This window comes from Sorex fumeus, unplaced genomic scaffold (genome assembly GCF_029834395.1).
Source record: "Sorex fumeus unplaced genomic scaffold, SorFum_2.1 ptg000014l, whole genome shotgun sequence".
NCBI lineage: Eukaryota > Metazoa > Chordata > Mammalia > Eulipotyphla > Soricidae > Sorex > Sorex fumeus.
Genome location: NW_026606071.1, coordinates 42,854,398 through 42,926,486, shown reverse-complemented (window position 1 = coordinate 42,926,486; position 72,089 = coordinate 42,854,398). Strand labels below are relative to the sequence as shown.

The 72,089-nt window shown below is 41.4% G+C and overlaps 1 protein-coding gene across 1 annotated transcript; it reads left to right on the top strand.

Moving 5' to 3' along the window:
• Positions 1-40,947: 40,947 nt before the first annotated feature.
• SCG2 (secretogranin II) lies at positions 40,948-46,352 on the top strand. Its single transcript, XM_056111601.1, has 2 exons — positions 40,948-41,103; positions 44,012-46,352. Exon 2 carries the CDS (start codon positions 44,026-44,028, stop codon positions 45,874-45,876), a length of 1,851 nt encoding a protein of 616 aa, XP_055967576.1. The 5' UTR covers positions 40,948-41,103; positions 44,012-44,025; the 3' UTR covers positions 45,877-46,352.
• Positions 46,353-72,089: the final 25,737 nt, after the last annotated feature.

The window sequence follows — 72,089 nt, the reverse complement described above, 5'->3', positions numbered from 1 at the left end:
GCACTCAGGAATTATCCATGGCGGTGCTCAGGGGACCATATGGGATGCTGGGAATCGAACCCTGGGTCGGCCGCGTTCAAGGCAGACGCCCTACCCGCTCTGCTATTGCTCCATCCCCGTAATGTCTCTTTTGTGAGACTTGTTGTTACTGTGTTTGGCATATCAAATACAAGCCCGGCTAGGCCAGGATGGCTGTGTGCGAGGCAAATGCCCTACCATTGTGCTATCGCCCCGGTCCAGGTATTGAGCATGAGGAATTAAAAATTAAAAAGTCAGCAGGGAAGTGATATGAATTTGTTCGCTTATTTTTAAACATTTTGGACTGGTTCTAAAATTTACAGCCGATAGGGTGTTTGCCTTGCACGCAGCCGACCCGGGTGCGATTCCTTCGTCCCTTTCGGAGAGCCCGCTAAACTACAGAGTATCCCACCTGCAAGGCAGAGCCTGGCAAGCTCCCTGTGGCGTATTCATATGTCAAAAACAGTAACAAATCTCACAATGGAGACGTTACTGGTGCCCGCTAGAGCAAATCGATGAACAACAGGAGGACAGAGCTATAGTGCATATAATTAGTTAGAAAGGGTCTTCAGACATAAGGCTGCAATGTGGCATCTTATATAAACGGAACCTAATCTGTTAGGGACTAAAGATCTCCTGGAAATTTGTTTTTTCATAGTCACCAACCATAAATTGCTGGCTCAGATTACACTTTGGAACTCACCAAGAATTCTCAACTTAGTAGTGAGAGACAAGACGAAGTCTGTTTTATACAAAGTAAACACTACTACGCATGCTATAAAAAGGACCTAGTAGTTAAACCAATAATTAAAATAACAAGAAATAATATGGACTAGGAGTCCAAAGAGCTTACAAATATGGTATTCTTTTCAGGCTCAGTGTTTCTGATGTTTTCCTATTATTATATTTTATTTCTCTTTTCTTTCATTAATTTCTCCAAACCAAATAAGCATGGTATGTCCAATGATTTCTATGTGCTTTGTAATAAACTGGTTGGGAATTACAAACACTCTGGGATATGATTGAATAGCACAGTGGGTAGGGCGTTTGCCTTACAAGCGGCCAACTTGGCCGACCCGAGTTCGATTCCTCCGCCCCTCTTGGAGAGCCTGGCAAGCTACCGAGAGTATTCAATATGCTAGACACAGTAACAACAAAGTCTCCAACGGAGACGTTACTGGGCCCGCTCGAGCAAATCGACGATCAACGGGAGGGCCTTTACCTTACCTTTACCTGGGATATGATGAATAGAGTAACTGCACCAATTAGAGAATAGAACTTTATTGGTCTCCAGTGGAATTGACAGCTAAGAAAGGGAGCAATAATGATGATCAACTGTGATAAAAGATTATCAGAGGTAGGAAATAAGACGGAAAAACAGATGGAGAGAAGATAATTACTAGGGCCATCTAGGAGAAGTGAGATATAATTTTGTTTTATAAACATTTAAAAAAAATATATTTTAACCCCACGATTTTCAAAGTTGTTCATACAATTTCACATTGAGTGTTTCTGATACTCAATATTCCAACATCAATCCCACCACCAGTGTGCCCTTCCCTCCATCAATGTCCCCAATTTCCCATCCACCACCAGGCACAAAAATTTACTTCATATTGTTTGTTATAACACAAAGTCAAATGGAATTATCAAAAATTAAACCAATAAGTGTCCATTTGTGATCATTGTTGTATTTCACAATGATGTTACTGAAATCATCGTCTGAGAATTTTCTGGGATGGTCGGTGCTAGTTGAGCCTTTTGGTTATTGTGTTCACTCATTAAACTGGTGGGGCTCTACACAACTTTTCTCTCAGATTTGCTGTGATCCTACTAGGCTCACAGTACATGAAATTTTGAGGTACGGCCTCATGTATGGTGCAGGAACTATGAAGATGGAAGGATTTGGTGAAGTGGTAGCTTGATGAAGTTCATTCAGTTGAGGACCCGGGTTGTTTCATTGTTGGAGAGTGTCAGGTGTGGTTGCAGGCTGTTGTGTCTTCAGGCAGAAAGAGGAATGTGTTTCACCAAATTACTCAGGGATTACTCCTGGTGGTACTCGGGGGACCATATAGGATGGCGGGGATCAAACTCTGGTTGGCGGTACCTTCCCTGCTGTATTATCTGTCTGGCTCCCAAAACTTTTATTTTGGATATTTCTTGTTTGGAATTGAGAGCAGAGTCTCAAATTATTTAAGGAAAATTGTCTCAGGGCCTTTTCCAAAACTTACTTCAAGTCAGACTGGTGAAGAGTGTTGAACTGTTACTCTCGTTATTCTGATTAACAATTCAAAACCTGATTTTGAATTATTCATGGTGTTTAAATAACTTATCAACATGAACAAAAGTGATGTGAAACTGTTGCAATTAGAAAAGCTTACTTAAAGCTTGTAGACAAATATCTGTAATTAAGTAAAATTGCCTGCTGGAGATGGAGTTTCTGGGAACCTAAGAGGAATTGAGGAAATACAAGTCCAAGAGGGTCCCAGAAGGAGAGAGAACAGCCTCCTGATTTTAGAATGGTTGGGCAGCGTAATAAGCTGAAGTCTTAGATTACCTTCTGATTTAGGAGGATCTGATTGGTTAATACAAAAAATAAAAACAGTTTAGAGCATGGTGCATCCAATCTTCTATGTCTTTTTGGAGATGTTTATATAGCACTGTATAAATAAATAAAAATACTCATGTAGAGGCAGGAAAACTAGGATGAGGAAGGATAGGATTGAAGATTTAGACTAGCTGAATTAACATCTGAGAACTTGCAAGGATGTTTATGCTCTCTGGTTTCACTTAATGGGCCATCATTCCTACATTTCCACTGGGAATCATATTATTCTTAAATTCGCTGAAGTAAGGAATAGGTTGAAGGTGGATGGGAAATCATGCCATTACAAAGAATATTCCAAATAGCTTTTTTTTTTTTTAAGTGCCGCTGTGAATTTCAGCCTCCAAAGCTAAAATACTGCCTATTACTCGTCTCTTATAAAATGGGAGCCTAGTGAATGTTCGATGGCAGGAGAGTCTGCCTTGCAAGTACAAATCTGAGTTCAGTCCCTGCCTGGTACCTTCCTCATGTTCTGAGTGTTGTTCTGGCAATTTTGCTGTCTGGGATCCTGATGCCTCAGCAGAGGTTCCTATTCCTGGTCCACGGCAGCCAGGCATGTGCGAGCACCATAGTCAAAGATGTGTGAGCATTGTGCTCTGGGGTGTTATAAACAATACACTTGAGAACCACAATGAAAGTGCTCAATTTCTGGAGAGCCATAGGTGTGAGCACCACAAATATGTATACGTCTAACCATCAGTCATTGCGAAGACATTAGCAGAGAAAAAAGGGGAAAACAGATCTAAATACCTCTTGGGGGATTTTAGTCTGTGTTCTAACAGCACTCAGCAACGTACCTTCTATGCCATGAGCCTCGTTTTATTACTGCCTGTTAAGTGGATCCACACCATAAAGAGTGCATATGCATATTTCTCACTGTATTAGAAAGGTATCATTGAAACAATTTTATTATGTTATTCTCCTGTTCAAACACCACCAATGATCCTCTAGTGTTTGCTCACTCAGAACTAATATTCTCTGAAGATTTTCAAGGCCCATAATTTTCTGATACCATCAAGCCTACACAAACTTATTTTGATCCCTTCAACTTTTTTTCTGCTCTGTTTGCACGTCTTCCTTGTATCAAATACTTATTGCTGGAGTTCTTCAGCTTCGGTTGCTTTCTTTTGTAGGCACATGCCTCACTTTTAAACTTCCATGAAACAGTTCTCCTTTTTCTTACATTATCTTTCGGTCGACTTTTCCTTGAAAATTTAAATGCGTCCTAAACCTCTGAAATATCCCATTTGTATCAACGGGTAACCTTTGTCACTTTTTCAAGAGCTCCCTGGTCATGATATTGCATACATTTGATAAGTCCTTTGATTGAAAATCCAAGGTGTAGAATGTGCTTTGCATGTGTGAGACCTTAAGTCTAATCCCTAGTGGAAAGAAAGAGAGGAAGAAAGATAGAAAGAAAAAAAGCCAGAAAGATATAAAAAAGAAACACAGAGAGAAAAAAATTTAAAAAGAAAGGAAGGAAGGAAAGGTTGGAAGAAAAAGAGAAAAGATGAAAGAAAAAGAAAGGAAGAAAGAAAGGCAGGCAGGCAATAACTCTTTAGGATTTCTTTCCAACCCTTGAATTATCCACAATTTTTGTTCAATATTGACAGGATCGGTACTCCATGGAACCTTGGTTGAAAGTTTCTTTTTCTTAATTCAATGATTTTATTCATCTCTTAGATATTATATCTGGGGAAGGATGACTCCACTAGCTATTAATGGCATTTTTGATAAAAGATATTGTCCAATAACAATACAATAAAATGAGAAATTAGTAGGGAATTCTGGATAGCTAAAAAGAAGTATCACAAGCAAGGAAATAGAACATCTTAGTCCTAAATAAGACCATGGAGTCAAAGAAAGTCCTAAAGGAAATGAAGAAATAAGTAGGCAAATTATAATGAAAGCCTTAATGTCAAGCTGTCAAGTACATCTACTGGGTTACTTAGAAGGAAATGTATAGCTTTAAATACATTTATTATGAAACATGAGAACTTTAAAAACAAGCTAAGCATTAAGACTTTGAAAAAGTGCAATAGAATAAAAAACTGGAAGCAAGGAGAGCAAGTTATATATCAATCAATAGTTACTTAAATAAAAAAATTTTTTAATTATGTAGAGAACAGAGAAGTTTAACAAATTTAAATCTGGTTCCTTATAAATGTCAGTTCAAAAAAGACCTTTATTAAGAAAAAAGTAAAAACATAAAAGTTGTAATGCTAAACCTAAGAGAACTATAGATACCACAGACATTTTAAAATATCTAGGCATTACTGGGTTACTTAGAAGAAAATGTATAGCTTTAAATCTCCATGGTATCTCTACCAACCCTATAGGGAGAACTATATCTGTAGCTTCTAAAAGTTACTTTAAAAAATACTAAGACAAAAGCCTATTTTATGAGCCTATTTGTTTTTTTTTAATAATCCAGCCTATGCTATGAAACTACCGTAATCTTGATTCAAAAAGAGAAAATTTATAAAATATACTTATTTCTGAATGAAATATGACCTAGGAAAATCTAAAATTATTTATTAAGACATCACAATCAAGTAGATATTTTTCCAAGAAAGAAAGGATGATTCAGTATAAAAGAAAACTGAACATTTAAATTGCCTACATTAAGAGAAAAACTCATAACTATTTCAACTCATTCACTGAACGCATTTTAGGGCATATTAAATTTGTGATTAAAGAAAAAAGTATTTCATAACTGGAATTGTGGAAAATTATGGAATTCCCATAACTAGTAAAATTATATCCTCCCAAACTGTACCAAATATCATACCTAATAAACTTATGTTTATATCATGTTTAAGACCAGAAAAAAAGACTAGTGAATTTCTGTTGGCATACTACTAGATCCCATGGGCCATGTAAGAGTGTTGTGAGGCTTAGATTAAGATAATTGTTATTCATAGACAGGGATGCAGCAGGAATGAAAGGGAGAGAACCAGGTGAATATAGTCTGTCACATTATGTCTTGCCCATTGAACAGGTAGTCAATTAAAATTTAGATAATGGTATGACTGGGAGTGGGAGATAGCAGCAAATGAAAAAGGAGTTCACCGCCCTTTTTGCTCTCTGCATATTCCATAGACTGCAGCATCAGATGGCATATTCTGGGAGGGACAGATCTTGAACACAGAAGTCTTACCCACGTGCCCCGGGACATTGGACAGAGCTTAGAAAAACTAGGACAGGACAACAGCAATTGCTAAGGTACAGTTTGAGAGAGGGACAGTGACGGGTACACAGCACAGGGATCTTGCTCACAGGCAATCCATGTGCATGGAATACTTTTCCATTTCCTATGTAAGGTCTTCTATCTATCTCTTAAGTGATTGAAGGTATTTATGATATAGACCTCCTATGTCTTTTGTTGATTTCTAAATATTTGATGTTTCAGAAAACTATTTTAAATGAGATTTCTTTTTTTATTTGCTTTTTTTTTTTTTTTTGGTGGGGAGGTAGTCATTCCCAGCAATGCTCAGGGGTTACTCCTGGCTCTGCACTCAGGAATTACTCCTGGTGGTGCTTGGGGGACCATATGGGATGCTGGAGATTGAATCCAGGTCGGCTGTGTGCAAGGCAAATGTCCTACCCGTTGTACTGTCTCTCCAGCTCCATAAATGAGATTTCTTGATTCCCTTTTCACACCAGTGAGAATGACAAAAATAGCAGTAACAATCCATGTTGGCAGTGATGTAGTGAAAAAAAAAAAAACCACAAAAACAAAAAGCGAACCTCTCTACTCTCTACTTCACTACTGGTGGGAATGCTGTCTAGTTCAATTCCTCCAGAAAACGGTATGGAGAGTTCTCAGTAAACTTAGAATTGAGTTGCCATATGATTTAACAATTCTACTTTTGGGTATCTACCCTCAAGATAAAATAACTTTTATGCAATATGCACCCCATTATTCACTGCAGCACTTAGTGTAATAGCTAAGATATGGAATCAACCTAGGTGTCCAATGATAGATGAATAGATTGTGAAGATGTGGTATGCACACAATGGAATACTATGCAACTGCAAGGAATGATAAAATCATGCACTTTTATGTGGATGCAAATGTGGATGTAACTGGAAGGCATCGTGTTGAATGAGGTAAGCCAAAAAATCAACACACGCAGGATGGCCTTACTTTTTTTGTGGTATATAGAATAACTATATAAGTAAATGTAATGTACTGATGGTGGGATGCCTACATCACCCTTGATGCAGAATATAGGGTAGGAGAAGGGCAGAGGAAAAAAGAAAGGGGAAGGAAGGCGATGAAAAGGGGAAGTAATGGGGGAATGGGTATAACTATGACGTAGGAGAGTGGTATCGTTTTATATCCATAACACAGACTTAAGAACACTGTAGACAAGAGATCTGGACTACAAACACTGAACTTTGAAATGTGTCTGTCAAGGTGGCAGGACGGGTGGAAAAGGAAGGGCAGGAGGGATCCTGGAAACTTGGTGGAGGGAAGTTGACATTGATGGTGGGATTGGTGTTCGAGTATTGTATGTCCAAGACTCATCTACCAATAACTTTGTAAATCACGCTCCTTAATTAAATTTAAAAAATGTAAAAAAAGGGGGCTGGAGAGATAGTATACTGAGTAGGATTTTGTCTTGCATACTTGAGTATGACCAACCTATGATTGATCCCTGGCATTCCATATGGTCCTCTGAGTGCAGAGTCAGGAGTTATCCCCCAGCATCTCAATGAATGAATGAATGAATGAATGAATAAAATAAGCTCAGTAAAAATAAAGCAAAACAAAACAAAACAAAACCCCCCAAATTTGATCTTTATATTCGACTTTCTTACATAGGCACCATCTGCCCTTCTGTCAGCATAAAGAAGTTACAGGAGACACAGAAAGCAAGCAAGATACATGTACAAGGGGGAACAGGGAGCCCTGAGCCCTGAATGACTTTTGGAAGGAACTTTTATACAGTGTTTCCAGATGTACTTTCCTGTAGTTTTGCACATATAAAAGTTAATTGTCTGCCATAGAGGCAGGGGAGGGGTGAGGTAGGGGGGTGGATACTGGGGTTGTTGGTGGTGGAAGATGTGCATTGGTGGAGGGTTCGGTAAATCAGTGTATGACTGAAACTCAAACAAGAAAGCATTGTAACTGTATCTTACGGTGATTAGAAAATAATAATAATTAATAATAATAAAATACAATTAACATTCTGACAGACTGGAGCAATAGCACAGCAGGTAGGGCAACAGCACAACCGACTCGGCCAACCCGAGTTCAATTCCTCCGCTCCTCTTGGAGATCCTGGCAAGCTACCGAGAGTATCTCGCCCGCACAGCACGGCAGAGCCTGGCAAGCTCCCCGTGACGTATTCGATATGCCAAACACAGTAACAACAAGTCTCACAATGGAGATGTTACTGGGCCCGCTTGAGCAAATCAATGAACAACAGAGGACGGTGCTACAGTGATCACATTCTGAATAAAAAAAGTAATGTGGAGTTCATACCCAATTCAATCAGCTTAATCAATGGCTAAATAAATAGCAGTAGTCCTACTTATTTAAAAAAAATTAATCTGAGCATTGTGATAGGAAAGCCCTGCACTGTTGATAATGTCATAATGTCTTCCCATAATGTCATAGATTTTTCTGCAGCTTCCTCTTTTCTGTGGGTGGCCACTCTTCTCTGCAAGGGTCCTTGAATTTTTGAATTTGAGGGGTGCCTCAGTTTCTCCTCTCTAAAGAGCTCAGGATTTCATGTCAAAGGGATGTGTCTTCACGCCTTTGAGCAACATCAGCGCTAGGAAACCTCTTCTTCAGTTTTATTATTTTCCAAAGACACATTACCAGGGTCCCCTCACCTATATGACTGTAGCAGTACCTTAGATCATGGGAATGACAGATGGTTTAATAGGTAAGATTGATAAAAATGGCTGATATGGAGAAAAATAAAACTATTTTTTCTTCTTTTTTTCTTTTGCTTTTTGGGTCATACCTGGCAATGCACAGGAGTTACTTCTGGCTCTGCACTCAGGAATTACTCCTGGAGGTGCTTGGGGGACCATATGGGATGCTGGGAATCGAACCTGGGTCAGCCTCGTGCAAGGCAAAAGCCCTACCCTGTGTGCTGTCGCTCCAGCCCTCAACTGAGTGTCTATTAAGAACATAACTGGAGGTGGACCTTAAAGAGATAAAATGCATATGTAAATTATGTATGCATATTATATACATATGGATATACACACATAGTAAAAGTATAAGGTCATTAGTTTTAAAATGTAGAATATCTTTGGAACACAAAGGCAATGGAAAATCTTTATAAACAAAATCTTAGCAAAATGTAGGATTGAATATTGATCAGTTTAATGACTTCCAATTTAAAGACATGTGTTCAGTAAAAGATTATAGACAAATTTAGCCACAAAATGGTAAAAGGATTGTGATGTTTAAACTGACAAGTTATTTCTATTCAGACCCTACAAGATAGCAACCACAAAAGAAAATTAGCTAAAGAGTATTGACAGTTTAACCAGAAGGAAAATCTAAAGAGACATTAAACATATGGAGGGTTGTTGAAACTCATTAATAATGAGATAAATGTAAGTTAAATTAATGAAATGTAATTTTACAGATTTTTGGTCAAAAAGTGGGAGACTGGAAAGTACTAATAATTACCCAAGATAGGAAGGAATGAGATTAGGGAAGTTCAAAGCTATGGCCAGTGATCTATTCCATAGACAAATGAGAATATTATTACTGATTGAGGGACACATACAGGGATAGATTTTTGCAACATTGTGTGCAAGAATGAAGAGGTTGGGAGCAGTGTCAAGTATAAAATTGCACAGGACATGCTCCTAGCAACTAAGTCCAGGAGGAACAGTGATCAGGGATGCAGGGAGGCCAACAAGAACCATAGGGAGATGGTCAAAAAAGAAAATTTACTTGGATTAAAAAACATAAAGAACAACAAAATCCAGATTTTTCTTCAAGAATACCAATAAATACCCAAACCCAAACCAAACCATATACTTCAAACACATTGGTATGCTTGCTTATGGTGCTGTGTTTAGCAACTGGAAACAGGAAGAACGGGGATAAAAGGGAATTTTTAAAAACTCGCCTTCCAGGAGAGGCCAGCGACTTAATTGGGTTTGGAGGGAGGATGATTTGACAAGATGCTCTCAGGCTGTCAATTAGGAAACAACAGGCGAGGTATCTGAATGCGTCACCTCCCCAGGCTCATCATCTCCGAGGCTGGAAATAGAATTCAGAGCTGGGGTGCCTGCCTCCCACAGATGGGGTCAAGGGGGGCTCAACGCTGGACTTTTAATTGGACACGCAGAGCTGGGAGCTTCCAGCACAATGCAGAGGATGTATGCTTAGCCTCTCTGACGCAGGTTAGTGAGAAAGGGAGAATGAGCTGCAGCATCCTATGATTAAGCCCTGCGAGCTGGCTTGCAGTGTTGTTATTTAAACAAGGAGATAGCTCATTCAGATGGTGTCATTCAGATTGTGTCTTTGGGTGACAATGGACTTATTTCCAGAAACACTCTGCCACGTCCTAAGGGCGTGCTCAGGAAGCAGATGCCTTCCCTCAGACAAATATTAAAATTAAGCCTCCCATTAGGGGCAAGCGGGCTGTATTATATACTTCAAAGTTGCTAAGAAACCAGGTCTTTAGGGTTCTCACCAGAAAAAGAAAAGTGCTCCAAAATGAGATAGAGGTGTGAGTTCACATCAAGGTGGGAAGGATATTCCATCAATCAGCTTATTCATCTTGATCCTGAATACAACGAGATGGGTCGATTATACCTCCAAGAAAACAAATGAAGTGAATGAAAAAAGAAGTGATTAGTTAGCACTTTGCTTGGCAATTTTGGAGTCTTGTTTATTGCCTTCCTTATTCATAAAAAATTTTACCACTTTCATGCAGCTGGGAGGTAGAGGACCTTAGGCCTTATGTCAGTAGCTAGTCAAGAATTACTCAGAAAGCAAGTTACTGAAATACAGATTCTCTCATTTGAGTTCCTCCCAGCCCCCAGATCTTAACAATTGAGCAATGCCTTTAATATGCACACCAGTGGGCCAGATTGTGGGAACTGGGCTGATCTTCCCGGCTCATGGGTTCTAAAGATGCCCCTATTGTCGCTTTCCTGGCAGCCCTCTTTTTTAGGGGAGCTCTGGGTATCTTGCCTCCCTGGGTATTAGGTCTGTCTTCCTCCCTGCTGTGTTTTCCTGACCATCAGAGCAGGCTTCTGCGTCTCTCTTTTTGTCACTCCTCCAGTCTTTTCCTGTGACGGTGAAATATTATATTTGTGATTCTAGGGATAGAACCCAGGAACTCAAATCATTGAGACCTGTACCTACCATTGAGTCACATTCTAAGCTCACATTCCACATTATTTTTTATTCTTAGAGTATCTTTCAAGCGTTAGGTACTGGAATAAGAAGGCAAGAATAAACAGAATGGAACCTTCTCTAATCAATCAGGGATGATATAAAGCACCCATGTGAATGAGCATGGAAAGACTGTTGAAGGTGTGTTCACGGCAGTCTGGATTTGTTTGAACCAGGAAGCGTAGCAAGAGAGAAGGTGCAGAAATGGAGGCCCTGAGGAAAGAAGTTAGAATCAGATCCCAGGGGATGGGGTATACAGTGCAGGCTTATGGACCACACGAGAAAGGGCCAGGATAGGTCAGGAGCTAGACAGGGGAAAAGAGCTTTGCCTGACACAGAGCCTTTATCTGGTTCTGGGTGAGAGGAAGTGGTGGCTAGGGCAGGGTGGGTCTGTTGGTAAGTTTGGGATTTGATAGCTTGAATGATTTTTTCTGACTTTAGATTGTAGAGCTGTTCCTATATTGTTCAGACCTGATACTGGAGTCATAAATGTGGTTCAGGGATATTATTGAGTTGACAGGTAAGAATTTGAGAAAGACAAAAATTAGGCTGTCAGCTATAGACTCGTTCTATATAGTTGTCTAACTCTCAGTATTAGTTAGCCTGTGGGGAGTCAGTCTATCTAAGATCAAGGTCTTAAATTCTTAGAATATACAGTCAACTGAATCAAAAGTTGGGTTCTTTGAGAGTGTGAAACAAAGACCCAGCTCTCCACTAGTGTCAGGGATGATTTTCATCAGGAAACGATGAACAACGTGAAGACTTCAGAGGAGAGATGTTTATTTGGAAGAATTAGATGCCATGTTCTACACCTAGGAATGTGGAAGGGGGGAGGCGCAGTACTGAAGGTCTGAATTACTGAGGTACATGAAACTGAAACTAGAGTGAAGGAAGTGTTGGAATAAGCTTTCTGATAGCCTTTCTAAGTGTTAACATAAGTGTAGCCATTTTAGAGGCCAGCCATGCTGTGACATGCTGTGACTGACAACTGAATTGGGAATGAATCCTAGACCGTATCCTGGAGCGCATCCTGGGAACAGAAAAAAACAAAGAGAAATAAAGGCTTGAGGCACTTGTGGTACTTGCAGGTGGCACCAGCCAATCAGTCAGTGGGTAAGTACCTGGTGGTCGGTCAGTTGGCAACAGCCAATCAGTGGATATTGGGAAAGTGCCAGGTGGTCAGTGGTCAATGATTGCATGTTACTTAAACTTCACCCTGTGGCTAGAGGGGGTTGTACTGTGATCATTTCTTTATGGAGTATGTCCTGTGCCAATCAGTTTGTAACACACACACACACACTCTCTCTCTCTCTCTCTCTCTCTTCTCTCTCCCTATCTATCTGTCTATCTGTAACATCTCTCTTTAATAAAATCTTTAAACTCCTTATGGGTGTCCTGTGTTCGAATCACGGACACTAAAAGAAGCAATACTTGTGAGGCTGGTATTACTAGGGTTAGTCTTACAGGGCCCGGGTGAAGGTATGATTGGTTACTTTGAGAGCAATGGCTAGTCATGGAGGGGTTTCAGTTGGAGGGGTTGAAGAACCAATACCCTATATGCCTGGCTGTCTCTCAGGCCTCATCTGGGTATGAACAGAACCTACTTCCGGCTAAGTGGATCCTATCACTGGCCTTCTAATGATTAAAATCACCAGCAATAGCACCATCTTCCGCATTTCTTCTCAGTTCACCTAGCTATGGTTCCAGCCAACACAATGGCATCCTACTGGATTTCATTTTAGTTGAGTTTGCAGTGTGTTGAATGACTTGGCAAAAAAATAAATAAATAAATAAAATAATCGTGGTTCTTCAGCCAGGAAGCACTACTTTTTTTTCCTGAGAGATCTAAGTTAATGAACGAGAGATTGGTACAATGAAGGGCTGAAATTTGTCTGGCCTCTCTCCATTAAAAAAACATACAAGTCAGCAAAACTCTACCGCAATTAGATGCAATTTGAAACTATTAGGTGGAAGGCAGATAGTTCTATGCATCCATTTTTACAGAATTCCCACAGAGATGTGAAGAATCATTTCTCTGCTGCATAGTCCTAGGTCTAAAATACAGAGGAATGAGGAATACCATCTTCTACTTCTTGTCCTCCAAGAGGTTTCCTTGAGTTCTTGTGGCTCTTCTCATCGCTTGCTCTGGCTTAGTTTTTGAAGAAGGGAAAAGGAAGAAAGGACAAACACAAAAAGCCACCAGCAGGGAGTAGAGGACTATGGTGTGAGGTGGGCTGGGATGGAGGGTCAGGAGTGACAGATGGACAAGAAGATGGAGCAGAGAAGGGTGGGGGATCAGGAGGGCTGGAGGGATAGAAAGGCCAGAGGGACAAGAAGAAGACAGGCAGGAAGATAGAGGAGAGAAGGATGCAAACCGGAAGAAAGGAAGACAGAAGGATCAAGGACAGGAACAATGGAAGATAGAAGGATGACAACCAAGAGGGGTGGAGGGACAATGGACAAAGGGATGGAGGACAGGAGGAAAGAAGCCCAAGAGGGATGGAGGACCAGGAGAACAGGAGGGCATCTTCTGCTGCCAAGATGCTTCCATGGCGTGCATCTTGGCAGCAGAAGATGGTCGTGCTCACTGAGGGTCTGAGAGGTGGAAATGTGACTGTTGACTGATGTGCTCACGCCAGTTTATTATTTTGTAAACAACTGGTATCATTAAGCCATTGGTTTAGTCTATGTAAACTAAGCAGGCAACAGTCGAGTTTTGAGAGTCAAGATCCACATCTGGATATGTTGTAGACGTTACTGCACTCTCTATGCCCTCTAGTTCCTGGGCTTTCTCTCTATCCACTTGGCCCTTCCATCTTTCCTCCCCTCTCTTCCCCTGTTCCTCTGGAACTGGCATCATTTTTTCCAGTCTTTTCTCTTCTTTTTTTTCCAGTTCTTTTGCTCTGATTCTTCATACCCCACGTCCATTTTCAATAGTCTTTCACTGCCTTATGGATTGGATTTCTTACCCTTAATTCCATCCATATAATCACAAAAGGCACCACTTCATCCTTTCAAGTGGCTGAGTAATTTCGTGGTAGTAACACTGCACGGTAGCACTGTCCTCCCATTGTTCATGGATTCGCTCCATAGGGCTTCAGTAATGTCTCCATTGTGGGACTTGTTTTTACTATTTTTGGCATATCGAATACATCACGGGTAGCTTGCCAGGCTTTGCCATGCGGGCGAGATACTCTCGGTAGCTTGCGGGGCTCTCGGAGAAGGACAGAGGAATCGAACCCAGGTTGGCCGCGTGCAAGGCAAATGCCCTACCCGCTGTGGTATTGCTCCAGCCCTTAGTGGTAATAGTAGAGTACATATTTTCTTTATATCACACACTCTGCCTATTTTTCCAGTCATCTGTCCAGGGCGCTTAGATCAATTCCATGGTTTAAATACAGGCCTGAAACCATAACACCGAGAAGGAGAAAGAGTGTAAGAGGGAATGTGCCTGCCATAGAGGCGGGGGAGGGGGACAAGGGGTGAGAATGGTGGCAGGGATACTGGGAACATTGGTGATGGAGAATTGGCACAGGTGGAGGGATGGGTACACAACATTGTATGACCGAAAAATAATCATGCAAGTTTGTAAGTCTGTAACTGTTTCTCATGGTGATTCATTAAATTAAAAAAAAAATAAGATAATAAAATAAAAATAAATAAATACAGGCCTGGTAATGCTGAAGAACAGACAGGAACTTGACCACAGACAGCCTGCTTTGGGATCTCTATTTAGTCAAACTGTGTGACTGTGGTTGGAATGATAGCACAGTGGTAGGGCGTTTGCCGTGCGCGCAGCCAGCCTGGCTGAGCCAGGTTCGATTCCTCCGCCCCTCTCGGAGAGCCTGGCAAGCTACCCAGAGTATTCAATATGCCAAACACAGTAACAAGAAGTCTCACAATGGAGACATTACTGGGCCCGCTCGAGCAAATCGATGAACAACGGGAGGACAGGACAGTGGACAGTGTGACTTTGGGTGAAAGCACTGAAAATTTCTCCTTCCTAATGGACAGCATGAGAAAACAGACTGAGACAACTTAGTTGGGAGTGGGCTTCTGTGCACCTGGAGAGCCGTGCTCATAGGCTGTGTGACATGTCCGGGTTAGTGGACTGTCCCACTCTCAGCTTTTTCTGGAAGTCTGGAATCTCAGGCTACCTCCAAGTCTGAACTTCATTTCCTTTCTGGTTGTGACTCAGGCTATAAATGGGTCCCATTAAAATGCAAATTAATTCTCCAGGCAGCTGCCCCATTGTTGTCCTGTGTTGTCCTTTCTTTCCTGAGAAAGTGATTATAATAAAAAAAGAAGCCCGCATTCCCTCGCATTCCCTCACCTGGCATCTCAGGCAGCCTCCTGGACTGGAGCTAAAAAGGATGCTTCGTACTCCATTGGTGGGAATGCAAATAGTCTCAGCCTCTGTGAGAGACAGTATGGAAACGTTTCAAAATATTAAAAATAGATTTACCATTTATGAACTCCACTCCTAGCTGTTTATCCAAGGAGCACAAAAAAAAAACCCAAAACCACAAATCTGAAAAGGCCTATGCTCGTTTCAGTGCTATTTGAGTGCCTGATGGGCAGACAGGCAGCTGGAGAAGGAAGGTGTGGTCGATAAATGCAAGGAATTACTTCTCAGCTGCAAGAACAGCTGAAACCCTGCCTTTTGCAGCAACATGGGTATGGAAGTAGAGGGTGTCATGCTCTTGGGAGGAAGTCAGGAGACAAATACCCGATGAGCTCACTCGGCTGTGGGGTCTGTAGAAAAGCGAAGCAAGAGAGCAGACAAAGCCAGTCCAAGGTGAACGCTTAGATTGCAGAACGGAGGGTTCCAGAGGGGGAGAGGAATTTTTTTTTCCCTTTATTTTATTTATTTTTTTTTACAGTTGTAGATTTACAATTTTTTGTGCTTGGGTTTCAATTATACAATGATCAGATACCCATCCCTCCACCAGTGCCCATTTTTCACCACCATGGATAATATCCCTCCCACCCCCATCCCCCCATCCCCCCCTGTCTCTGTGGCAGGGCAATCCCCTGTGTTCTCTCGGGGGAGAGGAATTTTAAGTGCAGTGGGAATCCAGTGAACTGTCCAAGAGGGATGTTGGTACTTCAATAGTGTGTGAGGTGTGGTGACATGCATTTGAAGAGTAATTTTTTTTTTTTTTTTTGCTTTTTGGGTCACACCCGGCAATGCACAGGGGTTATTCCTGGCTCTGCACGCAGGAATTACTCCTGGCGGCACTCAGGGGACCATATGGGATGCTGGGAATCGAACTCAGGTCGGCCGCATGCAAGGCAAATGCCCTACCCGCTGTGCTATTGCTCCAGCCCCTTAAGAGTAAATTTGTACCCTAAATAGAGTCTTGCAAGCTAACATCACCTCAGTAAAAAAAAATTTTTTTAAATACAACATGAATAACAAGAAAAAATATTCTGGCCTCCAGTAGGCAGTCTAAGGGTAAGGCTAGAGGCCGGAGTCCAGGCAGGCATGTGTGGGGGAAAATGGTTTTGGGGGACAGGGAGGCTGGGAGATAAACTGTCCTGAGGTTGTCTCAGCTCCTCCTTCTGGTAAATTCCTGAGCTTGGGCAAATGACTGAATCCTTCCTGCCTTCAGCTCTCTTTGTAAAATAGGAATTATGAAGGTACCTATATTCACGAGGATTCGAATGAATGAAGTGCCTCCCCCCTTTCTGGAAGAAGACAAACATTCCACAAACACTCACTGTTGACCAATTCAAACCTGTTTTTGTCTATGAATCTGTGTTTTCTCCACTGAGTTGCTCATTCCTTTCTCTGGGACGAAGACTTTCTTTCATTTCCTCCTCCCCGGCACCTGAAATCTTTCTCCTTCAAGGCTGAATTCAAGTTCTACCCACTACTTAGAGATTACATTTTTGGCTTTTGGGAGAATGAACCACTTTTATTCCTTCTTTCCTGGCACAGAGTTTAAAATTGCACATCTTTTTACACAACAGTGATTTCTGCAGAATCCTTGCCCCAACTCCATATGTCCACCCTCGCTCCCAGTCACTGGGATATGAGCTATAAGAGGGAGGGAAAAACAGTTTGGTCGTTCCAGAATAAAGCAGCAGCCAGCTCAATAGACCCATGATGAATAAGAAAGCCACTGAAAGAATGCTTGGGTAGAAGGTTACCTAGGCGGTGCTTCTATCTTCATCATAGATTTGTTGCTAGCAAAACAGAACTTCAAGAAACAAGTTATATTTTATTTAAAATAAAAAACCCCTGAGATACGTGCCTTACACCACTATTAATGGTTTCTCGGGGCTGGAGCAATAGCACAGTGGGTAGGGCATTTGCCTTGCATGCGTCTGACTCAGGTTCGATTTCCAGCATCCCATATGGTCCCTTGAGCATCGCCAGGGATAATTCCTGAGTGCATGAGCTAGGAGTAACCCCTGTGCATCTCTGGGTGTGACCCAAAAAGAAAAAAATTATAAAAATAATGGTTTCTCACGCACAAGAGTGAAAATATTGAATTGAATAATAAAGATACTCAGACTCAGGGTTGGAAAGTAGAAAGTTTATTGGAAAGTAGAAAAGAAAAGAAAAGAAAAGAAAAGAAAAGAAAAGGAGCTCCTCAAGTGGGAAGAACTTAGTATAAGACAAAATTAAAAGTAGGGGGGTCTTGTGTAGGCCGTTTTAAAGGCCCTTCGCATCAATAAATATCACAGAGAATGTGGGGAATCTTCAGTGATCTGGCTGGCTTGTCTTTCTGGTCATCTGCCTCAGGTATCCATTATCTTAGCCTTGTGACTCCTACTTCTTTTTTTTCCCAGCCCATCTTCCTTCCTTCCTTCCTTCCTTCCTTCCTTCCTTCCTTCCTTCCTTCCTTCTTTCTTTCTCTTTCTTTCTTAATGAATCACTGTGAGATACAATTACAGATTTACAAACTTTAGTGATTATGTTTCAGTCATACAATGATCGAGTACCCTTCCATCGATCGAGTACCAGTGCTCATTCTCCACCACCTATGTACCCAGTTTCCATCCTGACACCCCGCACCCCACCTCTGTGGCAGGCACATTGCCTTTTATTCTCTCTCTCCTTTTAGGTGTTATGGTTTGCAATACAGGTAGTAAATGGCCATCATGCTTGGTCTATAGTTTACTTTCAGCATGCATCTCCCATCCCAAGTGAGCCCTCCAAGCATCATTCACTTAGTGGTCCCTTCTCTATCCCAGTTGCTGTTTCCCTGACTCCTACTTCTGGGACAAAATAGTATGATCCTGGGAAAGCCATGAATGTTAAGGGTAGGGTCTTGAGAATGAGGTGTCATAGGTCAATTGGGGAGAAATGGAACTGTTGGTGAGGGGAAACAGAGGTCTTCTCTTTCAATATCTCCTAGTTCCATTTGCTGAAAATTACATGATATTTGTCATTTTTCTTAGAGCTGTATAGTATTCCTTTAAGCTTTAAGATAATGAGTGTTCAAAGAGGTTAGGGTTTGAGCTTTATGTTATAATTCCAGTGAGGGGATGACCAGTGTGGAGCCAGCAAGCATATACTAGCCCTACATAAGTTTTCTTCTTTTATTATTCCTGAAAACAAGTTCTTTAGTCTTACTTTGAGTTGATAGGGACAAGGAATTGCATGTGCGTTGACGACTAGATGAGACAAAGATGATTTAAATGGAAAAGTAGCAAAAATTCATATCCATACTGCTGAATTTTTTGCACCTCTGGCTAAAACTCTCAGTCATGGAGACCTTTGAAGAAGCAAATTACTTTAATAAGAGCTTCATGGGGTGAAATGAAAGAGATAATACTCTCATCATGTGACTGAGTTAGACCCGATTATACAACACTAACTAGGTTCTGGAAATTCCGAACTAAATTTAGAATTGTTCAGTGGGATTTCCACTGCTTTGAGAAATGCTTACCCATTTCTCTAGTTTAAATTTATTTCAATGGGAGATATAATGTAAGAGGGTAGGGCACTTACTTTGCTTGAGGCCTACATGAGTTTGATCCAAGGCATCTCACATGATCTCTCTAGCACTGCCAGGAATCATTCCTGAGTGGAGAGCCAGAAATAATCCCTGAACACCTGGGTATGGCTCAAAAACTGAAATCAAAATTTATTTCACTTCACTAATCACATTTTTCGGTGGGATAACTGTGATAGGAGAAGCTGTCTTCTCAGTGTGGATACTGGACTGAGCGAAATCTCCCAGCAAGTGTGTCCCACAGTTTGTCCAGGTGCTCAGCTGTCCTGCAGTAAGACAAAGACTATAGTAGGGGGAGCTTTATGGGAGTTTTGAGAAATCTGGCCCCCTGGTAGGGCTTTTAGGAAATAATCTCCAATGACATTATCAATCTTGACATTTTTCATTTTCATGTCTATATTTTTTTATGATCCACCCTGGTATGTTTTCTTAAGCTTCTCGGCGTTGGTATGAAGCCAGTTGGAAGGCATTTCTCAAGTCCCTAGAGACCCAACCCGGGGCACCCCCCCACCCCCGCTAGCTTTCCAATCTTGGTCTCAAGAGAATGCTGGCTTTTATCATCAAGTGCCTTTCTGCAGAAATTGGTTCTATAAACTCTTACCTTCTACTTCTTTCAATTTGCTGGCTTTTGTGATGAATTTCGAATGATTTTTCTTGCCTTTAATCTTACTGGTACAGAACAGCTCTCTTCAAATGTGTGTATGTTTCTGGATTCTGGAGCAAGGTCAGATCTGGTATTTACCCCAGGGAACCAGGAGGTCCAGAACCCATCCCAGCCCCTGGATGCATAGGAAATAGAGGACCATTCATTTCTTTCCCTTTTATTTATTATGTAGATGCAAGTTATTGTACAAATTATTAAGATCTCATAGAACGGAAGCACTGTAGCACTTTCCTCCCATTGTTCATCGATTTGCTCTAACGGGCCCAGTAACGTCTCCACTGTGAGACTTGTTACTGTGTTTGGCATATAGAATACGTCACACGTAGCTTGCCAGGCTTTGGGGGGGAGATACTCTCAGTAGCTTGCCGGGCTCTCCAAGAGGGGCGGAGGAATCGAACCCAAGGCAGCATGCAAGGCAAACGCCCTACCACTGTGCTACCACTTCTTAGATCCATAATGAAGATCTCATAATGAAGACAAATTAAGACTTCATATTTATTAATCTATTTAATCCTCCTAATATCCATCTAAATATAGGAATATCGTAGAGTGGTATAACCAGAAATTAAATGCAGGAAGTGTGGCTGTAGGTTCTTGCATTTAAGGCAGTCCCTGAACTCAAGTACTCATAAACAAAATGATGACAATACAGTGAATCACACAAAAATTGCCTATATTCAACCACTGTTTTTTTCTATTTTTCAAAAATTTTCTTTTATAAAGACAAGGTGATTTACAAAGCTGTTCATAATAAATTTTCAGGCATGCAGTGTTTCAACACCCACTCCACAAGTGTCAGCTCCCACCAATTTCCCCAGGTTTCTTCTCACTCCCCAGCCTGCTTCTTTGACAAGAACCGAATGACCAAATTACTAAAACTTGAAATTTAGTTATTTAAAGTTAGTTTGGATCTTCTGCTTATGTTGTCGGCTCTATGGTTTAGATATGTACATATAACTCACCTCTATGCCACAAGAGTACCCCAGTCCCTGCCATTTTGCCTTGCTAACTCCCATCCACCTCTTCTTATTCTTCGCCTCAATTTCTTTCCTTCCCTCTTTTTATTTCTAGAATCTAGAATCCAGGGTAACCTAGATATCCCTCGTTTGACATCTTGCATTTCCTTGACCTGTTAAATACTAAAAATTGTCATATGCCTCATAAGTCACTGTCCTCCCATTGTTCATCGATTTGCTCGAGCCGGCCCAGTAACATCTCCATCATGAGACTTGTTGTTACTGTTTTTGGTATATCAAATACGTCACGGGGAGCTTGCCAGGCTTTGCTGTGCAGGCGAGATACTCTTGGTAGCTTGCCATGCTCTCCAAGAGGGATGATATTTATTATTTGTTTAGGAGACATAAACCAACAGCATTTGAAAATATTCAACCATTTTTGATTAAAAATAGGAAACTTCCCACAGTTTAACATATGCTTTTTTTCTCTACCTTTTAGGCTAATTGTAATGGTATAGGAACTGTCAAGTGTATGACATATTAAACAGTTCATACACACTTGCTGTCACAATTGTGCTATTTTCCAATGGTACTTTTCCTATGATACCCTCCTAATGATACCTCCTAAGAAATCTTGAAATTGCCCTGTGGTATCTCCTTGAAAAAGCTGTAAGATTCTCATTCTCAATTCTCAGAACTCAAAATGTTCTGTCCAGACTTGCTGGATCCCAGGCATGTCCCTTTCCTGGTCTTAAAATAGTCTCTCTTTAAGACAGAATCAGATGTGTGTGAGACTCAGTTAACATCTACAACAGGTAGTGGCTTCTGGAGGCTCACCAGTGTGTGTGTGTGTGTGTGTGTGTGTGTGTGTGTGTGTGTGTGTGTGTGTGTGTTGGGGGGTGTGTGGTCTGAGCCATGAACAAACACATCTCTAGAACAAGCTTTCTAGAAGAACCAAGTACCCTGGGTTCATGGGAACCAGGGGTGTGTCTGGGACCAGACTGCACTTTGGATAATTGAAGCAAACTTTGGGTAAATGTCAGACTACCCGGGTGTTGAAGGTGAGGCAAATGTTTCTGTTCTTGCCATCTTCCATCTTTGACACCCAAGTTCAAAGCTTCTGTTTTCTGAACTCTACAGCTCAGCCTCCCAGATATTAATCATGGCCCTCTGCACTCACTGTCTCAAACAGGCAATGCCCTGTTGGTGCCCAGTGCTTGTTGATGGCTACTGACAATTCAGCTGGCAGGCATTTCCCCATTGCACCCCTGTGGACATCCCTGGAATCTTCCTCGCATTGTATCCTTGATGTCTAATGCAATGCTTGGCAGAAGGAAAGCAGGCAATAAATGTCGACTAATCATCATCATGCTGTATTTATTGAATGCTTACTGCTCTGGTTGGATTTACACAAAAGCTAGGAGGTGATAACCATTATGACTTCTAGTTTATGAAAGAAGAAAGCAGAGGCACAATACAGATCTGGGGTTCAGGCTTCCACTGCTAATAAGGGCACCAAGAAGGGGCCGCCCACCTAGCACTCTCTCTCCTTTCATGATGGATGAGTCTGGACTTTCACAGATGATGAAGAATAATGAAGCCAAGACAGGAAAGAAAGAATTCACCTCTGCCGGAGAAAAACAAACCACCCCGCAAGATTTTTATCTCCTTGGCTTTTGATTGCTTATTGTTCAAAAGCCCCCACGAAATCCTTCCGTGGAAGGATACTAGTGAGACAGATGTGTGTGTGTGGGGGGTGATTTACAGATTTCCCAGGGGTGGCCAGGGAATCAGGGGTCCAGAGGTTCCTGTGAAAAATTTCCCCTGCACTTAGAACACCTTAAATAGGCTGGGCAGCTAAGATAGCAGGGAGCCTTCAGCATGCAAGTGAGGGGTGCAAAGGAAGTCCCATCCCTGCTTGCCTTGGAGACGCAGCTGCGAGGCTCAGGAAGTGGGGATGGGGGAGGCTCCCCCCCCAAAAGCCTGATGACATATCAGCCTCGTTCCCAGTCTCATGGGCCAGGAGAGGAAAGTAATGAATAATGGCCCTGCCCGGGCGAATGCCTAACGTGCAAATTGCTCCCGCCCTGCTCCTTTGTGCGGGGCGGTGTGCAGATCCTGGTGATTAAACCTTGAACCCGGCTGGCGGTCCAGGCGGCGGCGGCGGGGGCGCCCGGCTGGAACGCGCGTGGCATCCGCTTTCATTCAGAGCCGAGGCCCGCTGATTCAGCCAGGGCCGGGCCTGCGTGGTGACTCACGGCTTATTCCTTCCAGCTCGGGGTGTCGCCCGCTTGAGAGTCGCTCTGACGCCAGGCCCCAGCCTGCAGCCGCCTCCCGGAGAAGCCACCGCCTGCCTCCTTCCTGGTCCCCAGCATTGCACACGCACGCACTTGCGTTTCCTCGCCTCCGGGGGAAGCAGGGCAGCAAAAGAGACCTGCTTTGCAACACTGTCCAGAAATCAATTCTGATGACGTTGGCATAGAGGAAGTTGTGATTATTATTGTCACTGCCATGGTCATCCCTTTGTTCATTGATTTGCTTGAGCGGGTGCCAGTAACAGCCTCTGTTCGTCCCAGCCCTGAGATTTTTAGCAGCCTCTCCTTACTCGTCCTTCTCAACCGAGCTGGATTAGAGGCTCTTTTAGGGGCAAGGGAATGAGACACGTATTGTTACTGTTTTTGGCATATCGAATATGCCACTGCTAGCTTGCCAGGCTCTGCCGTGTATTGTTGTTGTTGTTGTAGCACTGTGCTCCTGTTGTTCATCGATTTGCTCAAGCAGGCACCAGTAACGTCTCACAACAAATTGTGAGACTTATCACTGTTTTTGGCATATCAAATACATCCCGGGTAGCTTGCCAGGCTGTGCTGTGAGGGCGGGATACTCTCAGTAGCTTCCCAGGCTCTCTATGAGGGGCGGAGGAATCGAACCTGGGTCAACCGGGTGCAAGGCAAAAGCCCTACCCGCTGTGCTATCGCTCCAGCCCATTATTATTATTATTATTATTATTATTATTTTATAGGTCCTACACAAATTTTAAAAGCAGATTATTTGGTGAATTCCCAACGATTGGGGGAAAAAGAACATTTCTAAAATTATTATAGAGTTGATATAGGCAGGCAGGCAGGCAAATAGGAAAGGCCCCCTCCCCAGGCGAGGGCAGTAAATTTCCTAGGAAGTAATAGCCCTTAAAGTTGTGAAAGCCAATCTTGCAGAAAACAGGCACTAAGGCCTGATAAGACCCTCACCTGGCACCGGGCAACAGACCTAGAGAAGCTCCTACAGAAACAAAAGGCCAGGAAAGGAATTTCAAAGAAGACCATCACCAGACCCAACACTCTTGGTAACCTCTTTAGCAAAGGGGGACTTTGACATAAGTAGAAGCCCCACATGGGGGCAGGTTGGGGAAGCTCTAGAAAGGCCACTTTGAACAAAGGAAGGGCTGCCCGAGTCTATGTGCTGCTTATACCCATGTGTCCGAGCACATGTGTCGCCCTCATCTCCACTCTTGAGATGTGGACTTTCAGACTTTCCTGTTTAATGCTGGGATGTGTGTAGAGGCTCTCTCTGCCCTTGGAGAAGCCTGGGTTCTCTCTCGAGCAAGGTACTCTCCACTCTCTCCCACTTTCTCTTCTTCCTTCCCTTCAAAACCTCCAAATAAAATCTGTTTTACTTTACAGCTGGTCTAGTCCTGAAATTCTTTTCTGTGAGGTGAGACAAGAATCCAGTAAGCCTGGGTCTCGGGTGACAGAGGCGGATTGGGAGAAGGTGACTGTCTTTCTCTCCTCCCGACTTACATGAGCCACCCATGGAGTCCACCAACATCAGAGTGAGGCCACCCTGGAATTAGACAGAGCCCCACAACCTAGGGAGTAGAAAGTACCCCCATTTTGGCAGATGAAAAAATTAAGAGGAAGAAGAGTTGAATAATTTCTCTAAGATCACACAACAGTATAGAAACAAAATCCTCTATTTTCTCGCTGTATGAAACTGCTCGTTCTGAGACAAGTTTGACAACAGAAATAAATACCAAATCTTGATCATTGATGACAATACCTTTGGAGAGGGTAGATAAGGAGGGAAATGCAAATATAACAGGCAGTTCCAGGTTGATAGAGAATATAATACAAACTTCCCAACATTTACATATTTGAAGAATTATTTTTGTTCTCTCTTGGCATTAGCTGTGCTATTGTTTTCATAAAGTTTTAGGTGGAATCTTTTGTTATGCTTAAATAAAAAGTAGTTTATATTAACTGCCTCAACTTGAAAGTTTGATCACTGATGTTAGCTAGAATATGTTAGATCACTAACCAAGACATAAATTTAAGACAAATATAAAGATGATAATACATTTATGGTTAGATTCTATAGCCAGGAAAAAGTTCTGATCCAGGACTATAACCCAAAAAGTGAAGATTTTGGAGTGTTAGAAAATAGTTAAAAATTTACCAAGTTCCAAATGAAAATTTCTTCCTTGTATGATCTGTAGAATTGTGCAAGAAAATATGTTTCATACTATGTAATTTAAGATTACTTAGTGCTGTGTGCAGTTTAGTAGTGATGTGGTTATACTTTCCATAGATGTTTTTCAGACTGTTGGAAGCACAGATATGTGTGAATGACACCCTATAAAACAGAAGTTCACAGGAAAAAACAGGACCTGATTATCATTGCAAATTCTTTCCACCATCCTTGTCTGGGTAAGAATCTGATTGTAATATTCAAGGATAGCTATAGTGCCCTTTGATATTATTGATTTTGATATTTGTATCAATTAGGATAAGCAAAGTTATATGTAGTGGGGCCGGGCAATAGTACAGCTGGTTGGGCTTTTGCCTTTTCATGCAAGGCAAAATCAGTAAGGCTGACTTGGGTGCAATCCCTGGCATCCCCATTCCTGAGTACAGAGGCAGGAGGATGCTGGGTGCTGCCAGGTGTGGCCCCCCACAAAAAATTTATATGTGGTAACAATTGAATGCCATCAAGTCGATTGCTTAAATTTTTTTTAAAATTTTTATTAGTGAAACACCATGAGGTACAGTTGTAGACTTACAAATTTTTGTGCTTGGGTTTCAGTTATACAATGATCCATTACCCATCCCTCCACCAGTGCCCATTCTCCATCATTTACATTTTTAAAAATTTTTTTAAAACATTTGTTACTTGTTCACACTACGGTCTTAGTGTGGCTAGTTGCTCAGAGGCTAGACTGAGCCATCAGCCACCATCTCACACTTGGTCTGCCACCATGGAGAGGGAAAGTGAACTCTAAGGCATATTTCCACTCTATTATCATAGGCTAGATCTTGTCACATGGTACGTCCCTCCCCCACCACATCATAGGTCAAAGAAGTATAATTCTATCATATGACCAGAAAAGGGAGGAAAAAGTTGTATGATAGAAGTATAATTCTATCATATGACCAGAAACATCCTATGAGCAATCTCAAGAGTATGCGTGTGTGGTACTGGGGATGGAGCCCAGTATCTCCCACATGCAAGGCAAAGGCTCTAACATTGAGATGCATTCCCAGCTCAGTGCAACAAATTATTAAGGTTGCAAATTCACTCGAGCATCTGTTTATAGCTCGAGTCACCTAATCAAAAACATACCAACATCTACACATAAGCTTTCATGGAATCTAGTGGCTTCTGGGTTGAAAAAAATCTATGCTACAATAGATGTGGCAATTTCATGCAGGAGGTGGGTATGAATCAAAAAAAAATCTAACTGAAGAGATCGCCCAACTGAACATTTTTTAAAAAAATCAAAAAGGTGGAGAAGAACGATAGACTCTTCCTTGAGAAAAATGATGTGCATGATGGTAGATATGAAGAAACCAAATACTTCTGGGAGATAGGTTTATGGAATGGAACTGAAAACCAGGGGAGGTGGGCCTGGAGAAGTGTGGGAGAGAAATATAGGTGACTGATGACAAATGCTGAAGAAATTCATAGAAAGACCAAACCTAAGGAGATCTGAAGAGCTTGTGAAAAGATATAAGTAAGTAAAGAGCAACTGAAAAGAATTAGCAATGGTAGGGAGGGAGAAAGATAAGGCAGTGGTGAGAACAAAGGAAAGGCCTGAGCTGAGGAAATAATGAACCCATGGCTGAAAGTGAGTCAGAGATTGTAATTAATCATGTAAGGGTACTGTGAAGAAGGAAAGATATTGGAAAGGGATGTAATTGTTTTTGGTCTTGACATTTTTATTGGGATATATTATCATTTTTGAGGTGGGGTTGGGTCGATTTTGGGTCTAAGCTAAGACAAACAAAGCCACATCCCTGACATCATATTTTCGATGACATATTCAGATGGGAGAGTAGAATCTAAGAATCCCACAAATAAATGCAATAACAAGGAGAAATGGATGGTTTGTGAGAGAATGTTCTGGAGACAAGTAACTGAGTCAGTCAAAGAGGATTCTATTGAGAAAACAATGACTGAACTCTCCTGGAATGATAAAAGGTTGGCTGGGGAAGGCCAACCTATTATGATCTTATTTTCATGCAGATAAACTCATTTGTGTTTATGCAAGAATCAACTTAAAATTCAGGTACTACAGGGATGGGCAGACCTTATAGAAAGAGAGACAGGAATGAAGGATGTTGACTCCTGGGTTAGATGATGAAAGTCTTAAATTGAATTAATCCAAGAGTGTGTTGTGGAGTTCGGACCCAGAATTGCAACTCATGAAAAAAAATGTACTAAAATGGTTTTCTTTAGGAAAAAGAGAATGTGTGAGGAGATGTAAGTCACGTCATAGGAACGAGGAATAAGATTAGTTCCACAGAGCGCTGGGGTTCAGAAATACAATCCATGGCGAATCAGGGGTTAATCTGTGGTGAACGAAAGATCACTCCATCAGTTCAATACAAAAGGGAAAGTTGAAAATCAGAGAACTTTTCCCCCAAATGGGACAGGTAGCATTGGAAGCTAATGTTATTTGCCATTAAAGGTATTTATGTATGCACTGATTGACTATTTATCAGGAGTGAATTAATTAGGGAGAGAAATAGACTAGGGGAGAGTTGATGGCAATTTCCTTTCCAATCACTACAACCTATTAGCTAATTTTCACGCAGGTAAGCTCATCTGTATTTATGCAGGAATCAACTTAAAATTCAATCTTTACAAGCTGAGGAAGAGATATTCTTTACAAATACCAATAGCATTTACATATTAGGAATAAATAATGAGCTAGTGAACAAGTCTCTGGGTAAGCTGCGGGAAAAGGTCAAATGTATTTGCATTTAAATTCGGTTTTATGCTTAATGAACAGTTCTGATATGAGAATAATTTAAAGACATAAGAGAAGGAAAAATGAATGCTTCATTATGCCATCTGAGATGGACATGTTATATCTTGATGGATATAGAGGATCAGTTTAGTATAAGATTGATGTAACTTGTTTGATATCATCAATTATTAATTTTTTTTTTTTACTTAGACTAGCTGTGCTCTATTGAAAGGGCTGCCACACTGCTCTTCCATCTCTAAGCCTGTAGACTTGGTTATAACTGAGGTCATTTTGCATTTCCATATTTGATGCTGCCGAGGCAACTTTTCCCAATATTCAAAAATAATCCATGGCACATAATATGTTTCATTCAGCTGAGGTCTATTCTAAGCACTTGAAAGGTATGAAGGAATCTCTCAAAGGTTCTGATCACAGTAAAATTATAAATTGTTCGGTCAGGTCTTGGCTGTTTTTATTTGCTGCCTAACTTCCCTCACCACTGGAGTTTCTACTCTTTGTTCTAGGGTCTTTACCCTAGCCTTTAGGTCTCATAACCCTTTTTCTAGGCTCACTTCCTAAACTGTCACTCTCACCTAGCGGATAAAAGTGTGGTTTATCATTCCTTCTCCTCCCTTAACTGCTAGGACTTGTCACCTGAATTCCCAATTCCATAGCTCTGGGTGAGGTTTGAGACTCTGCACTGCTAACAAGTTCCCAGGTGATGCTGGTATTGATGCTTTGGGACAGAATTTGAAGCATCACTCCCCGTAACAGGCTTTAATTTATTCCTGGCATCATATTCTTTGTACTTCACTGTCCAAGTAGTCTCAGTTTCAGTTTCTCTTCTATTTATTTTTTAAAAATTATTTTGAGTTTTAAATTTTGACTCTGTGGTTCACAAAGTTATTTATATTAAGCCTTCAGGCATCCAATGTTCCAACCCCCCAATCCCTCCACCAATGGTTTGCAGTATCATGGAATTTCAGGGGTTCAAATATTGGACTCTGTAGCAAAAATTGGACAGGAGAGCAGCAGTACTGGTAGATGCAGCAGAAGCTGGGAAAAACATTCGTAATGCCCGCCTGTCCTTCACCAACTACAAAACCAAGATGACTGCCCTCCGACATCATGATGGATCTATCACATCTTCCAGAAGGGCAATGGAGAAGATTATTCATGACTTCTACTCAGATCTCTTTAATAGCCACATCCACTTGCCCACATACCACATACCACATGATGGATATGTCGTTCCCAATGTTCTCCCTTCCGAAATCCAACATGTCATCTCGTCGGTAAAGAAACAAAAAGCACCTGGCCCAGACAAGATCAGACCTGAACACCTGAAGAACTTACCATCAGTACTCATCAATACATTAGCTCGACTCTTCACAAGCTACCTGTCTGAATGCAAGGTTCCATCCCAATGGAAAACCAGCAGGACTGTACTACTATACAAGAAAGGAGACATCCACGACATTGGCAACTATCGCCCAATCTGCCTATTGTCTGTCATCTACAAACTATTCACTCGAGTCATCCTGAATAGGATTAGCAGAACACTAGATGAAGGACAACCATGTGAACAAGCTGGATTCCGAAAAGGATTCAGTACCATTGACCATATCCACACAATAACCAAGCTCATTGAGGTATCTCGGGAGTTCAAGATGCCGCTCTGTCTAACATTCATTGATTTAAAGAAGGCCTTTGATTCTGTTGAGACGGAAGCGGTCATGGAAGCCCTAGCCAATCAGGGCGTACAAACTCAATACATCAGGATCCTTCGTGAGCTCTATTGCGGATTCACTACCAAGTTCTCACCATTCTACAAAGAAGTAATCATCCATATCAAGAGAGGGGTTCAGCAGGGTGATACCATTTCACCAAAACTCTTCAGTGCCACCCTCGAGAACATCATGCAACGACTAGAATGGGAAAACATGGGAGTGAAGATAGATGGTCAGCAACTACACCACCTCCGCTTTGCTGATGACATCGTTCTAATAACACCAAACATCAGCCAAGCGGTACAAATGCTTGCGGACTTTGACCGTGAGTGTGGAAAGGTCGGACTACAGCTGAATCTTACGAAGACAATGTTTATGAGAAACAGCCTTGTTCCTGATGCTCCATTCGCTCTCAACGGAACCACCATCTCCGAATGCAACAGTTATATATACTTAGGTCGAGAAATCAACATGATGAATGACCTGGCACCTGAGTTACGCAGGAGGAAGAGAGCGGCTTGGAATGCCTTCAAGAGCATTGAAGAAATAACTAAAAGGACAAAGAACCTCCAGCTACGAGCACATCTCTTTGATTCCACTATTCTTCCTGCATTAACATATGCCTCAGAGACCTGGACCCTACAAAAACAGGATGAGAACACTATTCGGGTCTCTCAAAGAGGAATCGAAAGAACTATGCTTGGAATATCACGATTCACTCAAATGAGAGATAGAATCCGGAGTTCTGATCTTCGTCAACGCTCAAGAATCAGGGACGCTGTCTCATTTGCCAAGACATCAAAAATCAGATGGGCTGGACATGTAATGAGGTTTACAGACAACCGCTGGACTAGAGCCATTACTGATTGGATTCCACGAGACATCAAAAGATCACGTGGACGCCCACCTATAAGATGGTCAGACTTCTTCGTCAAGACCCTAAATGATCGGTTTGAGGCTCTACATGTTCCTAAAACGAACAGATACCATTGGGCTACGCTAGCACGCAACCGGGATGAATGGAGACGTTACTGGCACCCGCTCGAATAAATCGATGAATAACGGGGATTAAGTGATTAAGTGATTAAGTAGCAAAAATTGCAAGAAAAAAATTTCAATGATATCAACACAGTTGTTGGATTGAGGGGGCAGAAGGTTTTAGGCAAGAACCCCTTTTTCAGTTCACCATTTCATGTATTTAGACAAATGTCCTATCTCCAGAAGTGATCTATTTGTTTTACCAAAATCGCACTCAAACCAGCCATTTCCCAACTGTGGACAACAGGACCACTGGAGAAGTGACTGTCTCTTGGCACCTAGCCAGCGAGGGACAGTGCCCTCTGACCTTGCCCTGACTCAGGAACGTTGGGCTTGGTGACCCAAGACCTCAGACTAACCCCTCCCTCCGCTCCAATCAGCTTGGATGAGACTAGCCACCCTGTCTCCTGAAATCCACCCAGGTTCTGGGACAGGAAACCTCCAGCCCACATTCAACTGCTTCACCCACCTACCGATCCTTCGCCTACCTACCTACCTACCTTCCCGCCACCCCTACAGACGCCCCAAGCCAACACATCCTAGAGCGACTCCCCAGACACTCGCGAGAGGAATTCTAGCACCCCCTTTTATCTACCCCAAACTATGAGATGTAAGGTTTGCTCAGGGTCTCCCTGCTCCCTTCCCCAGGCGGAGGGCAAGACTGTATTCCAATTGTCCACTGTGGGTAAAGAAACAGCAGATCAACCGCACCGTCCTCTACCTCCCTCCCGCCAAAGAGAGCACACTCTGCTGTTGTCTCCTTTGGCCATAGAAACCATGCTGTCCTTCATCCCCCTTTCCGACGGAGACTTTTTTTTAAACTGTTAATATTTAATTTTATTTACTTATTTATTCAGCCATTACAAAGCTGTTCATGACTGGATTTCAGTCATACAGTATTCCAACATGCATCCCTCCACCAGTGTACATTTCCCAGCACCAGTGTCCTCAAATTCCCTCCCATCACCCTCCGCCCCCCAACCCCCTCCTACCTCTATGGCAGACTCTTCTCTCTCTCTCTCTCTCTCTCCTTCTCTCTCTCTTCTCTTTCTCTGTCTCTCTGTCTCTGTCTCTCTCTGTCTTTCTGTCTCTTTGACTCTCTGTCTCTGTCTCTGTCTCTCTCCTGTTGCCACCAGAGACTTTTAAAACCCCATGGAGCCTCTCACTCTGATCCCCAACCTCCTTAGAGGTCAGTAGGGCCAGCCCTGAGTGCATCTCGATAAACTTCTCCTATTTCTTCACGCTGTCTGTGCTGGGTGTGTCTCAAATATAGAAGTCATCTGGTGAGTTAGTGGGAATCCTGGACACAAAACGCCAAACTTAACCACGGATATGCTGGACTGAAACCTTTAAGACTCTTACAACTCCCTGGGTTTCTCATTAAAAGGAGAAGCAGAAGTATATAACTGGCTGAATTCCAAACAGAAAATACCAATATTAAATTATTTTCATGTAAATACTGCAAATGTTGATTCACAAAACAATTATGCCAGGAGACTCTGAAAGACCAAGACATTCAGTACTGCTTAAAGCACAGTAATTTACTTCTTTTGCACAAACTTCCTTCTCTCCAAAACCATTGAGAAAGCAGATGCTCAAATATGGATGGGATTAGATTAAGAGAATGATACTTTCTTTTTCTCTGAGTAGCAGATGGCTCAAGAATCCAAAGGCAATGAAAAAGAAAGCTTGAATTTATTTGGTTTGAGCAGTCTTCACTGAGGGTTTATAAGAATGATAATATTTTAGTACATAGCAGACAAATGCAAAAATAATTTTTTGGTCAACTGCCATTTCACAAAAAGTCACAGAGTTTAGGCTTTGTATGGGCAATAAAAGTTATCCAAAAAGATGAAGTCATGAAATTTACATACAAGTGGTACAACATGGAAAGTATCATGCTAAGCGAAATGAGTCAGAAAGAGAGGGATAGACATAGAAAGATTGCATTCATCTGGGGAACATAAAGTAACAAAATAGGAGACTGATACCCAAGAGTGGTCGAGATTAGTACCAGGAATTTTGCTCCATGGCTTGGAGGCCAGCCACACATGCTAGGGGAAAAGGCAGCTCAGATAGAGAAGGGAGCACCAAATAAAGGGTGTTTGGAGGATCCTCCCAGGAGGGGAGATGCATGTTGAAAATAGACTATGGACTGAACATGTTTGCCACTCAATGCCTCTTTTGAAGACCACAACACCCAAAAGGAGAGAGAGAACACAGGGGATTGCCCTGCCACAGAGGCAGAAGGGGGATGGGGGGATGGGGGTGGGGGGGATATTATCCATGGTGGTGGAAAATGGGCACTGGTGGAGGGATGGGTATCTGATCATTGTATAATCGAAACCCAAGCACAAAAAATTGTAAATCTACAACTGTACCTCATGGTGTTTCACTAATAAAAAAAATTAAAAAATAGTTATCCAGTCTATCTAACATGTTACTCTGATTTTAAAAAATAGCAAAAAAAAAAAAAACTAAGAAAAAAATAAACTACACATCCCAGGATTATAAATAACTCAATTTTCTTTATGTGCAATTTCAATTTGTTTCCTCAAATACTGAGACAATATTTTCCAAAATAAAGGAAAAAATAAAAAATAGAGTGATACTATAATAAAAGAATTTTTTCCTGAAAAAAAACTTAGCATAACTTGATAGCAGTTCATGAAGCTCAAATGAATAAAGGCAGTTTATTTGCATAGGTATTTTGAGGTAAAGGTAAAGGTAAAGGTAAAGGCCCTCCCGTTGATCGTCGATTTGCTCGAGCGGGCCCAGTAACGTCTCCATTGGAGACTTTGTTGTTACTGTGTCTGGCATATCGAATACTCTCGGTAGCTTGCCGGGCTCTCCGAGAGGGGCGGAGGAATCGAACTCGGGTCGGCCATGTTGGCCGCGTGCAAGGCAGACGCCCTACCCGCTGTGCGATAGCACAGTGGTAGGGTATTTTGAGAGGATGAAAAAATTCAATGAATGACTGGGTGAAACTTGAGTAGTAGGAATGAGAAAACCTGAATTCAACACAATATACTTTTATTTTTTTGCTTTTTGGGTAACACTCAATGATGCACAGGGGATACTCCTGGCTCTGCACTCAGGAGTTACTCCTGGTGGCGCTCAGGGGACCATATGGGATGCTGGGGATCGAACCTGGGTCAGCTGCGCTCAAGGCAAATGCCCTGCCCACTGTGCTATCGCTCCAGCCCCACGAAACAATAAACTTTTGACCAGTTATTAAGGTCAAGACAATAAACTAGGCTTGTAAGTTCCATGGCAGAAAACACAAATCTTGTCTTTTAAAACTGAATTTTCGCTTAGGACAAGCTTCATCCGGGAGTGAACCTTTTTCTGGACTACGCAGCTCTGAATACTCCAAGGGTACCGCAACACATTTGATGGGAGACAACCAACCTTAGAGGGAAATATTATATTATTTCGGTTCTGCCTTGGGGCAGGGATTAGGGTTTGGGATGGAAACACCCCAAATATGGTGGTGGTAAGGTGTAATGATGTTGGGATTGGTGTTTGAATATTGAATGTAATAAAATATTGTGAACTACTTTATAAAATAAAAAATTTTAAAAAACTGAGTAAATTTTGCCTGAGAAACTAGGTAGTTGTTGTATTAAATCATTCGTATTCTGTTTCTTACTTTTGTATTCCATACATAGGGATTTGAAAAGTTCTTTGATTGCAAAACAAGCAAAAATGCATTCAGTTTGCATTCAGAAAAAACGCAAAACAAGTGGAAATGCATTCAGAATGACCTTTCTAACTCCTTTCTAACTCACTTTTTTTTTTTTTACAAACTTTGTAAAAGTGAGTTAGAAAGGTTATTCCATGACAAGAGTATTTGTTAATAAAAGAAGAATACTGTAACAAAAAGAAAGGCGTTTAAGGAAATTTTGGAAGCAAGGCATTAGGGAGGTAGAAAATAAACAAGAAATATAAAAAGAAGTGAGGAGAGGAAGACAGATAAAGATAAATTAAAAGGAAGCCCAAGTCTCAGGATACTTGTAGGCCACAGGGTACAAATGCTAAAGTCTGGTCTTCACTAGAGAGAAGGTTTTCCTAAACTGGAGAAGGAATAAAGAAAGGAATTAGAATCAGAGAAGAAAGAGGAGAGAAAGTGGAGAATGAAAACACTGGCCTTCGAGATCTTAATTTGCTTTCCTATAAATTGCAATAAAATGTGAAGTAATGGGGTGGAAGAGAAATAGGTTTCAAATGTAAGCATTACTTAGAATCAGACTTAATTGTGCAAATGACAAAAAATCTGGTTCAAATGAAATATGAAATTGAATAACCATAAATTCCGTGAACCATAATTTCCATAAAATGACCAAGATTTAAGAAAATTCTGGTCACAAAAACAAATCAGTCTATTCTAATTACATAGATTTAAATTGTGAATGATTAGCCTGTTCATAACAGCACCATGGTGAGGGTACAAGTTAATTCAGTAAAAACCATTCTCATACATAGCACATAATTATTTTGAATATGCTCAAGACAGAAAGCTTCATTTCTTGGAGGCAATATACTTGGCTATTTAGATCTCACTGAAAATCAAGGTTTTAAAGGAGCAGTTAAAATGATCAAATCTCAGGCTCAGTGATGAAAAGAATTCATAGATAATCTTAATACACGCTCTAAAACATTTCATATCAACCAAGAGATTACTTTCTCTCTGTATGCATTGAATTTTAACTTCTGCACTTTGATGTCAATACAAGAAAATAGTTCTTTTTAGAGCAAATAACTACGGGGAAAAATAGTGATTTATTTAGAGATAAATTAAATATAACTTATAGAAAAATCTATAAAGCACGGGCTTCTAGTGAAATAGAATTTTACAAATTAAATAACTACTCTCTTATTTGGGGAGACATTATAGTAGGCCCCTGAGTGACAAAGGAGTTGTTCTGATGTCAACTGTTTTTCGTTTTTTACTGTTCCACATAGGAAGGAGTCTGTATCTTTGCCATCTGGGCTGTGACCAAGAAAAGCAACTGGAATAACCCCTGAGGATTTTTGTCAAAAAGACTGTTCTAGATCTTTAATGATTGGATTCCTGTCGTATCTATGTCTTTATTCTTATCACCTCTCAGAGGGCCTGCCTCATAATATTTATTATTTCCAATGGAAATATCTCATGGAATGAACTAGATTTAGATTCCACCAGTTGTGATCCAAGAAATAGTGACCAACTTGTTCTTTGAGTCTTCACTTGATCACTTGATCACTTGACTTCCCGTTAATCATCTATTTGCTCGAGCAGGCGTCAGTAACGTCTCCATCCGTCCCTGTTGCGTGCTAGTGTAGCCCAATGATGTCGGTTCGTTCTAGGAACATGAAGAGCCTCAAATTGATCATTCAGGCTCTTGATGAAGAAGTTTGACCATCTTGTAGGTGGGCCGCCACGCGGTCTTTTGACCTCCCGTGAAATCCAGTTGGTAACGGCTCTAGTCTAGCAGTAGTCTCCAAATCTCATTACGTGTCCAGTCCATCTGATTTTCGATGCCCTGGCAAACAAGACAGTGTCCCTGATTCTTGACCGTTGACGGAAGTTGGAGGAGGTCGGAGCTCTGGATGTCAGAACTCTGGATTCATTCTTATTAGAGTGAAACATGATACTCCAAGCATAGCTTTTTCAATTCCTCTTTGGGAGACCTGAATAGAGTTCTCATCCTGTTTGCTTAGGGCCCAGGACTCTGTGGCATATGTTAATGCAGGAAGAACAGTGAAATCAAAGAGATGTGCCCAAAGCCAGAGTTTCTTCGTCCTCTTAGCTATTTCTTCGACACTCTTGAAGGCGTTCCAAGCTGTTCTCTTCCTCCTGCGCAACTCAGGTGCCAGATCATTCATCATGTTGACTTCTCAACCTAGGTACACATAACTGTTTTTCTTTGAGTCTTACATTTTATTTGTAAGATGGAAATTTTATTTTTATTTGTAAGATGGAAATTAAAAATAGCTTTATATTAGAGCTGGTGTGAGGGTTATCAGTTTGCTGTTTTCAGTTCAGTGCTTGTAACACAATGAAAAGGATAGGCAGATGCAAAGAAAGGATAAGCAGGCACCTGCTGATACAGTAGATACAGTAGATAAGGACTCAGTTTCCCTCATGTGGTTCATTGTTCATTGTTCTACCCACATCTTAAGGTTTCTGGAGTCAGTCCCCTTTAGTGGCCGCCTCCTAACTTCTCATTTCTACAATAATTTTGAGATGATTTGAATCTTACATTATTTATTTACTTATTTTGTATTGTAGTCTAGATAATAGGGCTGGAGCGATAGCACAGCGGGTAGGGCGTTCGCCTTACAAGTGGCCAACATGGCCGACCCGAGTTTGATTCCTCCGCCCCTCTCAGAGAGCCCGGCAAGCTACCAAGAGTATTCGATATGCCAAACACAGTAACAACAAAGTCTCCAATGGAGACGTTACTGGGCCCGCTCGAGCAAATCGACGATCAACGGGAGGGCCTTTACCTTTACCTTTTACCTTAGTCTAGATAATAGGGCTAAAATAGCATTCAAGTTTCTGGCATTGATGTACTACACATCCCTACCACCATAAGAGCTCATAAGTGCTCATAAGCACCTCCACCCCACCATCATCCCCCATCCCTGTGTCCTCTCTGACCCAGTGTTCCCACCCTTCCAACCTTCCCACCATTATTTTTAAAATTAAAATTTCAGTGCACACAGTTACCTTCTTTAGCACTGTAAGATGACATTGCTCTGTCCTTTCTCCCTTGCCACAAGGAGCTTAGGTTTACAGGGTTACACCCATCACAGTGCTCCAAAGTCACTCCCATTCCTTTGTTTGTTTATCTGTAACCACTTCTCTATGCTCTCTTCCCCAACCAGTTAATCAGTTTTTTCCCCTAATCAGACCCTGTTAATTTGTAAGGTCAGATCCTTCTAGGACACTGAATTTGTACTGTAAGTTAATATTGCCTTTCTCCTCTCCTTATGTCTTTTGAATAGTTTACTTTAAAGCAATGTCCTTTTTGTGTAGATACAGGAAGACAGTTAATATTATGCTTTCTAACTTAGGATTTAATTGGCTTTGAATATTATCCACTCCCGGGCATCTGCTTTCTCAACTTAAGCCTTAGTTGCCCTTGGTTCCTAACACCCCAAAAGCAGGGTCCTGACGAGGGATTGAATGGACCCAGGGCAAGCAGTGAGCTACCCTGGCATCGAAATTGGCCAGACCAAAGTGAAACGATTCTTAACTATAAGAGCTTGATCATAGACAAATGCTGTCATGATCCCAAAGTAATGATGAAACTAGGACCCTGCTAGGGATAGGAAAGGCTATCTGGCCTGAGCACTGTAGTCTGAGATCGAGATGGCCCTAGGAGAGCAATTCAATATGCTTAAGGTATTTCTTACTGTATCCATACAAAATGATTTATATTATGTATACTTATATGTTTGTTGGACAAGGAGAGGAGAAACCCAGGGGATTCCGCTCTGGGGGGGGAAGGGGGTCAACCTGATAATGAGAATCTGTCCTAGAAGTGGCTTTCCCCGAGGGAAAGAAGTCTACCCCAATTGATTATGACCACACCTATGTGTAATTGTTACCCCAACCCCTCATGGTTTTGGGATTTAACTAGACTTTAAGAGTGAGCTGAGGGACCCAGATCCAGACTCCAGAAGGAGGCGAAAAGGGAATAAGAATCCAGGCTCCAGAAAGATGAGAAAGGGGATCCAGATTCCAGAGACAGAACAGAAGGAGGATGAAGGGGGATCGAGAAGGAAAATGAAGTAGCATGGGGAGGAAGAAGCAGGAGGAGAATCAGAGGAGAATGAAGATGGGAATGGAATAAACTGCAACAAAGACCAACCAGCCTGGCCCTCGTTTCCTTCCTTTGCCTGCCCATCACCATCGACCTCCCCAGGGTGGGGGAAACGGCTTGAGACTACTGAATGCAGGTGGCAGGAGAGATAGACCGCTGCTACCCTCTTTTTGAGTTTACACATCTGGGTGCTGTCTTTTTGAGTTTATATAAGCACCACTCAAGTGAATTTTTGAGTATATTGAAGATGATTAAAGACATGTCCAGCTAAGAGCAAATTTGGGATCTTTAGAAGTATTATGCTTTCTGGTCTTTGCTATTTTTTTTTTAATTCTACCTACATGAACAAGTGTGCCAGAGAATTACTTTGACACTTTTGAGATTTCTTTTTTCCAGGAGAGTTTTTTTTTCCTTTTAAATTCCTAGGTTGAATCAAATGACTCACTGCAATGCTCTTTAAATACCGTTGGTATTTTCCAATTTATATCGAAAGAATCTATCATCCCCTAAGACGTAAAGATAGTAAAAAAAAATCAGATACACACATATCAGGAAATTTAGTTTTGTATCTGGTACTCAGTCAGCATTACAAGTTGTTAGATTAAATCATTGGCTGGTTATTCATTTAGCAGACACGTAAATGAGGTTTGTGATATAAGATATTTTTGCATATGCAAAGAACATTTTAAATATATAGTTTTAAGGAAACTCAAGTCTTTAATAAAATACAATTAAAATTTACTTATATAAATTATTCATGTTATATAGCGAATCTTGTCCAAGGCATCAGAAGCATTACTGATCAACTCCCGAAGAAAGATTTCCTTGTTGGAATAAAAGGTATTGATGATGAGAGACATCAACTGGGCAATTTCTGCCTGGAGCGATAGCACAACAGGTAGGGCGTTTGCCTTACAAGCGGCCAACATGGTCGACCCGAGTTCGATTCCTCCGCCCCTCTCGGAGAGCCCGGCAAGCTACCGAGAGTATTCGATATGCCAAACACAGTAACAACAAAGTCTCCAATGGAGACGTTACTGGGCCCGCTCGAGCAAATCGACGATCAACGGGAGGGCCTTTACCTTTACCTTTACCATGTTATATAATATAATAATATAATCATGTTATCTGGCAAAACACAGCAATGATCATGAAGTAAAAGTCTTAGAGGCTGTCATTTATACCATATTATTTCCTGGATTAGTCACATTTATAAAGGTACTAGTTCATCAGATTCAATAGAAGAAAAATATTTATAATATAACTTTCTCTCATTTGTCAATGGATTCCAAATAACTAGAGGAGCAAGGAAAGGAAAGGCCCTCCCGTTGATCATCGATTTGCTCGAGCAGACCCAGTAACGTCTTCATTGGAGACTTTGTTGTTACTGTGTTTGGCATATCGAATACGTCACGGGGAGCTTGCCAGGCTCTGCCGTGTGGGCGAGATACTCTCGGTAGCTTGCCGGGCTCTCCGAGAGGGGCGGAGGAATCGAACTCTGGTCGGCCGTGTTGGCTGCGTGCAAGGCAAACGCCCTACCGCTGTGCTCTCACTCCAACCCCCAAATAACTATGTGTCACAATTTTCTGAAGCAGTTAAAAAGTTTTTTCATTTGTTAACATTCAGCTTCTAAGCTTCCCTTTTAAGATCATATATTGTAAAAGTTGCCAATTAATCCATAAAGAATTTTCCACTGAAAGCTTTCAATCTTATGAACAACTATTTCAAGCTATATTGTAATATTAGTAAGTCTCACTTCAAAGTATATAGTAAAATCAAGAAAATAAATTACATTAAAGGCTAGAGCAAAATTCCAAGTCATGAGTTCAAAAATTGGTTCTCATATCAAAAGACAAACCTTATCTTTTTATGTAAATCATTGTTGTTTAGAAAATAATATTGAGGCCAGAGAGATAGTTCAGTGACTAGGGCTCTTGCCTTGCATACAGCCCAATGGGGTTCCACACCAAGTCCCCTGAGCCCTGTTAGGGGTGACCCCCGCGAGTGCAATAAAGCTCTGAGCACTGTCGGGTGTGATCCCAACCATGCTCCCCAAAGTAATATTGAAGTAGTCATAATATGTAAGATGATTTTTCGTATTCATAATGTGTCTTCCTTTTGTTTGGAGCTTACCAGGGGCATGGTAATGTAATTTTTGGGGGTGGGCAATGAAGGCAAAAAAAAAAAATGTTTAAGCCTTCCATAAAACTTTATTTTAATGACAGCAACAACAGCAACAGCACTAAGAAATCTTATCACAAGATAGTAGAACCCAGATGAGAATCGGTTGTAATTAGCCTTGACTAGTCTGACAGATTTCTTTCTTTCTAAGGGAAATCGTGCAGAGCATTTTATTTTAAGCCTCAGGATTTTGATCATCGGGAAAAAAAGAAAACTGCAGTTTTCGCCACAAAAAGACAGGTGGCGTCAGCATGCAACGTTGAAAAAAAAAAAAAAAACCACATAAAGTGATTATTTTCTCTTCGGTTCTTTGAAAAAGCTCTCTGGTGCTGGGGTTTGTGGTGGAGCTGGGTGACGTCAGTCTGGCACTGCGGAGTCAGGAGCGGCGGCTCCCTATAAGCCCGGCGCTGTCCGAGTGCTGAACGGCCGGCCCGGGCATCTCGTCCAGCACACTGGGAGCATGCTGTGGACCTTCTCCGCCATATAGGAAAAGAGGTAAGGCTGCTTTTCCTTGCGATTTAAAGAAAAGTTTGCCATGGCATGCCTTTCTTTTAGTTCCTATCTGAGAAGAAAAGGACCGTTCGGGGAGCTCGCATTTATTATCACGAAATAACAACCTGATGCTCATCAACCTACATATGGATCTAGATATATAGATAGACAGAATTGAGTCGATGATTTGATATTACTTGCAGTTGGCTCTCTATTAGCCATCATGCTACTTTGATAATAATATGCAAGAGGCATGAAAAAGTTAAAGATTTTACACACATTCATGTAAAGTTAACCACGCCTGATATTCGTTTCCTCTACGTGATTTATTGTTTCTTCCCTTGAGAACAGGATTCAAAGTCAGGCTATAATTTATATGCTTAATATTCTTAATAGCAGGTTTTCAATGATTCAAGGGTTATTAAACTCCATTAGTCATTGAGGCAACCAATTTTGGAACTATTTTTTTTCCCCTTTGACATCTACCTTGCAAGAGCTCCAAATTAAGTAATTATATAAAATTTGATTTCCTTAATTTGTATACTCTGAAAGGTCTTATGTTATGATTTTCTAATTTTAGTGCCACAAAAGTAATATTAGAATTATGCAAAGCCTGAGCGTTTTCCTTTATTCAAGATGAAATATTATCTTGTGTTGTAGGTTCGATCTGATTATGATTATAGAGAGATGATGATATTGTATACATGCAAAATCATGCAAGGTATTTTATTGCTACTATAAGGTTTTGATGGAGAGATTTGTACGTTTTGTTGAAGCTTTTGATTAAGACCATATTTCTCTTTTTCTTACATCCGAATTAGTTGTACTGCTCATATTAATATATCTACCTGTATTTTCATTGTGCAAATCTAAATTCATTGAAAGGGTATTTTCAATGAATTAATTTAATTTCATTAGAAAGGGTGTTTTAACTCAGGGGACTTTTATTTGATCCCACAGAGTGAAAAAGAGCTATTGAAATCATCTTTACTACTTACAGAGCTTGCTTCCTGGGACCGAAGTCCTTTGAATTTTACCAAAGGCAAAGACTGTGCCATTCAAACTGATCCCAAATAAATGACAAAAATATAACACTTATTAGGCCGTGATTTGAACAATTGCGATGTGTCTTCTGCTTTACTTCATGTAAGACCACCTGTCTACAAAATAATTATTTTTAATATGAATAGCATCCATATGTTAAGACTGCTTCAAGAAGATGGTTTCAAAGAAAATAAGTTTACTAGGTTTTTTTTAAATTGCTATTTACAATGCTAATGTTGAAAATTTATTAATAATCTTGAAATAGTATAAGGAATTTATAATGTACTGTTTTTAGATCTAAAATTCATGAATGAACTTTCTTAATGCAAATATTATCTTATAATAAATATTTTAGGAGTATTTTATGACGTTACTTAGAGGTTTTACTTATAGTAAATCAAGTAGTTTGGTTGTTCAGAATCATTTAGAATAATATATCCATCTCTGTTAAAGAAGTTTCTGCCAATTTTAGAATCTAAAATTGAAAAATAGTTATAAGCATGATCTAATTAGCAATCACAGTCTAGTAATTGGTATAATAAATGAAAGAAAATTGTATCCACATAACTAACCAAAGCACGATTCAGAGAATATATTATGAATGAACTTAGAAACTTCTTTTATATTTGTTTTATTTGCAATGCAAACTGTAATAATTGACATAGTTTTTGAGTAGCAGCAATGTCAAATGTAAAACATATTAAAATGCATACTCTTGGTAATTTCACATTTGAGATTAAAAGGCATTGGAGAAAAAAAATGAATGAAGATTTTTAAGTAGGAAGAATTCAACACATCGTCTGTTTCACTAAATTGGGAGTTACATAGTGGTTATTTTTAAGAGTTTCTAACAGTATGAGTCATTTAAGATTTCACAGGTCCATACCAAAATAGATACAGGCATAAGTCAAGCTGAATTTGAACACTCACAAATTCAGAAATAGTCTGGTTAAGAAAACTTATGTTCTCTCTGTAGCATCTGTTATTATTTACTACACACCCTTGAAGGCTGATAAAAAAAAATATAACCATGACTGCAGTTTTTAAGGCAATTATAATAAAATTGTTTGAAGAAATAATGGGGCATAGAGTTTTAAAAATCAGTATATTAATATATTTACGCAGAAAGTAACTTCATTGGTTTACCCTAAATGGGAGTTGAGAATATCAATGTTTTGGAGGTTATTAAATATCTACACCTGCTAAAATGGAAAGACTTGGTGTTTTAATGAGAATAAACTATTCTGAAAAATACTTGCGAACAGGGTTCATTCACAAGCAATTCAGTTTGATTGATATTAATATGTTGTATCACTTAATTATGTATATGAACGTAACTGTCATTGTTTCTACAACAAAATTGATAGACAGTTCAGGAAATAGACCGTATGTATTTTGACGAACTTAAGGAAATAATTTAGCAATCATGGGTGTATGTATATGTACATGTTGTGTGTGGGGATGTGTGTGAAAATCATAGGAATGCTTTGAATGACACTGAAACTCATCTTGGAAAGTCTTTTTAAGCAGGAAAAACACACATATGCAAAAAAAAGAACTCATGATTTGTAAATTGAAAAACAAAATTAGAAAAATCTCATCGCAGTGTTTTGTTTTTGTTACTGTTTTAATCAAGAGAATTCTATGCAAATGTGATGCAAACAAATAATGATTTTGCTAAAGATTCCTGTGGTTAGCTTGTGAGGACTGTACATAAAACATGTTTATGAATTTTAAAAAAATTACTCTAAGGTTTTTGTGAAATAGTTTGCTATCTTTGTCTTGCAATGGACAGTTACTTAATTTGCTATAGTGTCCTTTAGCCTGTTTCATTTGTCTTAATTTACTTTTTTTTTAATGCTTTCAGGAAATCTTTCAAACATGGCAGAAGCCAAGATTCACCAGCTTGGAGCAACCGTGTCTCTCATCTCTTTAATTATCCTCATCTATGGAGCGGAAGCAGCTTCATTTCAGAGAAACCAGCTGCTTCAGAAGGAACCAGACCTGAAATTGGAAAATGTTCCACGGTCTCCCAATCCTGAGATGATCAGGGCTTTGGAGTACATAGAAAAGCTCCGGCAACAAGCTCACAAAGAAGAGAGCAGCCCAGACTACAATCCTTACCCAGGTGTCTTAGCATCCCTCCTGCGCAAAGAAAATGGTGATGAAAGTCACGTGGCAGAAAGTCCACGGGATTCCCTAACTGAAGATGAATGGATGAGGATAATACTTGAAGCTTTGAGACAGGCTGAAAATGACCCTCTGTCTGCACCCAAAGAAAACAAGCTCTATGCCTTGAATTCAGAGAAGAATTTTCCAGTGGATGTGACTGATGACTATGACACTCAACAGTGGCCAGAGAGGAAGCTCAAGTACACCAGTTTCCTTCCGATGTACGAAGAGGATTCCAGAGACAACCCCTTTAAGCGCACCAATGAAATCGTGGAGGAACAGTACACGCCTCAAAGTCTTGCTACACTGGAATCTGTCTTCCAAGAGCTGGGGAAAATGACCAGTCCCAACAACCGGAAGCGTGAGAGGGTCGATGAGGATCAGAAACTTTACACTGATGATGAAGATGATATGTACAAGGCTAATAACATTGCCTATGAAGACGTGGTGGGGGGTGAAGATTGGAACCCAGCAGAAGAGAAAATAGAGAGTCAAACTCAAGAAGAGGTGAGAGACAACAAAGAGAACAAGGAAAAAAGTGAGCCAATCAATGATGAAATGAAGCGCTCAGGGCAACTGAGTCTGCAGGATGAAGACTTCCAGAAGGAGAATCCAGAGCAACTGTCCGAAGATGTCTCCAAAGTAATCACCTACCTGAAAAGGTTAGTGAATGCTGCTGGGACTGGGAAATCACAAAATGGGCAGACAGGGGAAAGGGCCACCAGGTTTTTAGAGAAACCACTTGATTCTCAGTCCATTTATCAGCTGATTGAAATTTCAAGGAATTTGCAGATCCCTCCTGAAGATTTAATTGACATGCTCAAAAATGGGGAGAAGCCGGGTGGTTCAGTGGAACCAGAGCAGGAGTTTGAACTTCCTGCAGACCTGGATGACATGTCTGAGTTTGACCTGGACCGCCCTGACATGTTCCAAAATAAGATGCTTTCCAGAAATGGCTCCCCCCAAACACCTGGTCGTGTGATGGCAGAGGCCCTACCAGATGGGCTCAGTGTAGAGGACGTTTTAAATCTTTTAGGGATGGAGGGTGCAGGAAATCCAAAGCCTCCCTATTTCCCCAACCGAGAGAAAGCTCTGCCAAGACTTCCCTATGTTCCTGGAAGATCTAGAGCCAACCAGCTTCCCAAAGCTGCCTGGATGCCAGATGTGGAAAACAGCCAAATGGCATATGACAAGCTGAATGACAAGGATCAAGATCTGGGTGAGTACCTGGCCAGGATGCTAGTTAAATACCCGGAGATCCTGAATTCGAACCAGATGAAGCGAGTTCCTAACCTGGGCTCCTCGGAAGATGACCTCCAGGAAGAAGAGCAAATTGATCAGGCCACCAAAGAGCAGGGGAATCAAGGCAGTTCTCCAGAGACTGACAAGCTGGCCTCAGTAAGCAAGAGGCTCCCCGCGGGGCCCCCGAAGAGTGATGATAGCACAAACAAGCAGTACTTGGATGAAGATCTGTTGATGAAAGTGCTGGAATACCTCAACCAAGAAAAGGCAGAGAAGGGAAGGGAGCATGTTGCAAAGAGAGCAATGGAAAACATGTAAGCAGCCTTCATTCATTGCCTCCTTCACTCTTCCTCCCCAAGCGAACCCCCACTATTTCTCCTTAGTGTGTTGACTTCTATCCTGTTAGCACTGTAATATCTTTAAGTGACGTGCAGATGAGCACTTCCATTTCACTGGGGTGTCTGCTCCACTTCCTCTGAGCTGTTCTCTTGTGTATGGATATGTGTAAATGTTATGACTACTGGATAAAAAAATTTAATCATACCCTCTACTCAAGAAAGATATCCATGATAGTGCATCTAATGGTTGTGGCATTGTTGATGCTAACAAATGATAAAGTGTTCTATAATTCTCTTGAAAGTTTTTAATATTTATTGAATTATTTTGTTACCCTCTGTAGTGTTTTGTGGAGTTCTGGAGCAAAATAATAAAGCATTATAAATATATAGTTTTATTTATAAGGCCTTTTCCATTGTGTGTTTTATGGTTGATTAATAAATGTTATTTCTGGACAACTAATGGACTCCTTATTCTGGGAAAAATAAAGACAATAATAGTTATGGAGCAAACAGAATGGAGCCAAAGGAGCAAACGATTGCCTTCCTCAGCCAGTCCAGGTAAGAATGAGTTTGAAGGATACATTTGCATACAAGTACATATTGTATACTGTGTACTTGTAGAATGCAATGTACTCTAACAGCAAACCAGGTAATGTTACCCTATTCATGCTCATCTAAATGATTTAAGGGATAAACATCTTAGTGCCATGTTTATACATTTACTCTGGATTCATACAAATAAGAACATTTAGATCTTCCAAACCAATAGTAAACATGGGAAATGGAAGGAACTTTATACAGTGCAGTTAGAAATAATTACAGACATGGATGCAAGCAATCTACCTATTTCCACATCATCCTGGTCCCTATTAGAGGAAACTTCTTTGCTGCATCACATGAGAGATATCAAGGACCACCCAAACCTTTAAGTAAGTGAAAGGGCATTGCTTTAAGGCTAGAGAAAAACACAGGCACATAGGCTGAACCGTGTTCAGTAATAGTTATAGTGTATCTTCCACCAGGGGTGAATGATACCAACTTCCGAACATATCAAGAAAGAATCATCTCTGATAGCAAGGGAACATACAAAAGCAGCAATATAATTATGATTATAAGAAAGCAAGGACCCAATTAAGTTTTTAACCAAGTCTTATTGCATAGCAGGCATTGAACTACATAGTTCTCACACTGTACCTGATTGAGTCTTTGTTATTACATGGTTGAGGAGTTCTCAGTCTCCCCTTTACATCTGCAAAAGTGAAAATCAGAAAGGTTAATCAACATTCTCAAAGTTGCCCAGCAGTGAGTGTTGCCCAAACCTGTGATAAATCACTGCTCCTCTCCACTGTCTGCTGAGGACATGTCCTTCCAGTTGAGGGAAGGGACATTGGACCCGGGAGGGCAAGGAATCATGAGGTCTCAGTGTGGGTCACTTTCAAGGCAGGACACAGGTATGTATTTGTGTCTTCAGGGGAGAAGTGGAAATTGTTGCATGATCAAATGTCAATAAGAAAGCCAGAATACTGAGATAAAAGTACTGAACATAAATTCCTTTACTTTATATTTTTTTCCCAGACTCTTTTCTAATTATCATGCAGTTTCATGGAATTCTAGAATCTGTAAGTGAAATCAACCTTAGGGGCAAATTATCTTTCCAGTGTTCCTAATGAATGAGTAGTCAAATATTCTCACGATAGAGAGTTCCTACCCTACAAGGCAGTAGGAAGACTTGAAGATTGTGGAGAGTTACAGGACATGAATGTGGCTTAAAATACAGACATACTATTACACGCCATGATTTGTAGATTCCACATATACATCCTGCCTGTTCAGTAATCTCTTCAATTTTCTCTTGTGTGTAGTAAAAAGTCCCTCCCAGGCTCCTAAAACTATTTCCTGTGACTGTTTTCATATTAGCCCTAAGCGGGAATGAGGAATTTGCTCTCACGGTGATGTCTGAGCATTCGATGGAAGGATTAAAAGATGAGCAAATTAACTAACATGACACAGCCGATGAGGCTTCAGACTGGGATTTATCCACACACCAGCGTGATGCCAAACCCTGGCCTCAGTTGGCTGCCATGTGAAGCTGCTTTCTGAAGGTCTCAGATGTGAAATTCCATGATTCTATAATGATGACATTTTTAGGCATCAAGACTGGCAGTAGGGGAGATGTTTTAATTCGGGGCATTTATCCTCTCTCTGACATCTCTCAGAGAGCAGTCAGCAAGCCTTTTTGCTTTCTGCAGTATCACCGGTTATTGAGTCATCAGGCTTATTTATTTCTGATCCAGAGATTTTTTTTCCTCCTAAGTGCTTTAGTACATTGCTCACTTGCATAAGAAATAAAGCTCTAAGTACCAGTCTACCAGTCGAGAATGTGGATGACACATTAGCTGAGGTTAGGGCAAATCTGCCTCTTTCCCTGCTCAGAAACCTTCCTGCAAAATTCAGGATTTCCGGGTCCTCCAAGTAGTGGCCAGGAGAAAGAAGCTGGCTGTGCCTTAGCCTGCATCTCTAAGTGAGAGTTGATGCTTCCAGGGGTGAGAGTGGTGCCTCCTCTTTCCTATGTCTCCACCCACCAGCCCTTCCCTCACTTTCACACCTCCTGCCTCTTCCCACTAATAGAGAAGACATTTAGGCTTAAACAGAGCCTTCACAACAAAACTCTCAGTTCTTCCCTCATTCTCCATGCTCAAATTCCTTAAACTCTGTGCAATACTCTCCTCTCCCCTCCCCTCCCCTCCCTCCCTTCTTCCCTCTCTCCTTCTTCCCCTCTTTCCCTCCCTCCCTCCTTCCCTTCCTCCATTCCTCTCCCTTTCTCCCTGTCTCCCTCCCTTCCTTCCTCCCTCCCACTCCCTCCCCTCCCTCCCCCTCCTTCCCTTCCCCACGCTCCTCCTTCCCTCTCTTCCTTCCTTCCTCTCTTCCTCCCTCCCTCCTTCCTTTCCTTCCTTCCTTCCATCCTCCCTCCCTCCCTCCCTCCCTCCCTCCCTCCCTTCCTTCCTTCCTTCCTTCCTTCCTTCCCCACCTTCCTCCTTCCCCTCCCTCCTTCCCTCTCTTCCTTCCTCTCATCCTTCCTTCCTTCTTCCCTCCCTTCCCCACCTTCCTCCTCCCCCTCCCTCCTTCCCTCTCTTCCTTCCTCTCATCCTTCCTTCCTTCTTCCCTCCCTTCCCCACCTTCCTCCTCCCCCTCCCTCCTTCCCTCCCTTCCTTCCTTCCTTCCTTCCTTCCTTCCTTCCTTCCTTCTTTCCTTCCTTCCATCCTCCTTCCCTCCCTCCCTCCCTCCCTCCCTCCCTCCCTTCCTTCCTTCCTTCCTTCCTTCCTTCCTTCCTTCCTTCCTTCTTTCCTTCCTTCCATCCTCCTTCCCTCCCTCCCTCCCTCCCTCCCTCCCTCCCTTCCTTCCTTCCTTCCTTCCTTCCTTCCTTCCTTCCTTCCTTCCTTCCTTCCTTCCTTCCCCACCTTCCTCCTCCCCCTCCCTCCTTCCCTCTCTTCCTTCCTCTCATCCTTCCTTCCTTCCTCCCTCCCTTCCCCACCTTCCTCCTCCCCCTCCCTCCTTCCCTCTCTTCCTTCCTTCCTTCCTTCCTTCCTTCCTTCCTTCCTTCCTTCCTTCCTTCCTTCCTTCCTCCCCCCTTCCTCCCTTCCTTCCTCCTCTGCCCTCCTCTCTCCTCCTCTCCCCTCCCTCCCTCCCTCCCTCCCTCTCTCCCTCCTTCCCTCCCTCCCTCTCTCCCTCCTTTCCTACCTCTGTTCCTCCCTCCCTCCCTCCCTCCCTTCTTCCTTCCTTCCTTCCTTCCTTTCTTTCTTTCTTTCTTTCTTTCTTTCTTTCTTTCTTTCTTTCTTTCTTTCTTTCTTTCCCTCCCTCCCTCCCTCCCTCCCTCCCTCCCTCCCTCCCTCCCTCCCTCCCTCCCTCCCTTTCTTCTTTCTTTCTTTCCTTTCTTCTTTTTTCTTCTTTCTGAATCACCATGAGATATATAGTCACAGAGTCACAGTGTTGTTTATGATTGGATTTCAGTCATATAATGTTCCAACACCTGTTCCTTCACCAGTGTACATATTTCAGCCCAATGTCCCCAGTTTCCCTCCTGCTCCACTTCTCTGCCACCCTCTATGGAAGGTATTTTTCTTCTCTCTCTCCCTCCCTCCCTCCCTCCCTCCCTCCCTCCCTCCCTCCCTCCCTCCCTCTTTTGGTTTGTGCAATAGCTTTTTGAATCCCGATTCTTCTTCCTTCCCATAGTTCATAACACTTTTCCTGAGCCCATTGACTCTCAAGGTCAGTCATTAGCAAAAATCCCTGCAACCTTAACCTCTCTGGTGAATAATTTTTATGATGATTTTCTGAAGTTGCTGTTTCTTCTGAAACTCTCTGCCTTGCTCGTTTATTTTTCTATTTACAGTATAGTTTTTTCTTCTCCATAGAAACATCCAGCCTTGAGTCTCATGCCATCATGTATGACCCATTGCCTGCCCCTTTCTGTTTAGTCATCTGATGCCCTCACCCATTAAAGGTAGCACTTCCTGTTCATTATCACCCTGTTTATCACTGCTCCTGTCTCACTTATTATTGATTTAATATCCATACAAATGATCTTTCTAACACTTTTCAGGCTTTTTCTCCTTCCATTCCCTCCAACTTTCCCTCTGTTTATGCCTTTCATATTTTCTTTTACACATGTTCTAAATCTAAGTACCAAGCAGCTCACTCTAACAACTAACTTTTCTATTTCCCATGTACTTTGCCCAGTACCCCAATTTCAAGGGTCTTCCTTCCTCACCAAAAAAGGATCCACAGATCCTACTTTCTTTCTGCTCTCGTCCCCATTTTTACCACCCACCTTGTCACACTGCAGCCTTGTGATTCATCTTTATAATTTCTCCTTTGTAAATACGTTGAACTCCTTTTGTCTCTTGAGTTTTATTGTGATCTCATCACTCAGCAAGAATTCTAGTCAAGTCCAATTCTCTTCTTTTCATCCTTTTCTAAATTTTTTCCTATAAGTGAACTGAATAGAAACAAGACATATAACTATACTAATTAATTTAATTTAAAAATCATTAACCTCAAATGCCCCGATAGGCTGTCCTGGAATCCCAAAGTATGCCAAATTCATTCAGGCTCTCTCCTTCGAAAATAATTCCATATATTTTTCCGTATGCACAACTTTCTAACGCTACCTCCTGATTCATTTATTTTATTTTATTTTATTATTTCCCAGTAATATAATACTGTAACACGGTCCTCCCATTGCTCATCGATTTGCTCAAGCGGGCCCAGTAACGTCTCCATTGTGAGTCTTGTTGTTACTGTGTTTGGCATATTGAATACATCACAGGTAGCTTGCCAGGCTTTGCTGTGGGGGCGAAATACTCTCGGTAGCTTGCCGGGCTCTCTGAGAGGGGCAGAGGAATTGAATCCGGCTTGGCTGGGCCGGCTGCATGCAAGGCAAACGCCCTACCGCTGTACTATCATTCCAGCTCAGTAATATATATTTTTTAAATTTAATTTTTTAATTGGAACACCATGGTTTGCAAAGTTATTCACAATACAGTTGTTACATATTCCACAATGTTCCCTCCAAGAGGATGACCTTCAATCTCTTCTTATTTTCCCAATCAACACACAAGTCTGCACCCTTAGCAACACCCAATAATTTATGGTACATTGCTTGTTACAACTAAATGACTAATGGAATTATCAAAAATATTTCAGTAAAAGAAAATTTATGAAGATTGTTCCATCTCACCACAGGGTCATTAAGTCTTTGGCGGTTAACTAAGTTGTTTATTGCTAACTGATCCTTCTGTTATTGTTTTTGTTAGTTGACTTCTGTGTTAGTTGACTTCTATGTTACTTTTCTATTTAATTTCATTTGCTTCCTACTACTGGAATACTGGCATTGTAGAATTTGGCTGTGTGGTCCAAAACTTCAGAATCTCTAGAACTGGGCCATGAGTTGACAAGGTGGGGGCCATGAGAAGTAGACGCAACTGTTGGGACTTCTGAAAGTGTGTGGCGGGGGCTATTCAGAGCCCTACTCTGAAAAGACCCCAGTGTCCTCAGCCTGAAAACAAATGTGTATCTGGAATTTTTGAGGTTTTGTGTCTCTGTAGAATTATTCATGATGAAGTAGAATTGGGTCATTGGCGCAGCAGTGGCCTTGGTGTTGGTGGTTACAGGGGTTTTTAGCAGGACTAGGACTCAGTCTACCCCCTCACGAGGGCACCTCAGTCTTCAGCCTGGATACTGCCGCAATCATTAATTGTAGGGGCACTCTTCCAGGTGATGGTCATGTTTATGGTTCCTCCAGAACAAAAGAAGAGATCTGAGAAAGTCTATAGATTCGGTCTCCAGTTTCAACTGCCTACCTATCTCTGTGGGTACGCCGGTAGACTTGGCGTTGCTGCCTTGTGCATCCCGTATTGATTAAGTCTTCTGCTGGTGCATGAGGGCCTGCCCTCTTTCTTAATCAAGAATCTGATGCAGTAACTCTGTGCATAAGCCTCCCTCTCTCTTCTGCATTGTCCTCCAAGCAAAGAAATGCATTGTTGTTTCTTTCACCAGTAAAACCAGAGAGATAAACAAATGAACTCCCCTCTGCCTCCATTTATCCCATTCACTTAACAGAAACTTTTTTTTTTTCTTGGCTTGGTGCTTAGGCTGTACTCCTGGCTTTGAATTCATGGATCATTCCTGGTAATGCTCAGAAAATCAGATGATGTGCCAGAGATAAAACTGGTGCTAACCAAGTGCAAAGCAAATGTCTTAGCCTCCGACTGTTTCTCCAACCCCAGAAAAACGATTTAGAGTTGTGTGAAGTTATCCAAATTCTTATTTCACTTTCTCATACCCCATTGTTAAGCTTTAAAAAATAGATACTTGTATATTGATTGATTACTTGACATCAATGATTACTTCAATGATGTAATGAGTAATCATTGATGTCAAGAGAGGGGCTCGGCAAGGTGATACCATTTCACCGAAACTCTTCAGTACCACCCTCGAGAACATCATGCGACGACTGGAATGGGAAAGAATGGGAGTGAAGATAGATGGTCGGCAATTACACCACCTCCGTTTTGCTGATGACATTGTTTTAATAACACCAAACATCAGCCAAGCGGCACAAATGCTGGCCGACTTTGACCGTGAGTGTGGAAAGGTAGGACTACAGCTGAATCTTATGAAGACAATGTTTATGAGAAACAGCCTCATTCCTGACGCCCCATTCGCTCTCAATGGAACGACCATCTCCGAATGCAACAGCTATGTGTACCTAGGTCGAGAAGCCAACATGACAAATGACCTGGCACCCGAGCTGCGCAGAAGGAAGAGAGAGGCTTGGAACGCCTTCAATAGCGTCGAAGAAATAGCTAAGAGGATGAAGAACCTCCGGCTCCGGGCACATCTCTTTGATTCCACTGTTCTTCCTGCATTAACATATGCCTCAGAGAACTGGGCCCTATGCAAACAGGATGAGAACGCTATTCAGGTCTCCCAAAGAGGAATTGAAAGAGCTATGCTTAGAGTATCACGTTTCACTCAAATGAGAGAAAGAATCCGGAGCCATTACCGACTGGATTCCACGGATGTCAAAAGACCGCATGGCCGCCCACATACCAGATGGTCATACTTCTTCATCAAGATCATGAATGATCGGTTTGAGGCTCTTCATGTTCCTAGAACAAACAGATGCCATTGGGCTACACTAGCATGTGACAGGGACAAATGGAGACGTTACTGGCGCCCACTTGAGCAAATCAACGATTAACAGCAAGTCAAGTGATCAAGTGATATTGATTGAGGTTTAATAATTTACAAATACTGTTAATGACAGTTTCATGTCTACAGAACTTACCCCTTTGTTAAGCATTTATCTGCGTATTTCCAAAACAGTTGTGAGTTTCAAAAGAAAAATAGGCATGGGGGCAAGCAAGAGACTTATGCCTTCAGTGTCCGAGAGCTGTTTCCCTGACTGGTCCACAGCGACGGACCAGGGGAATGGAGAAACTGGGCCTGAGGCTAGTTGGTAGTCAGTTTATTTCTCTCTCCTCACTAGTGTGTTCTGATCCATCCCCTTATGGTGCAGTAGTAGTTGTCATTTTGGTTGTAGTCCCAGTCATCATAGTTCCATCATCCTAGTCTTCTCATAGACCTCAAAGTCCTCCACTTCATTATACCTTCTTCCTTGTCTCATCGTAGTCTCATAATCCTCTACTTTCAGTCATCATTGTCATCTGTTCCTCCTTCTTGCCCTTACACACTCTCTAGTCCTCAAAGACTCAAAGTCCCACAGTTCCTTCTTTCCCCTTACAGCACCATGAAGGGTGAGGTACACATCAAGATCACGATCACGATTATCCTGTTGTTCATTGATTGCCTCGAGCAGGCACCAGTAACGTCTCTTTCGTCCTAGCCCTGAGATTCTAAAAAGTGCCACATTCAAGGCTCTTTCAGGGTTAGGAGAATGAGATCCATCATTGTTACTGGTATTTGGCATATTGGGTACGCCACGGGGAGTTTGCCCGACTCTGCCGTGTGGGCAGGTTACATTTGGTAGCCTGTCAGCTTGTCCAAAGCAAGAATGAGATAATAAAATGTCCGGGAGCTGTGTTTATAGTCTCTGGGTCTTGGCCATTGATGGGATTACACGGCATTGGGGGGGGTAGTGGTGGATGTGACCCCGGCCTACTGGAAGATGAAGGATCTGGGTGGAGGATGCTCAGCCCTGATCCAAGCAGGCTTGGAGATCTCAGCCCCGGGACCCACATGCCTTTGTTCCTCTGCCAGTACCTTCATGCTTGTGCAGAGTGGTCTCAGCATGGTTGTGGCTGGTTCCAGAGGTCCTCGGCTGCCGGGACTCTGCTTGGGGCAGGGAGGGAAACTCAACCCGCCCCCCTCCAAGGGGCCCCAGTGAGGACAGCCAGGCGCGGGGGCAGGAGGTACACATAGGTGAGGTTAAACATTGTCATAACAACAAACAGAGGTAAAGCCACTACTTCAGGGGAAGTACTAAGAGATTAACTCAAGGACAAAATATCATCTGAGCATTCAGCTCTCCAGACTACTAAGAGATCCACTCAAGGGTGGGAATCTATCCAGGGTGTATTGCTTTATCCTTTCCTCAGCTAGTAATCCATTTAAACAGTCATAGTAAATTTACTTCTTATAATATTTCTAGTCATTTTGTATGAACACAGTAGGAGATATATTAAGCTTAAATGTTGGCTCTTCCTGGAGACATCTCACTATATATCCCAGACTACAATCCTCAGGCCAGGTTAGTCTTTCCTAACCCCAGCAGGGTCCTTATTCAGTTACTTCTTTTTCGGTCATGGCAGAGTTTGTTCCATGACCATGCTCCTAACTTATTATACTTATGGTGCCTAGCTTGCATCCTTTCAATGTCAGGGTAGCTTAGAGCTTGCCCTGGGTCCATCCAGTCTTTTAGTCGGGACCCTGCTTTCGGAGTGCTAGGAACTAAGGGCAACTGAGACTTAAGTCCAGTGAATATGGATGCCCTGGAGTAAGTGTTATTTTGAAGTCAGTTAACTCCCATGTTACAAAGCATAGCATCAACTGTCTTCCTGTCTCTATACAACAAAGACATTGCTAAATAAACCATGCAAATGACATAAAGGAACGAGAAAAGCAATATACGATTATTAGTGCTTGATGGAATTGGGTGTGCCTCAGGGGCACTGTTGTGGGAGTAGCTCAATGAACCTAAGCTCCCTGTGGAAGGAGCAAGGACAACCCAATGTTATCCAACAAACTGACAAAATGGTCACAATGAACAATAACCTTATATGGCCAAATCTGATCAATTCAAAGTTCTTATCACATTTGGCTTAGCAGGACTGGATAATGTAATCTCCATTTTACCTTCAAATAGTTTCTTTTCTTGGCACTCACACCACCATATGCCCTTGCCATGTCTCCTGCTCTTTAGCACAGTGGGAAGGGCGTCTGCCTTGCACGCAGCCAACATGGGTGACCCGAGTTCGATTCCTCCACCCCTCTCGGAGAGCCCGGCAAGCTACCGAGAGTATTTGATATGTCAGACACAGTAACAACAAAGTCTCCAATGGAGATGTTACTGGGCCCGCTCGAGCAAATTGATGATCAACGGGAGGGCCTTTACTTTTACTTTACTTTACTATAAAAATATTATTTTTAGAGTTAAATTTATTTACTTTTTAAATGAGTCACAGTGAGGTATACAATTGCAAAGTTGTTCATGATTGGGATTCAGTCATATAATGTTCCAAAACCCATCCCTTCACCAGTGTACATTTCCCACTACCAATGTCCCCAGTTTCCTGCCCTTCCCCGCCCCCACCTCTATGGCACTGTCTCCTGCATTAATTATCCTTTTTGTCTCTTTTAATCTCACTGACCAGAGCCCAGACCGGGAAACTTTTTTCTTTTTCTCTCTGCACACATTCCTTTGTTGAGTCCATCATAGGTCATGCCTTTACCAACACTGTTGACTAGAAACTTCAATGTTTATTTATTTAGCTCAAGGTATTTCCTTAACCTCCAGGCTCATTAATTAAACTATGTAGCTGGATCCCCACTTGGATGTTCAGTAGGTGTTAAAAACGTACTTAGTCATAGCAAAGCTTTCTCAATCTTGACAAAATTCCATCTGCTTCTTTCCCATACATTCCCCCTCTCCACTCTTTAGCTCAAAGCCCGTATTTTTGTCCACGAGTCCTCTGTTTGCCATATAACCCACTCATGAATTGGCCTTATACCCAGTTCCAGGATGCTCATGTATTATCCATATTCCATCTCTAACCAATGCCTCTGTTAGCAACATGCTGCTAACTGTGATTAACTGTCAGCTGATTTATTGAACCATCCGTCTATTGGATTTCCCTAAACCCACTCTTCTTTCATTGTTTCTAAACAAAGCCCCCAATCTAATTATAGAATAGATAGATGGTACTAAAGAGTAAGAGCTGAAGCTATTGCTATGATCAGCAATGACCCAAATCATCCAGCTATCAACTAATTTCCTCCAAGTCTCTGCTGATTCCTCTTCCCCACGTGCCCTGTTCTCCTCATTAAACACACTCCCTCCTCAATATTTTGCAGTTGTTGTTTCATTTTTCAGAAGTACTGTTTCCTCCAAGATTCTGCAAGACTTTTACCCTCACTTTCTTCAAATTTTGGAGGGTCTTCTGTTGACTTCTAGGTTCTACTCCTGATAATATTTCAACTCATACACACTATTCAATGTTTAAAGTTTCCCTCTTTACCACTAATTTCATCGGATACACTTTATTGACAATATAGCATTTGTCTTGTCTCTGTCAGTAGAATATAATCTATCTGAGGGTAGTTTCTTTCCTTCCTTCCTTCCTTCCTTCCTTCCTTCCTTCCTTCCTTCCTTCCTTCCTCCCTCCCTCCCTCCCCCCTCCCTCCCTCCCTCCCTCCCTCCTTCCTTCCTTCCTTCCTTCCTTCCTTCCTTCCTTCCTCCCTCCCTCCCTCCCTCCTTCCTCCTTCCTTCCTTCCTTCTTTCCTTCCTTCCTTCCTCCCTCCCTCCCTCCCTTCCTTCCTTCCTTCCTTCCTTCCTTCCTTCCCTCCTTTTCTCCTTCCTTCCTTCCTTCCTTTCTTCCTTCCTTTCCTCCCTCCCTCCCTCCCTCCCTCCTTCCCTCCCTCCCTCCCTCCCTCCCTCCTTCCCTCCCTCCCTCCCTCCCTCCCTCCCTTCCTCCCTCTCCCCTCCCTCCCTTCCTCCCTCCCTCCCTCCCTCCCTCCCTCCCTCCCTCCCTCCCTCCCTTCCTCCCTCTCCCCTCCCTCCCTTCCTCCCTCCCTCCCTCCCTCCCTCCCTCCCTCCCTCCCTCTCTTCCTTACTTCCTATTCAGTTTTAGGGTCATACCAGGCAGTCCTCAAGGGAACTCATTTTTCTGCACTCAGGAATTACTCCTGGTGGTGCTGGAAAACCACATGGGATGCCATGGGATGCTGGGGATTGAATCTAGGTCAACAGCATGCAAAGCTAACTACTATACATGCTGTACAATTGGTCAGGTCCTGAGAGGAGTTTCCTGTTCATTATTGTATCTATAACTCTCTAGATCTGTAGCTAGGATATAAACAGTGCACATAAGCAACTATTGGCCAATTGAGGACAAGGGATGATCCATTTTGCAAATATATGATGGTCAAGAGTTCAAATTCCTTGTGGTCTGAAAGAGCTGGGCATGATTCTGGCAGCTCTGCTAAGTATAGTGGCAACTATACTCCCCATGATCATAGAGACCACAAGCAGTTTTTAGTCACATCACAGTCAAGTATGTGTGAGCTGGACAGAGATTGCACCACTTCAGCTGGTGCAAATTCAAGTGAAGAGAAAAAGAAACACTAGTGCTAAGGTCAAGAATTCTAAACAATTTAATGGTGCATCTTTTGTCGAAATAATGAATGTAATCAATGTAGAGAAGAGTTAAGTAGAAATCATCTGCCTCACAGGCATTTGGAGGGATGGGGGGAGGGGGGTGGTATACTGGGGTTCTTGGTGGTGAAAATTGAGTACTGGTGAAGGGAAAGGTGTTTGATCATTGTATGACCAAGACTTAAACCTGAAAGTTTAGTAACTTTTCCCACAGTGATTCAATAAATAAATATAAAAAGAAAAATAATTAAAAAAATTAAGGTGGAGTTTATGCCCAATTCAATCAGCTAATCAGTGGCTGAATAAATAGCAATACTCCTACAAAAAAAAAAGAATTATAACACTGGGTAAGCACGTGTGTGGGTACCACAGTGATTTCCAGTCAGTACCGCACCAAAACTTGTGTGCCTCAACTAAGAGAGTGATAATTGGTAGCATGTTTATGTTGGAGATTTACCCATATAACAAACTCTCCCTACTTCCCCCATTCTTCTGTCCCTTCCTCCCTCCCTCCCTCCCTCCTTCCCTCCCTCCCTCCCTCTCTCCCTCTCTCCCTTCCTCCCTTCCTCCCTTCCTTCCTTCCTTCCTTCCTTCCTTCCTTCCTTCCTTCCTTCCTTCTCATATTTCTCTAAATAAAGTCATTTTGCTTAAATTAAACAGAAAAGAACATGATAGCTTGTTGGATACCCTAAGTGCTTTAGGCTCCATCAGTGAATTGTCCCTTTTCCTCCTTCCAGAGAAGCTTATTCTTGCTAGCAGCCCTGTCACTGTCACTGTCCTCCCATTGTTCATAGAGTTGCTTGAGTGGGCACCAGTAACGTCTCCATTGTGAGACTTGTTACTGTTTTTGGCATATCCAATATATCACGGGTAGCTCCCTAATTTAGTTAACGTTTATTTTTGACCTTTCCTTTATGTTTTACCTCTCATTGTTACAGTTCCCCAAGTCAGTCTTGATTACTTATAAGCCAAAATTTTCTGGGAATTCTGGACTTTGTATTTGTAGTGCTTTGTGTTAGAGGTGCTGTGTACCTGCTTTTCTGTTTTCCCTATGTAGGATAACATTGGTTTGTGCTTTATCCTCTGCCACAAGGAGCTTAGGTTTACTGAGTAATACCCATCACCAGACTCCTGAAGTACTCCCATTTCCTCAGTATTTCTCTTTAAGTTCTCTGCGCTCTGCTTTCTCTACCTGTAGTAGAGAAAACTTTACTTTGCCCTAACCAGTACCTGTGACTTATAAAGTCAAATTCCTCAGAAATCTCTGGATTTGTATTTGTTAAGTGAAATATTGCTTTTTCTCTTTCCCTTATGTTCTTCGTATAGTTTTACTTCAGAGCAATGTCCTTTTTGTATAGATATAGAAAGACAGTTAATGCTTTTGTAACTTGGGAGTTAATTGACTCCGAATAATACTTAGCTCGGGGCATCTCTCATATTTGCTTGACTTAAGCCTCATTTGCCCTTAGTTCCTAGCACCCCAGGAGCACAGACTCAATGAAGGGACTGGACGAACCAGGGTAAGCTGTGATATACCCAGGCAGCCAAACAGGAAAGACCAAGTGCTATAATACTTAACGATAACTTAAGAGCAAAGTCATGGACAAATTCTGTTATGAACGAAAGAGTAATAACTGGATAAGGACCCTGCTAGGGTTAGGAAAGAACTATCTGGCCTGAATACTGTAGTCTGGGATCTATAGTGAGATGTCCCCAGGAGAGTCACCCTATAAAACTAATATATTAATATATGTCTTACTGTGTCCATTGTGAGACAAGTCTCACAATGAAGATGTTACTGGTGCCTACTCAAACAAATTGATGAACAACAGGAGGACAGTGCTACAGTGCTTACTGTGTCCATACAAGATGACTAGAAAGATTATTAAGTAAATCTAAGATGATTGTTTTGGACTAAGGAAAGAGGTAGTATGTCTTTAGATAAAAACATGCCCTTGAAGGAATCTCCTAGCAGAAGATCTTTGTCTTAGAAGAGCTTCCCCCTAGAATGAAGGGCTTTAGATATGTTGATTGTGCTACCTCACCTAGGTGAGGTTGTTCTCCTAGCCTTGAGCTGGTTGGGCACCAGACAAAGGCGGTTAGACTGGGTGTGGAGAAACTAGTATGGGGGACAGGAGGAATACGGGAGTGGGTGAGACTCGGGAAGAGGCAGAGGGAGAGTAGATTGGAATAAACTGTGACTGATCACCAACCAGCCTGGTAATCCTGTTCCCTCCTTAATGCACCTGTTGGCCACAGGAGCCAGCTGGGATGGGGAAACAGCTCATGACCACCAAACGCAGAAGGCAAGGGAGACAGCCTGAACCGCCCACTCATTTATTTTGTGATTACACACCCTTATAGTTTTTTTTCATATTTTACTATAAAGCAATGTTCTTTGGTTAAACACAGAAAGACCGCTAATGTTATGCTCCTAATATTTGGGAATTGACTCTTAAATATATCTATTCCTGGGCATCCGTCATAATTACTTCAGTCAGGCTTCCGTATCTGTAGTTCCTAACACCCCAGAAGGGAGGTCTCACAGTGGGACTGAGATGAACTGGGGGCAAGTGGCAAAGCTACCCCAGCATTGAAACGGGACAATCTAGATGGTTTGGATGCTAGCTGTTATGACTTAAAAGACAGGACCCCCATGGGGAAGGACAAATTGAACTGCCTGTGGACTTAGTCTGGGATTTATGGTAAAAGCCTTGCTTGCTCTCAGAACCCAGAAAACTAAGTGTTGGGATCTTTGTCTCTTACTGTGTTTATCCGAACAACTATTGATAAGATGTAAACTTAATTCTTTAACATATGCAACTAGAAGGAAAGACAAAAGCAATATAGATGTCCCTGGAAGATAGAGTGTCTCCTCAGTTAATCTCCCCAAGAGAATTGCCTCTGCCAAATGTTTTATCACTGTAAATAATCAATCACACCTATGTGCTATACCTCACCCTTCCCTCAGATGTTCTATAAGTATCCTAGCAGCTCTGCATTTAATGGGCCATTTTCACCACCAAGCTGTGGTCCCCTGTCTCTCTGTCTGGGGAGGCCTGGGGAGGATAGGAGGTGACTCTGGGCGGTCCCACAGCACCCACAACTGGTGGCATGTTTATGTTGGAGATTTACCCACATAACAAACTCTCACCCCTATTTCTCCTTCCTCCCTTCCCTCCCTCCCTTTTTCTCTCCCTCCCTCTCTCCTTCCCTCCTACCCTCCCTCCCTCCCTCCCTCCCTCCCTTCCTTATTCCTTCCCCTCCCTTCCTTCCTTCCTTCCTTCCTTCCTTCCTTCCTTCCTTCCTTCCTTCCTTCCTCCCTCCCTCCCTCCCTCCCTCCCTCCCTCCCTCCCTCCCTCCCTTCCTTCCTTCCTTCCTCATATTTCTCTAAATAAAATCATTTCGCTTAACTAAACAGAAAAGAAAATGGCAGCTGGTGAGCCTGTGTGCAACTAAAGGCGTGCACAACCCAGTGTTCCCTGCAGCCCAGTAAGGAAGTGAAGCAACCTGATTCCTTATTGTGGCCCCTGGTGTGCACCACAGCTAAAGCAATATGTGAGCATCACAGCTACAAAGGTTTGCAACTTCTTCCAGTCTTTGTAACTTTAAGAAAGGGAAGGATATATGGAAAAGAGATCTTAAAAAAAGAAAAATCAATTTTGTTATATCAATACTGGTTTGGTAAGACATTTACATTTTTATAGAATGTAATTAATGAAAATTAATGACAATACAAATGAAAGAATTGAACTTCTGGATTCATATTTAATTGCCTTCCTTACCAGTGTGGAATCTTTGCTTACAGGGAACAGAGCAGCAACATCACTGGACTTCAATCACCCTGTAAGGTAGCAAGCAGGGGATAGGAAGAGCTGTTGTCTTGTGACAATTGGGTCCATACAGATATTTCAGTTTAGTCTTGCCAGAGGGTCTCTGCCACCCTGAGAAATCCTCTAAGATGCCTTAGTTTTTCTTGCATTATAAAATTATGGTTATTTGGGTAATTTTATCAATATAGGTGAGAATTATAGTAATTTTAACCCAAAGAAGAAAAAGATTACTGTTATTATAAATGCTATGGAGATTAGTTCCATGCTGATTTAAGTTATGCCAGCTCAAATATGCAGCTACGATGGCTAATGCTGTTTATGCTGCAACTATTGTTCCTGACAGTTGGAAGGCTAGGAGGCCCCATGGGCTTTGATCAAGGAACATCTGAAGGGTGAAAAGAATCTGGACTGAATAGTTAGTGGAGTTTCCGAGTGTGTTTAAGCCTTTTGATTTGGAACAAAGATGACAATTTGTCTGCAAGTGTTCAGAACACTATTCACCTTCTAGATGGTTTATTATAGCAATCATCAGCAAGCTTTTTCTGGAGGGCCAAAGCTGCGTGCGAATTTATAGTTAATTTGCATATCATTTACATATGCCTACTCTGTTTTCTATGCTCAGGAAATTTTGAGGTGAAAATGTATTGTTGATCCCTTGAGGTCTGTTATTTTGTCAGACTCTTTTATTTATTCCTTGGTGCTCTTTCATTAACTCATGACCGTTAATGTGACTCTGAACATCGTCGAGGAATAGGGTGGGAGGTTTGGAAGGACTGGGTGAAGACTGAATTGTAAAGTTTATGCTAAGACAATGACACCATAACTACTTTTTGTTTCTGCTAGATTTTTTTCTCCCTTCTTCTGATGGACTCCTCCAACGGTTTAGTCTTTCTGTTATCTCCTCCAAGAATACACTCTTTATTCCTTCCCCTTGGTCTTCACAGTGATTTTCTTTTTTTATATATTTCTTAATTTATTTTATTCTTTTCAAACACCCATCCCTCCACCAGTCCCATTTCCCACCACCACGGATCCCAGCATTCTTCCCCTCCTCCATCCCCCCCATCCCACCCTGCCTCTGTGACTACAATGATTTTTTTTTGACTTTCACTGCAATATTTATTTTTCTTGCTCTTGCTACCTAGCAATGGGTAAGCCATGTTGACCTGCCTGTCTCACCTGTTATAAGTTCCTTAATGTCCAAGACCTGTTGTTAATATCCTCTCAATATGCTCCACAATTTCCAGTCTCTGCCCTTTTTGTGCAAGTTGCTTAATATGTATGTATTGAATAAAGAAGCACTTATATTTCAACATTCCACTCCCACCCCACTTTCTTATCTAACTCATTATTTTAATTTGATTTGTACAATTTGAGTCACCTGTTTATAATAGTGTTGATCTTTACCTCTATATCATCAAAGTGTTTAAGGTCTCTGATCAATGCCCCTATGTTACCTCTAGTCTATCTTCCACCTCATTCACTCTTTCTTGGCATTCTTATTGTATAATCCAGGGCTAAGGGTTTACCCACATTTGATAACTTCCATTTCATTATTTTGCTGCTTTTTATGTGACATATAAGGGAGAACTTCCGATATATTTACTCTCTCTGACTTTGCTTAAAACACACCAGTTCCATCAATGTTGCAGAAAAATGCATGATTGCATAGTATTCTATTTTAAAAATATAACCACAACTCCATTTGACATTCATTTTTCATTGGAAATTTGTTTTTTCCCCCTCCTATATCTTGGCTATTTTATAAAGTGCTGCAATAAACATAGGTGTGCATATGTCTTTTCAAACTAGTGGGTTTTTCTGTTTCGGTGGCAAGGCAAAAAAGTTTTAAATGACAAAAAGTTGGGTCATATGGGAGCTCTGTCCTTACCTTTTTACTGTTTTGTTTTTAGTGCCAACCCAGTAGTGCTTAGGGTTTACTCCTGGTTCTGTGCTCGGGGGCTACTCCTGGTGGAGCTAATGGTACCACATGGGATACCAGGAATTGAACTAGCGAAGTAAATACGCTGCCCACTGTACAATATTTCCTATCCCTATCATTTTGTTTTTTGAGAAACCTCCATACTGTTTTTTTTATTGGGGCTGAATCTGACAACATTTCCACCAGCAGAGAATGAAAGTTCTTTTTTAACCTCACCCCTGCCAACACTCGTTTTCTTTTGGATATATACTATTCCCACTGGTGTGACATACGCTGGTGTTATTTTGATCTGGATTTACCTGATAAGAAGTAAATATGAATACTTTTCATTATTGTCTATCAATGTGTCCTCATCGTGGAAGTATATGTTCATCTGTTAAATTCTTAAAAATAAAATGATTGGTTTCTTCATTGTTGAACTTTACCAGAGCTTTATCAATCCCGGTTATTACTCCTTTATCTATGTATTGTATACAAATACCTCATCCAATTCAGTAGGGCATCTTTGAATTTGATCTCAAGTCTATTTTTCCATGAAAAACTTCTTTGATTTGATTAAAGAAGTTCCATTGTCCCATTTTGTTTCTGCTATCTTTACCAATAGAATCATAAAACTGAAAATACCTTTAGATACTAGACTGATGAGCTAACATTTTAATCAATGTATTTTCAATATTTTCCTCAGTGTATTTTATAGATTGTGGTCTAACATTGGGTCACTGATACATTTTGAATTGACTTTTGTGGGTGGTGTGAGATATAGATCCAACTTCACTTTTTGTATGTGGTTATTTAGATTGTCCAGTGTCATTTGTTGAAGAGGCTTTCCTTGGTTCACTTCATATATTCAACACATTTGCCATAGATTAGTTGTTTATATATTATTTCTGGGCTTTAAATTCTAATACGTTCTTCATACAGTCTTTCCTTATGCAGTGCCATGGTGTATTATTAATATAGTTTTATAGAATAAAATTAGTAAATGTAATACCTCCCATTTTTTTCTTATTTAGAGAGAAAGAGATCAAGGAGAATATCCCATTTAAAATAGTGCCACAAAGCATCAAATGTTTATGAATCAACCTAACAAAAGTATGTGAAAGATAAGTCACTTAGGAAAGTAATAGGAGAAAGAAACTAGGATTTTTTTTGGTTTTGTTTTGTGTTTTTAGTTTTGGGTGATGCTCAGGGGTCAGTCCTGGCTCTGCACTTCAGAATTTCTCCTGGTGCTATGTATGCAGGAGACCATATGGGATGCCAGAGATCAAACCTAACTCAGGTACATGCAAGGTAAGTGCCTTACCCACAGGGCTTTCTCTCCAGTCTGAAGAGGACACCAGGAAGTGAAAAAATATTTGTGTCCACGGATTAAAAGAATCAAAATTGCCAAGATGACCATCCTACCCAAAGTATTATCCAGTTGAATGCAATTCCCATAAAAATTCTGATGACATTACTCAAGGACTTTGGATGTTGGCTAATAAAATTTGTGTGTACTCATTAAGTACCTCAAATAGTTTTATTCTGAGAAGAAAAGAATTTGGGAGGTATCATGTTTAACTTGAAATTTTTTAATCCTGAGGACTACAAACACTCAAGATCCTTCTATTTGAACAATTAAGTTTCCATACATCTGTTACTGGATGAGTTTAGACCATTGCATAATTAAGCTTTCCTGATGTTGGCTGATGTATTGATGTCAGTGTCATAACTCAAAGAGTATTCACATTTCTATTCAAGAAAGTGTTGTGACAGAAACATTGGAACATTTACTTGAATATTTGGAAGATGTGAAAATAAAGAAAATTAACTTCCTTTACTCACAAAAAGGTCTGTGGAAATAATTGACTGGTTAGCGATACATGACTTATATACACTGAAATCTGAGTTCTATCCCTAGAACCTCACAGCATCCTCTCACCCAAATACCAGGTGTAAACTGGGAAATTCAAGCACCATCCAACTGGGCAAATGTGGGTTGAGCTGCATCACATCACTGGGTCCAAGCATTGAACCATCTATTCATTTTCAGCTGAGTGTCGCTGGGATACAATCCCTGAGCACAATTTGGGAAGTGCCTCCCTCAACCCAAACAAATTGAAACCTCAATAGCCAGAAGTGAATCCAAGTCTGGTTTTGTTGCTTTCTCATCAGACACATTATATAGCTAGATCAAAAAGCAGTGATTATACTTATCTTACATAACTGTGTAAAGAGTTTCTGGTATTGTTTACCAAAGTAGCTTTACAGTACTTGTAACAAAGTGTTACTAAATATGAGGTAGAATTGAACAATGAATTAATAAACAATTATTATTTTAACATCCATTTTAATGTACATAAAAGCCACAACTGTTGACACAATTCTAGAATTAAAAATAAATTTGATTGGATAACAGAGCTCCAGAATTAAAAATCAATAAGCATAAAAATAATCAATTTTATGTGAAAAATGTTGTATCTGATCAAGGGTTTGTCAAGTCCTTGTCTAAGAATTTATTCAGCTGTTTGTTGTGAGATGAGCCAACTGCATTATTAATCAAGAAAAGTGTTCTTGTTTGTTGAGTTTAGTTGGCTTCTATGTTACTTTCTCACCTAATTTGGTGTGCCCTAGTAGGATGTCAGTATTGAGGAGTTAGGAGGTGTAGTCCAGAGACTTCAGGATATATGGTCTGGATGCATGAGTCTACATGGTGGTCACAACCAGAGTTTCTGGAAATGCGGGGAGGAGGGTGCTGAAGGGAGGCTATTCAGTCCTAAAATTCAGGGTATCTGAAATTACTCGCAGTTCGGTGTTTCTACAGAAAATATTTGTAAAGTGGTAATGAGTTAAGCCCTTGTTATGGCTGCAATGGGTGTGGTTCCTGGGGTTTCAACCTACCTACAACCTCAGGGCATCCTAGAAAATAAACAGTTATTCTTAAACCATATAAAATTATAAATTGTATAGAGAGATTATATGAAGAGACATTTCATGCATTTCTATAAAGTTGGACCTTATTATGAATTCATTTCTGCTCCATTTACAAATAACACTGTTTCTCAGGCTATGGTTATTTTGAGAAAGTTGATTGGGATGAAGCAACAAGTTCTGATTCCATCTGTCATGGGTTCCAACTTAACAGGCCATTCCATTAGAATTGGAGTGTACAGAAGTCTGTGGGTGGTATAAACCAACACTTCAGATGTATTTTAAGCTAAAAAGATCCCAATTCATGCTAATATTACCCAATATAGGCAGAGAAAACGGAGGAGATCAAGTTCCAGTTTCATATTAGGATACTTTCTTATCTTTTTTTCAAAACAAATTTTTTAGGAGAGAGAGAAGACTTTTATTTTTTACTTTATTTGTTCTCTACAGACCAATACTGATATAATTGTAAATTAATCTTCCTATGGGCTTAATGTGAATCTCTAATATACGTGGTGTTTTTAAAGTGAAGCAAGATTTTTAACACAAACAACTGAATCTTTCCTTCTTGATTTTCCCATATATAGGCATTGCACAGTGGATTTAAAAAATAAAATAAAATAAATTAACCAGGCTGAAGCTCCTACCCTTCCCCTTAGGGATAATAGCACAAATCAATTCATTCTCAACCAACAGGTTGCTATGGTAGCAGGAGAATCAGGGTTATGGCATTGAACCATTCTACAGTGTAAACTCAGCACAGTGTAGGAGGGCCTTCAAAATTCACAAGACTGGTAGAAGCGATTTTGTGCTTTAACCTCCAGGCTTCCTGAATTTTTAAGGAAATAAAAAAAATCATAAAAAGGATTAAAAACCAGATAATCTCAATAAATAACAATTTAAAAAAATAATGGAAAAATTGGAAGGCAGCATTGCTAACTTAACTGTGTTGGTAGCAATCTTTCTGGAAGGCTGGATAAGTAAGCTGTGATCTGTGCTTTCAGTTTATTCTGCTAAAGATTTGATTCTTATAAAAATTCTGGTATTAAAGAAATTTTGCATGAAACAAAAAATAAGTGAGAAGGATTACTCATTGTATATTCTATATTTCTGGTCATTTTCTGGAAGAGCTAAACTGAGAGTATAATTTTGAAAAATGAAATGTGTATGTTCAAGTATACCGAGACTGGATTGTAATTGAAACCCTTGGGGCTCAGAATTCAATAAAAAAAAAAAGTTCACTTTTGATTCTGTTTTTTTTTTTTTGTGAAAAAAGCCCCCTTAATATGTATCATAGATGTGAAATATCATGTCTATGAATATGTATTGTATGTAGGTACATTAATGGGTATTTTCATGGGTGAGTGGACGCATGTTTCAATAACACCTACCCGATTCTATTGTAATTATTAGTTCCCATGAAAGACTTGTATGCAACCTTTGGTTTTCTTCTCCCTCTCCCTTCCTTCAGTATTGCTATGAGGACTGCAGGTCACGACACGTAACTGTGCTTGCCAGAAGTCAGGTATTGAAGTGCAGTGATCACGGATGTTGCTGAGACACTCACCAAGGGTCATACTCTTTAGCTATGTTTCAGCACAGCTGAAAAATGTGAAAATGCCATGGCTAGAAGGTTTTATGCCATTGGCAAAAAGCACACATAAACACTACAGAAACCCCCAGAAAATACTAAAACTAGAATTTTAGAGAAGTGATAGATTATTTGCAGACCTAGTAGTTATGTTTTTCAAACAGTAGAGGTTGTTTTTTTGTTTGTTTGTCTTATTCTTGTTTTTTTTTTCCCTAAAGATAAGACTTTAAATGATTGCATTTGACATTGGGTTAATTTTTTTTCTGGTAATCCAGTGTGGAGGGCCCAGGAGAATGACTGGATTAGTTACAGAAAAATTAAAGATTTATTTTCTCTATTCATAGAACTAGTAGCTGAATTTTGTGACCCTGTCATTATTGTTGTGATAAAAAATTAAATTCTCAATGTGGTGCTAGCAAATGACTACACAGAGTAGCAACTGTTCTGAGAGCTTGGGCAAAGTACTATCAGAACACATTATTTCTGTGTTTTTGGCATATGTATATATTTAAATTTGTTTTTAGTGGTTGAGTATGTTGTGGGGAAGAAAAAAATTCTTTTCTTTCTTTAATTGCATGTTACTTCTCTTGCATATTGTAAATCAGGATCAAAACATAGTAAAACAGGTTCTTTCAGTACAGTGTTGCATGATAACTCTTACTAGACGATCTAAAAATAACATGATTTATTGATTGTATGTTATAGATTTCTTTCCGGATGCTTGAGCCGAGCCTCATGCAGGAGTGAAGTCCCACGGAATGAAGGAGTGAAGTCCCACCGAATGTAGCCTGCCCACACGGCAGAGTCTGGCAAACTCCCCGTGGCGTACCCAATATGCCAAATACCAGTAACAATGATGGGTCTCATTCTCCTAAAGAGCCTTGAATATAACCTCAGGGCCAGGATGAAGGAGACGTTACTGGGGCCTGCTCGAGGCAATCGATGAATAACAATCGACGAATGTTATAGATTTCTTTCTGGACGCTTGAGCCGAGCCTCATGCAGGAGTGAAGTCCCACGGAACCCAGGTAATGTGGAACTTTGTGACCTTGGACTCTGGACTCAACGGGACCCAGGATCAGAGATCCTCTGCCTGCTTCCCCCAGTCTTCAGTGACCCAGGGGTCACACCCATAAGCCACACCCTACCGGCACCAGATAATCTCCTGGAACACCCTCCAGAACACATGGTTGCTCCTCCCAGACTGGCGTATAAAATGAGGCCTCCATAACCATGCCACCGGACTCCATGCCAGGCTGTTTTCACTAGGGGAGTCCCAAAGTGGGGGGCGGGTGAAAGTCCTCCCTGCCCCAACAGACCCACCCCTGGCAGCCAACCTCTACTACCCAACTACCGCCACTCTCCAGGCCGCTTTCTGAACCGCACGACCCCAAAGCAGCTGCGTGACTCATCATAAGACACTTCCTATCCATTTTCCATAATTACCATACCATGTTTGATGGAGTTCAGACAGTAGGCAACAAATCATAGAGAGAAATTATATGTATGCCTCTCAGAGAGCCCGATAAGCTACCGAGAGTATCCCGCCAGCACAGACAGAGCCTGGCATACTCCCGTGGCATATTCAATATGTCAAAACCAGTAACTATAACAGGTCTCATTCCCCTGACCCTGAAAGAGCCTCCAATTGTTGGGAAAGATGAGTAAGGGAAAAAAAAACAGATCCTCCAAATTCCAGCAGGCGGGGCTCACACCCACCAACTGGCCCCCTGGCATGGTATAATCCCATCAACGGTCAAGACTCAGCGACTATAAAACCCAGCTCCCGGAAGAGAACAGCGCAGAGTCTCCTGCCCCTGCGCCTGGCTGTCCTCACTGGGGCCCCTTGGAGGGGAGCGGGTTGAGTTTTCCTCCCCGCCCCGACCAGGGCTCCAGCAGCCGAAGACCTCCAGGACCAGACACCACCATGCTGAGACCACTCTCCTCACACATGAAGGTACTGGCAGAGGGACAAAGCCACACAGGTTCCGGGGCTGAGATCTCCAAGCCTACTCGAATTGGGGCTGAGCATCCTCCACCCAGATCCTCCAAATGCCAATAGGCAGGGGTCACACCCAAGAACTGGCCCCCTGGCACTGTGTAATCCCATCAACAACCAAGACCCAGGGACTATAAAACCCAGCTCCCGGAAGCCGCATTTTATCATCTCATTCCTACTTTGGACAAACTGGCAGGCTACCGAATGTAAACTGCCCACACGGCAGAGTCTGGCAAACTCCCTGTGGTGTACCCAATATGCCAAATACCAGTAAAAATGAAGGTTCTCATTCTCCTAACTCTGAAAGAGCCTTGAATATTGCACTTTTTAAAAGAATCTCAGGGCTAGGACGAAGGAGATGTTACTGGGGCCTGCTCAAGGCAATCGATGAATAACAGGATGGTTGTGATGAGTAAGGAGAGGCTGCTAAAATCTCAGGGTTGTGATGAATAGAGACGTTACTGGAACCCACTCGAGTAAATCGATGAACAAGGGGATGACAGTGAAACAGTGATACAATGATGTTATAGATTGCAGTGCATCTGTGATTACTGCATCCAAGGACTCAGAAACAAAACAATCTGGCAGAATTTATTATAATAGACACAGCAACCTGCAGCCCAAAAGTCAAGTAACTAGGTCAAACTACAAGAAAAATGACTACAGGAGGCTGAAATTAAGCTGAGAGTATAACAACTTGGCTTTCTACACCATTCGTTCTTCTATACTATGCTTCAATCCATTCATTTATTATACTGTTGTCATTATCAGTTATTTACATAATACAGGGTGACAACTGTAGGATGACAAAGGTAACCTAGCACATTTACCTTCCAATATCCTACACTCTTCAGGGTCAGGGAATGAGACCCATTGTAATTACATTAGCCAAGCAGCACAAATGCTGGTCGACTTTGACCGGGAGTGTGGAAAGGTCGGACTACAGCTGAATCTTATGAAGACAATGTTTATGAGAAACAGCTTCATTCTGACGCTCTATTTGCTCTCAATGGAACGACCATCTCCGAATGCAACAGTTATGTGTACCTAGGTCGAGAAGTCAACATGACAAATGTCCTGGCACCAAAGCTGCACAGGAGGAAGAGAGCAGCTTGGAATGCCTTCAAGAAGGTCGAAGAAATAGCTAAGAGGACGAAGAACCTCCTGCTCCAGGCACATCTCTTTGATCCCACTTTTCTTCCTGCATTAACATATGCCTCAGAGACCTGGGCCCTATGCAAACAGGATGAGAACGCTATTTGGGTCTCCCAAAGAGGAATTGAAAGAACTATGCTTGGAGTATCACGTTTCACTCAAATGAGAGAAAGAATCTGGAGTTTCGACCTCCATTGTCGATCAAGAATCAGGGACACTGTCTCCTTTGCCAAGACTTCGAAAATCAGATGGGCTGGTCACATAATGAGATTTAGAGACGACTGCTGGACTAGAGCCATTACCGACTGGATTCCACGGGATGTCAAAAGACCGCGTGGTAGCCCACCTACCAGGTGGTCAGACTTCTTC

Bases quoted from the DNA above. Each gene is read 5' to 3' on its own strand.
- SCG2 (XM_056111601.1), top strand. From the start codon at position 44,026: ATGGCAGAAGCCAAGATTCACCAGCTTGGAGCAACCGTGTCTCTCATC.